Source organism: Phodopus roborovskii, unplaced genomic scaffold, assembly GCF_943737965.1.
Source record: "Phodopus roborovskii unplaced genomic scaffold, PHOROB, whole genome shotgun sequence".
NCBI classification, from domain to species: Eukaryota; Metazoa; Chordata; class Mammalia; order Rodentia; family Cricetidae; genus Phodopus; species Phodopus roborovskii.
Window position 1 is genome coordinate 27,850,654 of NW_026126447.1, and position 72,089 is coordinate 27,922,742.

General features: G+C 43.1%; 2 pseudogenes; both read right to left on the reverse strand.

Annotated features, from left to right (window-relative positions):
- Positions 1-21,628: 21,628 nt before the first annotated feature.
- Positions 21,629-22,018, reverse strand: LOC127224853 (60S ribosomal protein L36a-like; annotated as a pseudogene).
- A 36,860-nt stretch (positions 22,019-58,878) lies between these two features.
- On the reverse strand, positions 58,879-60,111 carry LOC127224809 (splicing factor 3B subunit 4-like; annotated as a pseudogene).
- Positions 60,112-72,089: the final 11,978 nt, after the last annotated feature.

Below are 72,089 nucleotides of genomic sequence, written 5' to 3' on the forward strand. Positions count from 1 at the left end.
GGGACCATTTGGAATGGACTGTGAAAGAGAAGGCATTGCCGATATAAAAAATAAAAAACCGAAAACCAAACCAAAATAAAAAACATAACTCTCACACCTCAAAAAAGGATAAGGGAAAGTTTATTCTAGAGCCAAATTTGAGCGGCCATGGCCCAGAAACACTGTACTGGCGTGCTGCTTAGTTTTAAGTGAACTTGACACAAACTAGAGTTATCTGAAAGGAGGAAAGCTCAATTGAGAAAATGCCTCTATGTGATCAGGTTACAGGCAGGCCTATAAGGCATTTTCCAAATTAGCAGTCTATGGGGAAGGCCCCAGCCAGTTGTGGGTGGTGCTATGCCTGGGCTGGTGGTGCAGGGCAAGCCAATAAGCAGCTGCCCTCTGTGTCCTCTATCTCCATCAGCTCCTAACTCCAGGTTCCTGCCCTGTCTTCCTTCAGTGATGAGTAGCAATGTAGAAGTGTAAGCCAAATAAACCCTCTCCTCCCCAACTTGATTTTTTGGTCATGGTGTTTTGTCCCAGCAATAGAAACCCTAACTAAAACACTTCCCTTCTCTGTGTGTCTGACAGGTACTTGTGAGAGGTTGTAGGTCCCCCTAACTACCACCCTGTGGGCTCTAGGACCATAGAGCACATGACTAAGAGGCAGCTTTTTTTCCTCACCACCAAGAGAGTAAGACAAAGTCCACAGAAACCCACTCACTGTGAGGCAGGTAGTGAACAGACCTGTCGAGTCACCCTGCTGGCATGGAGCTTAGGCTCTGGAAACAGCAGCCAGGAAGGCAGACGAGGAAAATGACGGGATATCATCACAAGGACAGTGAGAAAGAGCAGAGGAAGCTGTGGGGTAGAGTGTGCAATTAAAGGGGGAAATCAGGAAGGGTGCTACGGAGAAGCTGGCCTGGGGGGTGAGACTTCAGGGGAGCTGGGGAGCCTGTGGTTCGTCTCTGAGTTCTTAGAAGCAGGATGGAGGAAGTGTAGTGGGGAGGGGGCAGAAGGAAAACAGGTCTGTGGGGTGACAGGAAGAGGAGATGGGCCACACAGGGCCTTCTTGGCCACTGCGGTGGCTCTGACTTTTATTACCCTAACAGTGAAGGCAACCATGGCAGCAGGAATTTAAACAGAGGTCCTTGAGCAGATTCATGTTGTAACCAGAACTTTCTGGGGACTGTGTTGAGAAGAGAGCGAAGGTAGACAAAAATGAGAACAGGACGAGAGGTGGCAATACTCGGGCATGAGTGGCAGAGGCAGTAAGACATCAGATTCTGAAGGAAAAACCAGAAGTGTTTGCTGAGCAACCAGAGAGGTGAGGTGGAGAAGTTACAAATGCAGTTTGGGAGGTAGGGAGGAGACAAGAATGCAACCAGGGTGAACGGAAGAACATAGAATGAAAGGGTTTAGAGGTAGGGCCGGTATCCACCAGTTTAGAGAGCAAAGAGACAAGGTAGTAGCGGTAGGAGGGCGTGAGCTTGACAGAGGGTGCTGTTTACATGGAAGGAGTCATGGCATGTATACTATGGTAGAAACTGTTTTGCGTCCTGGAAATAAGCAGTGGTGGTGTGGGTGTGCTGGAGCAGCAGTCGCCCTAGGGAGATGAGAAGGTGTCTAGCATGGAGCTGCTTTCCAATAGAAAGACAGGTGTTTGCTAGGTACAGTGTGCTAATTTGTTTTTGGTGAACTTGACACAAGCTAGAGTCACATCTAGGAAGAGGGAACTTCAACTGAAAAAAAAAAAATACCTGTAGCAGATTGGCCTATAGACATGTCTGTGAGGATTAACTTCATTAATGATTGGCATGGAAGAGTCCAGCCTACTGGAGACAGTGCAGCCTCTGCACAAGCGGTCTTGAGTTCTACAAGAAGGCAACCTGAACAAGCCTTGCATAGTAAGTCAGTAAACAGTATTCCTCATGGTCTCTGTTTCAGTTTCTGCCTCCATGTTCCTGCTGTGAGTTCCAGGCTTGCTTCCCTTGATGGCAGAGACATAAGCCAAATGAACCCTCTTCTCTCCAAGTTGTTTTTGATCATGATGTTTTTCATAGCACCTCTGAATGCAAACCAGGACACACAGGGCTCATCCACAAAAATGGAAGAGACCAGAGCAGAGTGGCTGAGGGCCAGGAGGTACACTCCTGGCGTGGCAACACTTACTACCACAACAAGTACCATGTGCCAGGCTCTATTTATCCACTACCTTCAATCACAGAAAGCCTAGATGGAAAGCACCTACTGTGCTATTTTGCTTTGTACTGAGAAACAGCGATGTTAAGCTGTTTGCTCAGAATAGATACACAATCTGACTGATGACCACCATTTGCTAGCATGTGCCCAAGCAGCAGAGTGGGCAGGTGGAGAGGGATTTTTTTCCATTTCCTAGGATAGGCCCATTGGTTCCTCTTTCTGCAGTATCTGCTCATCTGCACAGGGATTTCTTGTCGCCATTTGCTGAGCAGGACTGAGAGTTGGTAGAGGCTGCCACAAAGTTTTCATCCTGGCTTTTGTGCAGACTAGAAAGCTGCCTATAGCTCACTGCCAAACACCTTCCCCTGATTCCTACTGGGGACCAACAGCTCCTTTATTTCCCTGTAGAGACACACTTGGCGTTCTGAGCACATGGAGGGCTATGAGAAAAGGTAAAAGAAACTGAGGCAGTCAGACATCTTACCCCAGTGCCAGTCAGCTAGGAGACTGTGGCCAAGTTACTTCCATCCTGTGAACTAGGACAGGCTAGGGACAATACCTCATTTTATGGGCTTAAGCATTTCCCTAGCATGAACTTCTTGAGTGCCCTTGTGTGCCAGGAAGGCTACAAAACCTTAGGGACATGAAAGGGGGCACACAGACTTTTGTGGCGACTGCAGTCAAAGGGAGGGTGATCAGCAATGATACAAGCTTTGAAGGAACATTCTAAGCTATTTGGGGTAGGACGGGGGCTTTCCTGGGAAACTTATAAATATTTTACAATGCCTAGTTGAGGTTTGACCTCCAAAACAGAAACTGTCTTTCTTCATTGTTCATTCACTCGTTTATTCAGTCTCCTAAAAAATAAATAAACACCTACCCCACAGCAGCTTAAGTTCCCCATTGAGAGAATAAACCAGGGCCAGAAGCAAGATGGTGCCAGGAATGAAATGATTCATTCACTAAATTCCAGAATCTTCCTTAAATACAGTTGTGGGCCAAGGAGAGACACAGTTGTGTAAGATAAAAGAGGGGGTGTACTCTTTCACAGGTGACTTCTCTGGGGTCTCCTGGGACTCAAGTGAGAAGAGGTACAACTATTGTGGCATGGGAACATGGGCTTGAAGGAGGGGGAGCCACACAGGAGTATGAGACCTGAGGGCTATCTGGAAATACCCTGTAGCCTTTGTTTCCTCACGAGTCACATACAAATAGAGCATTACTGAGCCTTGTGCCATATTGTACTAAGCAGCCCAGCGTGTCCTCCATCTTATTAGTCTACATAAAAACCTTGTGGGGTTGATTCTGTGTCTCCATTTGAACCACACAGAAGCTGAAGCACAGAAAAGTATGGGACATGCTGCCCCACAGAGAGCTCTTCTTTGTTCTCAGAATGCTGAGACCTAAGATGACCTAGAATTATTGAGTAGACCAGTATCCACATCCTTCTGACCTCTCCTCTCCTCTCCCTCTTCAGATAGCATTTACCTTGTCCTCATTAACCATATGTACTTAGAATCATTTCCATGTTCTACCATCAATTTACATAGCAAATATTATTTCTCCTGGTCAGATTTTTTTTGGTTATTTATTTATTTATTTATTTATTTATTTATTTATTTATTTTTGGTGTGTGTGTGTGCGCGCGTGCATGCGTGTATGTATGTATGTATGTTGTTGTTGTTGTAGTTATTGCTGCTGCTGTTTTTGTTTTTCTTTTGTCAACTTGACAAAGAACTAAGCAATACAAGCACAGTGAGTGGAGATCAGGTCTCTGTTGAACATGTGTCCATGCTCCATAACTCAGTATCATTCAGACGAAATAGCCAATGGTATTGCTGACATTAAGAAGCCATATTCTAGACCCTGAAGTCTGGCCAAAATTAAATATCTGCATGGTATCTGTGGTCAGAGGATCCATGCTTAGATCTGGGCTCTACTATTAGCTGGTGACTGAGCAAAGTTACTAACTCATGACCTCTAGTTTCTCAACAATACAAGGGTGTTAAATCATTGTGCATGTGTATGTGTGTGTCTGTGTGTAGCTTTAGGGCCTCTTACCCTGAAAATGCAAAAGATTGCTTTTCATCCTATTCTTCACACCCTCATCACCAGTGATAGCCACTTTTTGGTAAAATTGACTGGATTCCAGAGTGCTTGGAAAGGATAAAGGGAAATCAGTCCAGGGTAGAGAGGCACAGAAGAAGCATGATAAACCCTGCTGATCAACCAGTAAGGCACAACAGTGCAAATGCTCATTTTGGCCATTTGGAAAAGTCAGACAAAATCTAGGTTACAGAAATAGTGATAGAGTATTGGAAGTCTGCTGTGTTACCCCAGCCTGTGTCCTGTCTGAAGCTTTCCTTTTGAAGTTCTTGGAAATCTTTCTCCTCTAATTCTTTATCTCTGTCTTCCCTCCCTCCCTCCCTCCCTCCCTCCCTCCCTCCCTCCCTCCTTCCCTCCCCCTTCCTCCTTTCCTTCCTTCCTTTTTTCCTTTCTTTCTTTCTTCCCCTCTCCATAAGATGTATCCATTTGTGAAGGCAGGGCCCTCTAGATCAATCACGTCCAAAATGTCCCTCCTCTGAGCCCTGCTTGTATTGAGGACCATGTCTTCAATAAGCTAAGATTTGGGGACATTCAAACCATCACAGCTCCCACCCCATTCTCTTTTCCCTTTACAAACTATCTCTTGGAAATCTTGCAGGTGGTCTAAGTCCAGGCTGAGTCAAGGGGGAAGGGCCCACTGCTGAAGAAAAATCTATGTCTAATTGGTCTCAAGACTTTCTTGACCTGTCAGTTGAGCTGTATGCCCATTAAGGGTGGCTGTGCACTTCCATCAAGAGACTCCTTGAAGGTAGAAATTCTAGACTAGCTATGCTCATCTCCAAGACAGGGTGATACCAGAATCATTTAAGCTTTGCTAGAAGTTTTAAGTGTGTATTACACGCAGAGTATCCGCACTGTGCCTGGACTAGAGTGTTCCAGGATCCGCAGGTCCACTCCAACTCTATGACACCTTCCAGCTTACTAGATGTGATATTTGGTTGATATGAACCCGTGATTTATTGGTTTCCTTGTCTATTAATGGGTGTCACAATGAAACCTGTGGTGTAGGTAGTTGTAGAGACTTCGTGAGTGACACTAACATCTCACCACTTAGAGCATTGACCCTCATTTCCTTCCCACTTGAGGACTGGGTCATGTACAGGACGAATCTTCCAAGAACTCTTGCTCCAGGCTGTTTTCTGAAGTGGACATATATAATAGGAAGTTGACATAGTAGATTTGAATAAGTTAAATAACAGCAAGCAGAAGGCACCATTGCACATTTTCTCCATTGTTTTACTGAGTATTAATATTTTGTACCTTCTGAATTTTTAGGTGCTAAAAATCCATAATGCTTAAGAAGTGCAAATTGGCTCAGCCACTGTGGAAATCAGTATCCTGGTTCCTCAGAAAACTAAAACTAGAACTACCATGTGACCCAGTTAGAACTCCTCTGTGTTTGCATCTAAAGGAGTCTAAGGCAAGGTACAGGGATGATTCTCAATAGCCAAGTTAGAGTCAGCTATGTGTCCATTCATAGATGAATGGAAAAAAGAAATTGTAGCACGTATATACAGTGGAGTTTCTTAATCCATAAAGATTAATTTACTCACTGATTCATTTACCAGAAAAATGGATGCAACTAGAGATCAGATTAAGTGAAGTAAGTTGGATGTAGAAAGGCAGATATCACATATTTTCTTTTTACTTGTGGAGCCCAGAATTCTTTAGAGATAATAAACCATTACACACACACACACACACACACACACACACACACACACACACACACACACACAGAGAGAGAGAGAGAGAGAGAGAGAACTAAGCAGAGGGGAAACTTTAAGAAATGCTATAAAAACCGACCTGAAATGTAGATTGTTGCAATGGTCCCTTTGGCCGCTGTCTACTCTTGCCCTGTACCAATGCTTTCCTCCTTAGGCAAATGTCCAATCTCCTAGTTTGGTTTCTATTGCTATGATAAAACACTGGCCAAAAGCAAGCTGGGGGATGAAAGGGTTTATTTGGCTTATGATTCCATATCAGAGTTCATCATTATGGACAGAAGCTCAAGGCAGAAACCTGGTGGCAGGAATTAAGGAATAGCCATGAAGGAGTGCTACTACTGGCTTACTCCAGACTTTCATCTAGTTACCATTCCTAAATGATACTGACTGGCCTGCCTAGGGATGGTGCTGCTCACAATGGCTTGCCTCCACCCCCATGTCAGTTGGCAATTAAGAAAATGCCTCATGAACATGCTACAGGCCTAGCTGATTGAGGCAACTGTTCAGTTGAGGGTCCCTCTTCCTAAGTGACTCTAGGTTTGTGTCAAGCTAACAGCTGAAGCTAACCATGACAGCATACTTCTATTATTCTTTAACACATTCTGCTGGTATCATCTGAATTCATTTGATGGAGAATATATGGACCTGGGGGCGAAGGGGAAACCATAGCATGACTCAGTGACAGGAAGCACAGTGTGATAATGCTAGTTACTGGCAGTGGTAGACTTGACACTTGGTCCTGTCCCTGTTTACTACAAGTCCCAGCAGCCATACCGTGGTCAGTATTCACACAGGAGACAAAGGTTAGTTCTACTTCAGGCACTTCCTGAATAACTGTTCTTGTCCATCTCTGAGTATCCTGTCCCCACAGCAAAAGGCCTTTTGGCTACTGAGGTCCTCAAGGTGGTTTGCAGTCTCAGGTCAGAGGTGGGAAGGTGGCAGGCAGGTGGGCTCAGCAGTTTACTCCAGGAACATGTAGACTTAGATTTCTTTTGTTCTCCTTCATGTCTCACTGAACACCTCATAGAAAAACCAGCTGCCCTTCCCTTAATGACCATGGCCTGCACGTGCAGGAGAGTTGACAAGATTCTACTAGATGACTCCACAGACCACTGAGGTAAGGCTGGCAAGCCTGTTCTACCAGGGAGAAAGCTGAGTCCCATAGCAGTTTTTCCACTTGCTCAAGATACACCCTGCCCCAGCTGTTTTAAGGCCCCTTTGTCTAATTATTAGACTCTAATACCTCTGCTCTCAAATCATGCTCAGGTTCCCTCCCCAACATCCATGCTCCTTCTGCCTCACATTACCTCTTCAGGATTCTCCTCCTGCTAAAAATCCCCTTTGCATGCTGGGCATTGGTGGCACATGCCTTTAGTACCAGTACACTCAACTATGGTAGAGTTCATCCAGCTGGGAAATGATTTAGTGGGAAAGCAACATCGTTGGTTAAGAGATCAGCTTATGCAAAGGTCCAGAGGTAAGAAGAGGCAGGGTGTGCTCAGGACACCACAGAAGATTAGCATGGCTGGGAAAGTGAGTGTGCTGGGCCATGTGGCAGGCAAATCTGCTCCAGGGAAGCAATGGTGGTGTAAGTCGTGGGCAGGATCCCTGTCTATTTACACATTTGTGGCCACCTGGCCTTGAAGACAGTCTCTCCCAACGGCCAGCAGCCTGTCTTTGCAGCTAGCAAACACATAGACTGATTCCCCCTCCTAAGCACCTGAAATGCTTACAGCAAACCACTTAGAAGCTGTTTAGCATAATCCTCATTATTTTACCACCAGATTGGAGCTGTTACTTCCTGTTATGGTGACCTGCAGATAGCTGGTCTTGGGGAAGATGAGTGAGGTTCAGGAATGTTGAACAACCTCTTCTCCAAAGTTGTGTAAGCACCAGAGTAAGAAATGGCTATGGTCATATGGAATTTTCTGGTGGTTGTGCTAGACATAGGACCTTTGCACACTCTGGTCTGGCTGGGAGAGCAAAAGCTGACTTTTAGCCTGGATAACTCTTCCCTTTAAATGGCATTTTCTTTCTTGGGGACTGTCCCCACCTCAGGGCTGGCTGTTTTATTCTCACTTCAGGGATCCAGGAAGTCTGTTGTAGTACTTCTGTGTGGTCCTTTCCATTTAATACACTGCTCTATCCACTCTGCCTGCTCTGTTCCCTAGAAGGACAAGTCCTGCATCTCTCAGGTTCCTGGGTCCTCTAAGGCATTAGTTAGATCTTTTATCATGGCCAAAGGGACACTCCAGCAGAAGCCAGGCACTGGGGAGACAGCAGTCCTCCCCCTCCATCCCTGAACTTTTTTTTTTTTTTTACAAGTCTTTAATTGGCTGCTAGTTCTATGGAATAACTCAAGTGGATAGTTGTCTTGTTCAAGCATCCAGGGCTTCCCTTCAATCATAGCCTGATGTGTCTTGTCCCTGTTGCCAGCATTGGCTAGCCTACCTTTCTTGCTGGTTCCTATAATCCCTTTCTTACTCCCAACCCAAACCTGCCATCAGAGTCTTCTCAATGAAGTCTTGTTATATTCCCCGCTATGCCAATCCTTCCAGAAGAGTTCAGCAAAGCTTCTCAGAGAGGTCCAGCTGCAGTCAAGAGCAGACACAGCTGGCAATTATCCTCATTCTCTGGCAACTTTGGTGACTTCTGAGAAGACAGGCAGAGATGCTATGTGGACACTCTTCCAAGAGATAATGGTGCTCCTGGCTCCAGGAGGCCCAACCTCTCTGACTGTGGACTGTAGCCAAAGCAGATCCCCATCATGGAAGGAGGGATTCAGGCATGAAAAACAAAAAAGGCAAGTCCTTGCAGGCTTGAAGGCTGATTTCCATCCCTCCAGGGAAGAACAGGCTCTCAGAATGGAAGGGAAGAAGCCAGGTGCCATCAGGAGCCAGTGCCACTACTTCTGCCATTGGAAACACTTGCCGTCTCTGCTGCTGAGGTCTTTGCAGATCATTATGGTGTGAATTCAATTCTTTCTCTTTGCTTTTTTGAAACCTGTCATAGAGACCTCCTCCTGCCCTTCAGTGCAAGTTTGTGGTCCTTAGGGCTTACTCTCTGCTAGGGTCCTTAGCTACCCTTCCCAGGGCCTGGCACACCACTGCACTTTCTAGAACTCAGTTCTGATGCATGTCCTTGGCAAGCAGCGCAGAATATGACATTATCTGCCGAGGGAGGTCTGAGATCAGATCAGCCAGCATGACCTTGTCAAACAAGGGCAGAAAGTAAATGACTGCTGTGCACACGTCAGGGCTTGGGCACCTCTTATCCAATCCACACAACCCAGGGAGGAGACACTGCTGTTCCCACTCACACTATCCAAATGGATGTGCAGAGCAATGGAGCCACGAGCCTGGAGCTTAGCTCACACCCAGCCCCAACTGGCTTGTGTCTGTGTCCCTGTGGTGGTTACAACTCTGTATCCTCTGCCTTTTGTGAGGTTGGTGGGAAAATGTGCTCTCAGGTGAGGGCTAGTGCCGAAGAGGAAACAGCCCAGAAGTAGACTTTAGTAAACACTGACAACTTGACAGTGGTGACTCACTGCTGCAAATCCCTCACCTGTCTCTTACTGCTGTAACAGTGAAGGCCTATTCTTGTGCCTCAGTTTTGACACTACTTGGTTTGAGTCTCACTTCCTCTAAGAGGTCCCCCCCCCCACTGGACCTTTCAAAGGAAACTTCTGATGTGTACTAACATAGTTTCTCATAGTTGCCTGTATACGCAAACCCCGAGCTGTCTGATGCTAAAACTTCATTTAAAATAGGGAAGCATTTACCACTAATCCATGCACAACCTCTGCTATATTTCACACAATCCCTAGGTTACTCATAATCCTAAACAATGTGAATTCCTTTTAACATTTGCTATACTCTATCCTTTAGTAAATAATCAAGAGAAATAGTTGGTATGTATTCAGTATAGACACAGGTTTTTCTTCATATAGTAGTAATTTCAACATACAATTGGTTGAATCCATGGATGTGGACCTGAGGGATGCAGAGGGGCTGAAAAACAACATATCAATCTTCCTTTCTTTGTACTTGAATAGGTTTCTGTAGAAACCCAACTAAAGCCTCAAGAATTCTATGGGCCTCACCGGGATGGCTGAATGCCTTCTTCCCTGTAGAGGCTGCACTGGGATGTGGGCCTAGCCTTGTTGTCAGTGTCCCCAGTGGGAAGGGCTAAAAGGACAAAGGCTCTGGAGATCACTTTCTCAGTCCAAGGAAGAATTCTGTAGTAGTGACAACTCCATTATGGGTGCCTGCAAGTCTAGGCAAAGGAGAAACAATGAGGAGAGACTGTCCTTTTTTGGATGGAGTGGGGATGGTTCGGGGCTTGGACTCAGTCGAGCTTTTCCAATTCTAAGACTGGATCAGTTACTGAAACACCCCTCCATCCCACACAGAAATTCATTCAAAATCCACACAGGCCCTGCAAGGCCGGTAACACCAAGATCATAGGTGAGGAATAATGCTCAGAGGAGTAAAGGTATCTGCCTCTCCACCCCTGCCAGCATGTGGACACAACTTCGTCTGGGAACATTTATGAATCTGCATGGCCTGTGAGTAGGTGACAGGAAAATGGGAGCTTTGCTTGGAAAGAGGTTTCAGATATCTCTGTAGTTTCAGTTCTAAGTTGAAAAGAAGATAGGAAGAGGAAGAAGAAGAAAGAAAAAGGAAGAAAGGAAGAAAGAAAAAAAAAAAAAAAGAAAGAAAGCTAAATCAAAACCCAAGAAGGCTCCCTGCCCAGAGCCTGCAAGATCCAGTACAGTTCAAGCCAGAGCCAACAGTGGCCAAAGAGAAATTTTACTAGCCAGACATGGTGGCAAGTCTGCAAAGGCCTCCTGAAACTACCTCCAGCAAGTTTGAATATGTATGTATGTATGTATGTATGTATGTATGTATGTGTATATATAAGTAGCCTTGGTCATGGGGTCTTGCAACAGCTATAGAAAAATAACTAAGACAACGTGATTCTAACAAGATGAGAGCATGAAGAATGAAGAGACATTGGGGTCAGCAGTGTGGTAGCTTTAAAGAAAATGGCCTCCAAAGGGAGTGGCACTACTTGGAGGTGTGGCTTTGTTGAAGTGGGTGTGGCCTTATTGGAGGAAGTGTGCCACTGTGGGGGTGGGCTTTGAGGTCTCATATATGCTCAAGCTTCACTCAGTGTAACACATGGACCACTTTCTGTTGCCTGCAAGTCAAGATGTAGGACACTGATCTACTTCTCCAACACCATGTCTGCCTGCAAGCCACCATATCCAGCCATGATGATAATGGACTACATCTCTGGAACTCTAAGATGCCACCTCAATAAAATGTTTTCCTTTATAGGAGTTGCTGTAGTTATGGTGTCTCTTCACAATAATAGAAGCCCTAACTAAGACAAGCAGTCAATGACTTCAAATCTGTCATCCTTTACCTGCTTGGAAGCTTAGTGAGACCCTCTTCTCTTCACCGTCATTCATTGAGTGCTCCCATAATAATACCTGCTTGGCTTAGATTTTAACTAATACCTTCCATAAGGCAAGCAAGAGAAAGATGGGTTCCCCAGAGATGGAGGTAAGTGGCCTGGCTGACAGTGCATGGAAGAGTTCAGTTTCATGACAAGCCTGTGCGTGCTGCCTTCACTGAATTTAAATAAGCTGTGTGAATGCCTGGCATAAAGACCATGCTTGTGTTGGCTATATGTCTGTCTCTTTTTCACAAAGGGTCCTGGCAGCTCATAGGGTGCTGGGATTTGGCTTTCTGAGGAAGCTCACCCAAGGGACAATCAGCTGATGTGACTGACTGCCATAACATGTTTCAAAGTTCATTGTTGTTTCAAAAAAAAAAAAAAAAAAGAAAGAAAGAAAGCAGAGGACTATTATTAGCAGCAATCAAAGGGCAACCACACTTCCTAGTCACAAGTCTTTGGGAAGAAGGGCATTTGAAGCCATGCCTGGGTGGTACTGATGGTGCAATGTGCTTGGGGGTGGAGGTGAGTTTCATAATTGCCACGCCTGTCAGTTGATGCCGAACTCTGACTCCCAGATATTTCTCTAGTTCAGGGACAGCTGGTCTGGCATTTCTGAGGAAGAACAGCTGGGTGCTTCTCTTTTGCAAGACTTGATTCAGAGCAAAGCACTGGACCAGACAACTGATTTGAATCAAGATTGGTGGGAACCTTTTGTAGCTAGGCAGCTTTGGCCCTTAGTGATGCTGTTCTGTCTTCAGAATTCTTTATTACTAGACCTGTGTCCCAAGCATCACTTGTCTGATCCTCTTGTGCTAACCCTGGATGTCCTTGAGCTATGTATTTAGCTCATTTTTCTGCCTTAACTGGTTCTCTGCTACTAGGAAAATACAAGGCAGCGCAAGGCAGACCCAACTTTCCCTTACCTACAGCAAGGCCCAGTGCAGAGTTGAGTTTTTAGGAGTACTTCTTCCCAGTGCATTCAGGCAGAAAGCAATGATGACACACTGTGGCTTTCCCATTCCACAGTGGCCAACTTTTCCTGTGCCATGGATGCCATGGCTTTAATTCATTTGTCCTCAAAGTGAGGCTCTGGTTGAATCCCCTCACTAAGGAGAGTTTGAGAAATTTAGCATTTCAGGCCCAGTCACACCACTCACAATCTTCACTGCCAGGAATTTGTAGGCATGCCACAATTTAAGAAATGCTTCTCAAAGGCAACTAGGCCTGTAGTTCCACTGTGGAGTCTTTCCCAGATCCCATGGACTGCTATTGCCCCCAATACCAGCTCCCATGACCTGGATCCACTCAGCAGTTTTAAGTGTGTCAGTCTGGTGGGAGACCTGCGACTGATGAGGATGGGCAAACGATGAGCTATTTGTTAGCAACAGATTGTCTAAGTCCTTGTGGTGGTCATGTTCAAGAGCATGTCAGGGGCCTCAGAACCCCCTACAGATACTATAGATGCTGTTGATGAACTCTTTAGCAAGGAGACACACCAGTGTTTAGAACGTAGTCCTAAGTTCCAGCATGTAAGGCAAATCTTACGACCTCTGTTGTACACAGTGCAATCCTGAGGGCCAAAGGGTTTATGCCACCTTTTCAGCAGTGTCACACAATCAGAAAGAAGTAGAGTGCTGTATTTTCTTTGTGCCAGGCCTTTGAAAGCTCTCCTAGACAAGCTGTCCTTGTACCTCTGACAGTATTCCTTCGAGTTATCCCCCTTTCTGTCCGAAAGTCTCTTTCTTGCAGGGCCGACAGCATTTCTGTGGGGCATCAAACATACAGTGTGCTGCCTGCCCCAGTCCTCTGCACTCCCTTCTGCATAGAGTGTGTTCCCAGGATCTCGTGTTCGCTTGTCTCTTACTGTTCGAGGTTCACCCATATATTACCTCTTCAGAGAGCCCCTCCCACAGGAAAAGTAGTTCTTCTCCACTATTTACACCCTCAGCCAACGTTCACTTTCCTCATGTCAATTTAGTTTAGTTATTTTACCATGAGCACTTATTCCCAAACCCTCTATTAGAGTGCACCTTGGTGAGGGCAAAGCCTTAGTGATGCTGCCGCTCTACTCCTGGCTAGAAGGGGCAGGTGCATAGCAGAGACCAATATTGGTGAAAATAAGAAAGCTGGATCACGGATGACTAGCAGTGACACCGAGAAGCACAGCCTGAACCTTTCACCTGACAGACTCGTTTAAGTAGCATGACCTGGGCTTAGTCACCTGACGGATTTGTACTGAATGTCCAGTTCAGTGGCATGGCCTTAGGGCATTCATAACCTTTCCAAGACCTGGATTTCTCATTTAGAAAATGTGAATTAGTAACCCAACCCACGGAGGTTTGTAAGAGTCACATACAAATGACATTAGAGACACAATAGGTCAAAATTCGAGTTCTTGGAAGTGCTAGCACTTCCTCCTTTTCTACTTCTCTCAAGAATAAACACTGTGTTGAGCTTCTGCTACCTCAAGGCTTGTGTAGCTTTTGTCTGCAATGGCCCTCTGTCTTTAACTGCTTGGAAAAGCATCCTTTAAGAACTCAGAGAAGGCTCTCTAATCCTAGGAAGTTTCTTTCTAGCCTCACAATCCTGGTAGGAAAATGACCAAGCACCATCATTGCTGCCAGCATGGATCACCTGCTTAGTCAGTGGAACCAGTGTCTGAAGGTACATTTTCCCAAGTGTCTCTGTGTCTCCTGTAAAAGGGCACTGTGGTGATCCAAATGACGACAGCCCTATAGGCACATATATTCTAATGTTTGTTTGTTTGTGCCACTGGGGGTGGGCTTTGAGATTTCAAAAGCCCATGCCAGGCCCAGTTGCCCCCTCCTCCCTGCAACCTGAGGGTTTATGGGTCAGATGTAAGCTCTCAGCTACTCCCTCAATGCCATACCTGCCTGCCTGTCATCATGCTTCCTGTCATGATGATCATGGAATAACCCTCTAAAACTGTAGGCAAGACCTCCATTAAATGTTTTCTTGTAGGCAGATTTCTTCTGTCTCACCAGCCAGCTTACAAGTAATGACACAGAGACTTATTATTAGTTATGAAATCTTGGCCAATAACTTAGACTTGTTTATAACTAGCTCTTATAACTTAAATTAACCCATATCTTTTAATCTATGTTCTTTTACGTGGCTTGGTTACCTTTATTGTGTAATGTTCATGCTACTTCCTCTGTACCTGGCTGGTGACTCCTCCCTTCTTCCCAGCATTCTCTCTGCCCCCCCAAATCCTGCCTAGCTATTGGCTGTTTAGTTTTTTTTTTTTTTAAATTAAACCAATCACACTGCCATATCTTCACACAATATAAAGGTATATCCCACAACACTTTCTTTTATAAGTTGCCTTGGCCATGGTGTCATCTCACAGCAATATAAAAAGTAACTAAGACAGAAACTGGTACAAGGGACTGGGGTAATGCTGTGACAGGACTGACCATGCTCTTTGTTGGAGAAATATGGCAGTCTTTGGGACTTGGACTAGCAAAACAACTGAACATTTTAAGTGGAGCCTAGTGAACCATCCTAGCAGTAGCATGGAAGACAGCAATTGCTATCACAATATGGATTGTGAATATCTATCTCAAGAGGTTTTAGCAGGGAATAATACTAGAAACCATTCTTGTGATATTTTGGCAAAGAATGTGGCTGCCTTTTGCCCCTTTCCAAATGTAGCCCGTGGCTAAATTGAAGAGTTTTGGAGTAATGTCATTAGCAGAGAGGATCTCAAGACAATCTAGTATTGACTGTGTCACATGGTTATTAGTGACCACCCTTACGCAGATCTACAATGACAAAGAGCAAGCAGGGGGAAAATGTAGAATTTGAGGAGAAAAAGAGCACCAGGAAACTTGATGTTGGAGCCAAGTCTTATGCTCAAAGAGATGAGAAGGCTTAGGAGAAATGGAATAAAGGGAGTGGTGCCCTCAAGGAAAGACCCCACCCAGCTAATCCTGCACCTTGTGAGAGGAAAAGGCTGAGAAATTTCCTCCACCCAAAAATCATCAACAAGTTAAAGCTTAAGTAAATTCAACTCATGGATGGGACCAGGTTCCAGCCCCAGAAGGCAACAAGCTTGGCAGTTTTGCCCTTGTGGTTCTGGCTCAACCCAGAGGGTTATAGGAGTAAATGGACTGTGGAATCTTCCTCCATGGTTAAGGAAAGCTGCCAAGGCTAGATGTGTGGTAGGGGAGTCTGTGAATGGGGGCCTGGAAAGGACATTGAGTGGAGCTGTGAAGGCAAAGCCTGGATTTCATCAGAGACCCCAAGGTGCTGGAGACTTCAGAGCTGTGGGTTACCTGCCAAAGAGAGCTGCAGACAGGATGTGAAACCAGCCAAAGTCAGCAAAGCTGGAAAGGGTGGGGGATCTGAAGAGTCATCTAGGCCCATAGATATCAGACACAGAACTGTAGAACTCTGCTGTGTTTCAGTATTGCTTTGATATAGTATTTTCTCACTATATTCTCTTTCCTCTCTTTTTGAATGGTAATGTATGTCAGAAAAGACTTTGGACTTTTAAACAGTGTAGGGGACTGTGAAGCACCATGGGGACATTTGGAGTTGGACCAAATATATTTGTAATATGGTATGGCTATAAGCCTATGGGGGGATAGGTAGAGAAATGTGGTTACTTAGTGAAAATAGCCCTCATAGACCATATAACTGAATGTTTGGTTGCCAGTTATTGGACTGTTTAGGAAGGATTAGGAGATGTGGCATTGTTGGAGGATGTGTGTCACTGGTGGTGGGCTTTGAGGTTTCAAAAGCCCATGCCAGACCCAGTCTCAACCTCTTTCTGCCTACAACTTATGGATCAGATCTGAACTCTCAGCTACTGCTCCAGCACCATGCCAGCCTGTCTGCTTCCAGTCTCCACCATGATGAATATGGACTAATCCTCTGAAACTGTAAGCAAGCCCCTAATTGAATGCTTTCATTTATAAGTTGGTCATGATGTCTCTTCACAGCAATAGAACAGTAACTAAGACAGGCACTAATAGTAAGCCATATTTTCTGACTTGTTTATTGTTCTTCTCTTTTTGAATCAGGTATATAAGTTTAAAAAGTTGGCCAGAAATAGAAGGCCTACTATTTCTTTTGTTTGGTGTAAAAGTTCTGGACTTGGGGTCTTATTTCTGACTTTTACAATCATGAAACCTGCTTTTAGTTTGTTTAATTCTCACTATAGCTATATATAGCCCTCCCAGGAGTGTCCATTCAAATGTAGAGCTTTCTGGGCCACAAAGTGGGCCTGAGCCAGACTACCTCCCCATGGATTCTCCATCATTCTAGACTTGTTCTTCCAATGCTGTGGGGGTGGGAGCATTTCTGAAGATGTTGGATCCATGATGGAGAGGGCCAGTGAGCTAATACCATTGTTGGAGAAGACCTACAGTATGTGAGACACCTTTATACATACTCTTTAATTCCCACAATACTCATTGCAACATGCATTTACAGATGAGGAAAAAAGGCACAGAGAAGCTGAATGGTATTTCCTTAGCCTCATAGCCAGTTGGTGGCATAGCTTGATTCCTATTTAGAGCTGAAGAATTGGAAATTTGATGTGCTGGTTAGTCACATGGAGAAGGAGCCTCTAGCAGACTAGATCTGGTCATATCTTTGGGGGCAAAACTTTCTTGGTTAACGACTGTGGTGCTTTGAATGAAATGCATCCATAGTCTTGAACATTTGCATATTCCATCCCGGTTGTTAGTGCCATTTGGCCAGATTAGAAGGGGTGGCCTTGCTGGAGGAAGTACATTACTGGGGGTGGGCTTTGAGATTTCAAAGCCACATGCCATTTCCAGGTCATTCTCTCTGATTCCTGTTTATGGTTCAAGATGTGAGTTTTCAACCTCAGCTCCAGCCACTCTGCTGGCTAGCTGCTCTGCTTTCCTGTTGCGATGATGGTAGATTCTCATCCCTTTGGAGCCATGAACCCTTCTATGTGCTTCCTTGGTCATGGTGTTTTATCAGAGAAATAGAAAAGTCACTAACACAATGGCCGATAGGAAGGGCAGGGCCCACTGTGGACAGTAGCACTCTTGGGAAGGTAGTTCAAGGTTGTGTAAAAAAAAAGCAACCACAGAAGTCAAGCCAGTAAGCAGAATTCCTCTGTGGTCACTGCTTCACTTCCTGTCTCCAGGTTCTGGCCTTGAGTTCCTACTTCAGCTTCCCTTAGTGATGAATGGTGATCTGTAAGCAAAACAAACCTGTCCCTTCCCATGTGGGTTTTAGTTTTTTCTTTTATCACAGCAACAAGAAGCAATCTAGGACAGATGTGAAGTGTCAGGGCCAAAAGGTTACATCTCATTTACTGTGACGATGTTCAAATTCCGGCATTATCATTCCCCAGCTCTATGCTGCCTATCTATCCTATCCCAGATCCAGTATCTTCTTTGTATAATGTGGGGACACTTTCCAAGAACATTTCCAGGATGACGTCATTTTGATTTCAGCATTGCCTACGGAAGCCACTCCATACACATGGCTATTCCTTTCTTCCAGTGTGATTGCTAGATCATCAGTGGCTCTTTTCTCTTCTGCCTACCCCTCAAATTTTAATCTAGCCCTGAAGACCTTCTGGCAAAACCACAAGGACAAGCTGGCCAGGCAGTGACAGACACTTCCCAAGGCCCCTGCCTCCGGAGACTACCCAGACAAAACACTGAAGCAATTGCCTTGGGGAAGCATGAGGAACCTCCCAGGTGACTGGACAGCTTCACTGGGAGTAGAAGTCTATGCGTCTCTGGGGATCAGAAGGCAATCTAGATACCTTTCTCTGAAGGTCTCCCCCACACCATTGCAGAGGGAGGATGGACATGTGGCTTGGGAGACACTAAAGCAGCAGTCAGGTGTGGTCTGAAAGAAAATCACAAGTTGCTGAGGGCACACAGTGTACAAGCCCAGGAGCCAGCAAGCACAAACCTTATCAAGGTGATAAGGACTGTAAGTACACCCTGGGAATCAAGGATTGACTTCAGAAGGCTTATTCTTATCATAAAGGAATGTTTCAGAAATGACTCTACTCTTCTAGGTACACAACCTTTTATAGGTACCCGAGATAACTTTGATGCCCTGTCTCTTACAGGGCATTAATGAATCACATCACATAGCAGTGTGTGGGTGCATCTTCTTAAACGAACCCCTATACTAGACATTGAAACGCAATTGACATTGCAACACAGATAGAGGCACATTCTACTCCTCCCAAGTCATTAGCACAAGGCTCAAATGTGACTGTTCAAAGTCAGAGAGTCACTGGGCTTCTAATGATAATTGTTCAGTGTGACTTTTCTGGCTACCCCACTAAGATTCTGTACCCTCATCAACAGGCCCTACCATGAGGCTCATTGCTCATCTTCATGTTGTGTCATGGAATGAATATGCTAAATATTGAATTCATTCCCTGTGTTCCTACAGTGCTTCTATAATGACACTTCGTGAATATTAGATGAACTACTGTAAAGAAAGATATTGTACGTGTCTCTCCATACTGAAGAGGAAACTGAAGTACAGAGAGGCTAAGCACCATAACCAAAGTCACACAGCTCACAGGTGGCAGAGTCAAGAGTCTTCTTCTTAGGCCTTAATCCCAAGCCTTTCTCTGCCAGTACAATATGAATTAAATGAGGGCCCAGGTTTGCTAGTCTGATTTGAGCCCAGAATAAGTCTAGAACATCATAATGTCCAACAACTATCTGTCAGATAGTTGAATAGTTAATGGGTTATTGTATTAAATCCCTTTAAATCCTTCATTCATAGTCTCATGTGAATACAACCATTTCCTACTAACCAAATCTCTGGATTACACTAAGGAACTGGGACATAGGAGAAGACACTGGATCTAAAATATTTGGGGGTCAGTTTCTGGTGTGCCAGGCACACAAAGTGTTACTGGAGCTATGTGACCTTACCAAATTCAGTTTTTTACTGAATTCTGGCTCCCTTATTTTTAATATGAAAATGAGTCTTCTTGCTGGATTATGCCTTGTAGTAGAGTTCAAATGTAGGCAAAGGGAAAAGACCTATCAATACTCAGGAATCCAAGCATCCCCTGGCACCTACCCCTCCACATTAAGCAGGATGGAGAAGGAGGCATGGAACCCCTCCTTCTTGCTAAGCAAGCTCTATTTGTTCAGAATAACTATTAGGGTCAGGGTAGGGGAAAGCAAAGAGAATCAAGAGAGGGAAAGCAATCTTCACTTTCCCCTTCTACTCCAATTAAGACTGGAACTACTGTGAAGCTCGGGTACATTACTTTTGATTCATGGTTAAAGCCATATTGACGTCACTTTTTTTCTCTTCTGCTACCTTATTCAATTTGGTTGTCTATAACATAAAACATTGGCTTTTTAGAAGTGGTTTCTACCATGTTATTGAGAAACAGGGGGATGTCAATCTATCTTCCACCAGAAAACAAAGTCTGCTTTAAATTAGGGAGAGCAAAGTTGCACATCTGATATTTAATTTCCCCGTGGTTCCAAATTTGTAGGCTTAGTTCTTAGAACTCTAAATATTTGTCTTAGCTTGAAGACCAATTTATTCAAGTCTTAGTCAGAAATTCTGCTGTGAAACTAACAAAGAGTCTGAGGTTCAAAACAAACTGTCCTAAAGTCTTCTGTGTTTGGTGAGGTCCTTGACATCAAATGGCATTGGAAGTTTCAACAGATTCTTTCTGCAGGGGGAATTCATGGTCTAGGGATCTCTGCAATGTTCTTACCTGTGTTCTACACTTTCTGTTGCTCACCCACAAATACCACATGGCAACACTGATGGATTGTTCTAGGTCTTTGATCCAGATCTTGGCCTTTGCACATACTGTTCTCTTCTCTTTGAAGACATTCCCTTCTCCTCCTCAAATCAATTCACTGGTCAAGACTCAGTGTGAATCTGCATGCATCTGGGGCAAAACTCCTGAGTGCCTGTCTTCCTTCTTACCATTTATGCCCTTTCTCAGGATTTTGTAAACATCATGGTTTTAATTTGTGTGCTTCCTGGAAGTACTGAGTTGTCTATCTATCTATCTATCTATCTATCTATCTATCTATCTATCATCTATCTTCTATTTATTTATTTTTGTGATATGCATGTTTGTGTATATGAAGGTCTGAGGACAACTTCTGGGATTATTTCTCAGCACTATCAACCTGTTTTGAGACAGTGTCTCATTGACATGAGACTGACTATGTCAGAGAGTCCCATGGACCCATCTGTGTCTGCCTCTTTAGAAGTGGAATTACACACAAATGTTTTTTTTTTTTAAAGCCTGGGGATTAAACTTTAGTCAGCATGTTTTTAAGGCTAGCACATTATCACCTGAGTTATTTCCCGTCCCTTGTGTTACTTAATATACTTGGAAGCTCACATAGAGCTTGGTCAGTACAAAGTCCCCTTGAATGATGGACTTAAAGAGAAGTATTTATTTTTATACTTTAGGCTCTTATGAGTAGAAAGTAGTCCTCACTAGCAAGAATATGAGCATGTGGGTAGGTTGAGCCTTATGAGACCCTAAGCTGGTGTGGCCCAGCCTCCAATAATTGCATGTGATGGCATGGAAGTAAAAGGCCAACTTTGGGGATGCAGACTGAAGTCACCTGACTCTCCATCCAGTGCTCACTCAGATGATCATTGTCTTAGCAAGCAGAGAGTGAGAACAGCCATCCAGGGGCAGAGACTTGGACCTGGACACATCGTACTGGACCATGGTCACTGGCTTGGCATTTGGGAGGATGCTAAGATCAAGAAAGGCACAAACAATGAAAGAGAGGTGTTCTGGGCATTTCTTGACAATCTCAATGCGCTGAATCAGCACAGGATCCAGGAGAAAGTGCCGTGGGACTACCTTCAATCAAAGGATAATGACTCTTCACAACTGGGTAGACATTAAGAAAGGTGGTTATTTCAAAACTCTAGTAGTGGTAGAAGGAAGTGGTTTGAATTTCCTCCTAGCAGGAAGATGATCATTTAAGTAGAATTCAGGAGGAGTAAGTGGGAGGGGAAGCACCCTAGCCCTGCACTTGGACCTTGAGGTCAGCATCTTGCAAAGAGGAAGGGATCACAAGAGGCACAAGAGGCCTCTCAGGAAATTAGGAGAGTTTTTTGTTTTTTTGTTTGTTTGTTTGTTTTGTTTTTTTTTAAGTTTCAGTTTATTCCCTCCCAAAAGACCAACCACAATCAAATGAGGTGAGTTTCTTTTATTGTCTTCATAACAAGATCAGCTTAGAACTGGAACACTTGGCCCTTTCTCTTCTTATCACCTCCCAGTTCAAAATGCTTGCATCTCTTAATAGCCAGCATCCACTTAGATCTGCAGTTGGGCTCAACACACTCAAGCCTCAGTAAAATCTTCTTTGTAGTTTTAGCCTTTTTTCGGAAAATGGGCTTAGTCTGCCCACCATATCCACTCTGTTTCCTGTCATAACACCGCTTTCCCTGGGCATACAAAGAGTCCTTGCCCTTCTTGTACTGCGTCACTTTATGGGGCTGGTGCTTGCCACATTTCTTGCAGAACGGGTCTTAGGAACAGTCACCATGTTGGCGGGAGCGATGTCAGCACAGAAAGAAAGAGGGAAGGCCAGCGACGGAAGTTGATAGGAGGACTAGGAGAGATTTTTTTTTACCAATGGCCCAGAACCAGAGTAGAAACAGGACATTTGCACCTGTGGCCCTTATGTGTCAGCAGTGGCCCATTTCAGTTAGTTCTTCCCTTGTCCAAGGAGAGATCCGAAGCTCTCTGAGGCTCTCAGAGTAGCCTCAGATACACTCCATCAGAATTATCAGACATGGTACCCAAAGGCATCTGGAATTCCATGTACCTGGAGCCTCAGTTTAAGTAAGCCTCTTGCTTGTGAGCTAGCAGTTTCCTGATCCCCAGCCCTGCTTTGCACAGCTCAGCTGATACTCTGGAAGATGGAGACTGGTTTAATTGACCTTCCTCTTTAGAGTGGTTGAGCTCTGTGGTAATTTGACTGCAGTTGTCCTCCATAACCTTATATGGAGTAGCATTATTTGGAGGTGTGGCTTTGTTGGAGTGGGTATGCCTTGTTGGAGGAGGTGTGTCACTATGGTGGTGGGCTTTCCTATGCTTAGGATACCACCCAGTAGATCAGTACACTTCCGGTTGCCTGCAAGATTTAGGACTCTCAGCTGTTCCTCTAGCCTTCAAGCCACCACGCTCCCTGCTGGGATGATAGGGGACTGAACCTCTGAAACTTCAAGCAAGTCCCCTCAATTAAATGGTTTCCTTATAAGAGTTGCTGTGGTCATGGGTCTTTTCACAGCAACAGAAACCCTAATGAAGACACCAAGTGGGTACTTAGGAAATACAGGCTGTCCATGCCAGGCCCCTCCCACGCGTTAGCCCGTATAACCAGTTAGGTATGTTTTATCATCCCTTTGTGCGAGGCAGGGAAATTGAGACCCAGAAGGGATATATTGTTTGTTGGCTTTTTAAAAATAAATTTGTCTCCTGAATGTGGAGTGTGGGGTGTTTTTATGACACTATGGTGCAAAAGTAACACATTTATTTGTGTTTCCAAATCAGACAAACTTCTCCAGTTTGATGGGAAGTCTCCTTTTAGTTATATAGGGTAGGGTTGCCCCAGGCCCTTGGGGTTCATAAGGAATGGAGTTTAGATAAGGGTTTATCTCTGGCTTCAGAACAAACATAGTCATTATAGAACCTCACTACACAAGTCGCTTCTGAGGAGGACACTAGCAAAATGTCCAGCACAGACACACTAAATCAAGAAAAGTATAGCATTATAACCCCAATGACTACAAGTCCACTTTCACATGTGATCTTATTTAGTAAGCTGCATGGCATAGGGCATGGTGTGTGTGTGTGTGTGTGTGTGTTTTAGATTTATTTTCTTGCTATGTGTTTGGATATTTTCCTGAATGTAAGTTTGTGCATGAAGCCAGAAGAGGACATTGAATCTCCTGAATTTGGAATGATAGACAGTCTGTTAGCTGCCATATGGGTGCTGAGAATTGAACCTGGATTGTCTGGAAAAGACCCCATGCACTGAACTATTGAGTCATCTCTTTAGCCCTGTAGGGTTTGTATTTAAAGGAATCCCTGCTCGTTCAGAGGTCCTGCCTTCTAAGGCTATGGTGTTGCACAGGAGAGAAATGGATATCCCTACCACTGGAAACAGCTGCCAGGATGGATTGGTTTAGTGCTTTGCTGGATCTCTACTGCTGGGTCCCTTTTTGACTTGAGTTTCAGCCCTGAGTCCCTCTCCCCACCCAGGAATCATCAATCCTTATTTTAAGGAAGCAGAAAGAGGATGTGGAAGGACTGCTTAGCTCTTCAGAAGGACACGAGTGGCCTCCCTTCTCTTGGGGACATGGAAATGGCACTCACATCCTAGCCCACAGCCTAGACAAGGAAACCAACCCACAAGCTCCACTTCCTGGCCCAGTGGCCAGGGCCTCTTGAAAAGCACCATCCATTCTATGCTGAGTGGCTGGTGCTGGAATTACTGCTTTACCCCTGGGTTTAGTTGAGGGCAGAGGGGTTCATGAAGTGGGTGGAGCTGGGTGCAGCTCTGCCCTTGGCCAGAAGTGGTCTTAGGGATTCCCGCCTACATGGAAGTAACGGCTAAGTAGAGGTTGACTAGTCTTGAAAGAGGCAATTCGTGATCTAAGTGTGTCTTCTGGTAACTGAGGTGGATGAAAAAGCTACAATTGAAAGGGCTCCCAAAGTACAAGACCCTCTGTGTGCCTCAGGCAGGACGCGAGGGAAAGGCAGTAGGAGAACAACATGCACGGGGCCTGTGCTTGCTTTTCTTCTCATAGATGAAACTCAAGAGGCCTTGATTTTTCCCGGTGCAATGTACCCTGCTCCTGCCTAGAGCTGAGTAAACAGGACTGTTGGAACCTGTGGTGGCCACTTCTGACACATGGGCCAGAGTCTGGTTGGCATTAGGAGACAGGACAGCAGGGAAGGAGCCCAGATTAGGACCAGCCCTGGCCTCTGGACTTGAGTCCATGAGGAAACACCTCTGCAGGGACAACCTGTCTTGGACACTTGGAAATTACATCTCAGTTCAGAAAACATGCATAGCCTTTGTCCCAGTAATTCCATCTCTAAGAAAACAATGACAAGAAATAATTGCTAATGTTTCTGATGATATGTGCTCAAGGATGGCCAGTGTAATTTTGATAGTAAGTAAACAGGGAAGCAACATAAATATCTACCAGTAGGACACATTAGGATGCTTTCAGTACATCTATCTGATAGAAAAGTATTAGCCATTAACAATCATGTGGTGAAGAATATCTGTAGAAATAAAAGGCTACACAACAGTAGGAACTATCTGCTCCCAATTATGGAACTATATATAATGATGACATTTATTGGACACTTGCTATGTGTCAAGCATAGCTCTAAGCATTTAAAATATAATAATACATTTACTCATGTGTCAAGCATATGAAGAAGGCATTTTTATTGTCCCTGTTGAGGAGTTGAGGTCTGTGCAATTCTGTAAGATCACACAGAACCTGTGTGTGAACAAGGCTGTGCTGCCTTATGGCCATTTACAAAGCACTGGGCTGGCAATTGTCCTCTCTGTATGAGTGCCCATGTTTGTGTAGTCTCTCTCTCTCTCTCTCTCTCTCTCTCTCTCTCTCTCTCTCTGAGCTACTCCCAAATGTTAAATGTTAGCTGGGTTTTAAGTTATTCCCCTTCCAGGGTAAATTATAAACTGTGGAGGACATCAGCTTCTCCATTGTAGAGACCACGTTTTGTGCTCCTGAGCTCCCACCCATCCATAGGCAGCAGGGCCCTAATTTTCTTTAGCTGTGACTTGGTGCCAATGCTGTGCTGTCCTGCTCAGTATCCTGGGGATTCTGCAGTGAACAGAGTAAGGGACACAGAGCCAATTCTTGGCCAACATTCCACCCTAGTGGGGGAGGCAGGGAGGGGACCAGCAACAAACAGCCAAGAAAAATATCATTTGGAGTTCAGGGTTAGGCAGAAGTGTGCAACTGGAATGGTACCATGGGGTGGGGCCAGGGAGACCTTTGAGAGGAGGGATTACGGCTGGAAATCAAAGTGTTGAAAGAGATCATGAGAGGCCAGTAAAAAATAAAAATTTTTAACAGTTTGGAAATCTAATGAATGATATATTTAATTTTCATGTGTGTAAGCTTTGTGACATTTCTATAAGCTAAGATTATTTTAAAGCACACTGAGAGGTTGGAGACGTGGTTCAGTGGTTTAGACAGGATATGGGTACAGCTCTCAGCACCCATGGGGCAGCTCACAATGTCTGTAACTATACTTCCAAGAAATTCCACACTCTGCTCAGGCCTCCACAGGGCACCAAACACACCTGTAGTGTACATACACACATGCAGACAAACATGCATACATATTTTTAAAAAATCTTAGAAAGTGCTGAAATGAGCATATTTTCAGTAACCAGAGTCCTCCAATACTCCTTTCCTTGGTAGGCCTTCAGCTCCCAGAGGTAGTTAACACTGAACTGATACTTCTTTCTCACTGATTAAAAAAAAAAAAAAAAGCCAAAACCCAGTGTGGTGAATGACTGTACATGACCCCCCATGGGCACAGCCAGTAGGATTCCAGTTCAAGTAGCTATTCTGAATCCACTGAGCTCAGGTCTTCTGGGGTGATATACTAGCATGCTTTCTTTGTCTCTGGGAAGTGGCCAATGAAAGCAGGTGTGTGTGTGGGGGGGGGGGCGAAGGGGAGAGTGGGGGGCATGGTGTGAGGTAGCGGAGAATGGTGGGGAGTGGTTGGGGTGATGGAGGCTGGTAAGGGTGGTGGAGGGTGGTGGGGAGTGGTGGGGGTGGTGGAGGGTGGGGGTGAGGATAAGTGGTAGGGAGTGGTGGAGGTGATAGAAGGTAGTGGGATATGGTGGGGGGGTGGCGGGTGGTAGTGGGATTGGTGGGGGGGGGTGGGGAGTGGTGGAATTGTGAGGCTTGTGAAAAGCCAGTTTCAATAGCTTGTAAGAACCCAGTTAGGACAAAGCTTTTTCTTCAAAACTGCCAAAGATCCCCTAAGGTCTGTGAACCAATTTAATCCCCTAGAGGTACTGTGCTATGGACTGCAACCTAACTTCTCTTGGTAATTGTTTAATTATTTTTTTTCATAATTATTAGGACTATGTGGGTAAATCACTCACCTGGCTTGAAAGTAGCCATGAGGGCAGCAGCATCCTAGGGAGATGAGCAAGAGAAGAAAGGATTTTTTTTTTTTTTTTTTGAAACAAACACTTTCCTCGATGACTTAGTGTCTCTACTGCTGTAGAGAAACACCGTGACCACAGCAACTTGGGGAAGAAGTGTTTATTTCAGGCTGGGTCCACATCACAGTCTGTTGTCCAGGAAGTCAGGACAGGAATGCAAGGCAAGAAACTGAAACAGAAACAATGCTTATTTGGTTGCTTTTCATGGCTTACTCAACCTCTTTCCTAGAGAGGGCCCAGGCCCAGTGTGGTACTACCCACAGTGAGCTGGCCCTCCCACATCAATCACTAATAACAAAATGCCCTGAGATCTTGCCAATAAGGTAGGGGTATTTTCTCAACTGAAGTTTCCTTTTCCCAAATGACTCTAGCTTGTGTCAAATTAACATAAAACTAACCAGGGCACTGAGGTTGGGCCAGTACTCAGTGATTTCAAGCAAGTGGCAAAATGCTTCAATGTGACTTTGGTGACTTGCTCAATTTCTGTCATTTTGGAGACCATTTTTAAAATTACAAGTAAAACAACAACAACAACAAACCTTTTAGAAGCACGAAGGCATTAAGAGAAAGGAGCTCAAGGTGTCATTTAATAAGCACCTGTACTTGCTCAGGTCTTCTTGCCTCATGTAATCCCAGGCCCAGCAGCCTCTGAAGGTGGCTACTAACCTAGTTTTAAGGAGGAGGCAATTTGGGCCTACTTCATTTGACAGCAAGGTTCCAAGCCTCAGGGTCTAAGGGTAAAACTCAGACTTCTTATGGTGTACCCCCCGAAGTCAGGTTGACTCTCACTGCTCTCTAAGATAAAGGCTAACCATACACAGGGGTCTAAGAATGTGGAATCTTGGAATCCACCCTGCTTGCCAGTCCTTGCCACCCTGAATCAAAGATCTGCATGATTTCACTGGGATGGTATTCAGGCTGGATTTGCGTTGGCACAGAGCACATTTAAATTGTACCCGTGGACCCTCTGAAGCTTTCCCTCACATTGAAGATGTTTATAGAATCAGAAAGCATGAATGTACTGGTCTTTTCTATGTCAACATCATCATAAATAAACATATCCAGGATCCCTGCCTGTGCTTTTTCCCAGAGATACTCAGCAAGCCTGCGAAGTTATCATTCTTACCACAGAGCAGAAAAGAGGCTCTTCCTGTGCCCAGAGCTTAGCCTGACCAGAAGCTCTCTTGAATGAGGTCACCAAAACATACCCTCCTCCCCTTCTCCCCTGCCCCACACTAGCATATAGGCATCTTTTAGAAAGTGTCTCTCCTTTGTGCCGCTTAAGCTGAAATCTCTTGACCTAGAATGCAGCATTACAGATTTGTGGTCTGCCAGGAGAAGCAGGCCCACCATGGAAACTCCACATACCTTTACTTTCACTATTCTTTGTACTTTGAAAGGTTTTCACTCTTTTACAGCAGGCCATGCCCAAGGGTCATACGTGAAAGAGTTTCTTTTAAGTTTCCCATTTTCCAGGTGGAGACAATAGTACAGAAAGGGAAGGACCCAGCAATTGATTCTCACAGAACTCAGCATGGACTCTGCCTTGCTGTTTCAGGAACTAAATAGTGGCTGAAGATCTCCACAGTAGCCATCACCTATTTCCATGAGAAATCTGCCAGAGGGCATCCAGCACACTTGTACAGGATTCACAATAAGTAGAATTCATGAAGGCACCATTGCAGAGGCATAGAGAGGTGTAGTGACTGGCATGTGGAGACTTGAAAAGTGGGAAGCATTTATCACCCTCTGTAGGCTGAATTTGTGTACCTTTCCAGAGCTCAAGGTTGAAGACTCAGCTTCCAGTGTCTTAGAATGTTATTATATTGAGACACCACATTACAGGGTGATGCTAGAGTTAAAAAGATGTTGTGATCATGAACCTAATCTACTATGCAGAGGTCTGAATACAGACAAGCCCACAACACACACACACACTCACACACACACACACACACACACACACACACACACACACACACACCTTATATAAAGGCATGGTGAAGAGGGTCAAGAAGGAAGATCTTTAAAAAACCTCTATCATAAACATCTAGCTTCTGGAGCTATGAGAAATGTTTTTCCTAATGTCACCCCAACTGCCTGAGAAATCAATCTATTGTCCCACTTCTATGCTTGACAATAAAAGGGAAGAACAAATACTTCATGTTTCTCCTTTCTCTCACACCCTTAGCTTCTAGGGCCTTCCATTGCAAACCAGGGAAGGTAAAGGTCCCATTATCGGATTAGGCCTTTCACCAAGGGGTCCGGACAAACATTAATTCATCACTCGTTCAACAAATTTCAATTAAATACCCTCAGTCTATGGAAGGTCTTCTGAGTACTGTGGATATAAAGATAAATAAGACTGAGTGCCTTGTCCTCAAGAGGCTCTCACTGTAGAGAAGGTGGATCTTCGCACTGTAGAGAAGGTGGAGCTGTATACTGGCAGAAAGGAGAAGCTGCCCCTATGGTCATAGTCTGCCCACCCTTGAGGATTATGTGAGGTTTTGTGCAGGAATAGAGGAAGTAAAATGAGGCTGAGGAATATGAAAAGACCAAAAGTAAAAAAGCCAGGTTCCTTTAGAAGGAAAGTCTGGGAGATGGATCTACACACACATTGTTAGACTTACTTCTCAGCTTCAGGATCTCACAATAGAGTTTTCTATGTTACAAACATCCTTTTTTTTTTTTTTTTTTTTCTTTCTTGGAGCCACCTGATATGATGGCAAATATAGGTTTCTCATGACTCAGTTCCCATGCCAGAACCTGTCCCTCTTGGGACTTTGGGGAGTCATTTCATCTTTTGAGCCCATTTTCTCAGAGGTCAATGGATCCTCCAACATTATTGAGTGCCTTTCCTATGCAAACCCCAGAGCGAAAATGTTGAGAGAGGCAGTTTCTGTCCTGAGTTCCTCAGTTCACTGGAAAGTGTTCCAGGGCTGTGCTCAGGGTGACCTGGGAACAGTGCTTTGCTCACTATCTTCACACATTTCAGGGCTGTAGAAGGTTCTTGGAGAAAGAGCTTGTGAGCTATCATTTTTATTGGGTAGTGGTTGCAGCTGCTGACGAGTGCTGATTTGTTAGGTAAAGGTTCCTTTTTTTTTTAAATAAAGAAAATTTCCATCATTCTGTTTTATTTTTACTTTGAAAAAGAAACATAAGAGGTGAATGTAACTATACATTACACTAATTTACTTTGGGGAATTTGGGGAATTACAAAGAAGTTGAAAATATAGATTTTTGCTTGGATTTTACTCTTTTCTCTGTTATTTTTTTTTCTGAGATTATAATATAATTACAATATTTCTCACTTCCCTTTCCTCTCTCCAAAACTTTCCATTGCTCTCTTTCAAATTCATGGCCTTTTTTTTTCTTTCATTAATTGTTGTTATGTGTGTGTGCGCGCACATGCATGTGCACGCGCACGATATATCCTGCTCGGTCTGTCTAATGTTACTTATATGTATGTTCAGGGCAGACCATTTGGTATTGAATAACCAATTGTTGTGCTCTTCCTGGGGAAGGCTATATCTTCTACTCAGCATTCCTTAGTTGCCTGAGGTTCTTTGTGTGGGGTAGAGGCCTCACCGGCTTTTCTCTGCCCCTGACATGCCATTGGTGGTGTTCTTACGAAGCTCATGTTTCAGCAGCCATGTTGGTGCGACTTTATGGGGTAGCCTCTGACATTATAAGGAGACAGAATCTCACAGCACAATTCCTGATCCTATATCTCTTTCTGCCCCTCTTCCCTGAGCCTTGGGTGTGCTATGGTTTTGTAGATGTATCTATTGGGACTGGGCGTCATACTCTGCATTTTGATTGGTTTTGATTTTCTATAGTCCTCATTTCAAAGAGAAGTTTCTTGATAAGTGGTGAAGACAACACTTACTGTGGGTATAAAAACAAATGTTTAGATTTTTCTTAGGAGTTATGCTGATTTAGCAAAGTAGTGGTTGTTCTCTAACTTTCATGACTTTACTAGCACTGAGTGACTAGCTAGGTTTCCAATACCAGGCATGGTGTCCCTTTATTTGAGCAGTTCTTAAGCTAAAGTAGAAAGCTTTTGGTTACCTCCAAGTTATACGTGATACTACCACAGCATTAGGTTATTGTGCCATGCTGATTGATTATTGATGTGGTTAATAAGCATCATATCATGGGCCCGTTGGTTGCCTCCTTCCTTTGGAAGCTTGCATGATGCTTTCTGGTCAGTTCCAGATCAGGAGCCTCTGGGCTTTGTCTCTGAAGTGCCTGGTGTCTTCAGCAATGAAGACTTGCCCTTTCATCTCTGGGAAGACAACCAAGGGCAACAAGGGAAATAACAATAGACTGTATGTTTTAGGACTCTGTTGGGCAACTCTAATCAACAACTCACAAGAGGGCTTCCTATGCCTGGTATTGGAGTTTTTGTTAGGTGGTCTTCAGTTCTTGGAGAGAGCATTATAGGTCCAGATGTGAAAGTATAAGTGTATTGGTATACAGAATTACATGTGTCAAAATTTCTTATGACTTCTTCAGACATTCTTACTCTTCTTTTACCCTTATCCCTCCTTCTTTATTGTTAAAGAACCCCTCTTTCTGTTTTCCTGATCAGTTCACTTGTGTCTTACAACTTTCTTCTTTATGGCTTTCCAACACCCCTATGCTGTCAATGGTCCCATTTTACTTTCCTGGCTTATGTAGTTATTACAGGCTGTGCACTTACACCTAGAGATTTGGAGCTAAAAGCTTCCAGTGAGAGGGAACAAGAGACAGTCATCTGTCTGGGTCCTGGATTATATCACTCCGATATGATCTTTTCTAGTTCAACCCATTTACCTCCAAAGTTCATAATAACCACATTTTCATTACACATTCATTGGTTGAAGGACATTTAGATTGTTTCTATTTACTTGCTAATGTGAAGATAGCAGCAATAAACATGGCTGAGCAAATATCTGTGGAGTAGGCCGTTGAATCCTTTGGGCATATGTCATGGCACAGTGGGACCATATGGTCAATTTATTTTAACCTTTTGAGAATTCTCCACATGTCTTCCCATAGTGGCTCCACCATTTTGTAATTCCATCAACACTGAATGGGGGGTTCCCTTTGGCCACATCCCTTGCAGCATTTTGTCAGTTGTTGTGTTGACCTTTACCATTCTGACTGGTGTTAAGATGAAATCTTGAAGTTGTTTTACATTTCCCTAATTGCTGGGGATGATGAACAGTTTTTGAACTATTTTCTTTAAGAACTCACTTTTCAAATGAGTCTTTTGTCTTTCTGACTTTTTTTTTTTTTGAGTTCTTTATATATTCTGGATATTCACCTTTTGTCAGATGTATAGCAGGTAAAGATTCTTTCTCATTCTGTGGGTGTTCTCTTTATCTGTTTGATTGTTTCTTAAGCTATGCAGAGCTTTGCGGTTTTATAAAGTCCAATTTGTCATTGTTGGAAGTCCCTATTCACAAAGTCATTTCCTAGACCTATATCTTGTAAGGTGCTGCATTGTTTTGTTGTTGTTGTTTTGTTTTCCTAGCAATTTCAGTGTTTCAGATTTCATGTTTAGGTTTTTGGTCCATTTGGTGTTAGTTTTTCGTTCAAGGTGATAGATATGGTCTAATTTCCTTCTTCTGCATGTGAACATTCCATTTTCCCATCATTTGTCAAAGATGCTTTCTCTTCTTCATCTTACGTTTTTGGTATCTTTGATATTATGTAACTAAAGGTATGTGTACTCATACTTCAGTATTTGACTTATTTTCATTGGTTTATAGACCTGTTATGTGGGTAACAAATTGCTTCTGTAATAGATCTTAAGGTCTATAATGGAAACCTCCCAAGTATTGATTGTTTTTGCTATCTAGGGACTTTTGCAGTTCCATGCGAATTTTCCTACTTATGTGATAATGAGATGGGAGTTTTGATTGGGTTTACAGTGAATTTGTAAATAGAACTTGGTAAAGTCCTTTTCACTATGTTAATTCTGCCAACCCATGAGCATGGGATGTCTTTCAGTTTTTCAATGTCTTTTTCTTTTTCTTCAGAAACCCGAAGTTTTCATTTTCAGAGGTCCTTTACTTCTTTTGCTAGGCTTATTTCAGATTTCTTTTTCTTTGAGACCATTCTGAGTAGGAGTAAGTGGATTCTTTCTCTTCATGTTTGTTGCTGTTTTGTGCAAATTGATTCTGTATCTTTCCACATTGCTGAATTTGTTTCTCATTTCTAGAAATTTTCTGGTAGAATTGTTTGGGATCTCTAATGCATCATGTCCTGTCTCCTGCAAAGAGGGCTATTTTGAGTGCTTCGTCTCCTGTTTGTATCCCCTTAATTTCCTTCTCTTGCCTTTTGTTTCAACTAATATTTCAAGAACAATATTGACAAGGAGTAGGAATAGCAGGGCTCCCTGTCTTTTTCCTGACTTCAGTGGATTTGCTTCAAGATTTTTCCATTTCAGATGAAGTTGACTAAGGGTTTCTTGTAAACAGCTTTTATTATGTTGAGGTATATTTCCCCTTGCCTTGCATTCTCCAAGACTTTTATCATAAAGTCATGTTGAATTTTGTTAAAGGCTTTTCTTCATCTATTGAGATGATCTGACATTAACTCCATTTATGTGGCTTATTGCTTTTATTGATTTGTGCATATTGAACTACCCCTGTATTTCAGAGATAAAGCCAACTTGTTCATCATGTATAATCTTTCTGTTGTATGTCTGTCTTCTGTTTGAAGTATTTTATTTAGCATCTTTGAGCCTAAGTTCACTGGGGATGCTAGCCTATAGTTTTCCTTCCTTCTTTCCTCCCTCTTTTCCTCCCTCCCTCTCTTCCTCCTTTACTTTCTTTCTTTTTCTTTTTCTTATTTCCTACCTTCCTTTCTTCCTTTCTTTCTCCCTCCATCTCTCCCTTCCTCCCTCCCCCTCCCCATGTCTCTGTCTCTCTCGGTCTCTCTCTCTGTCTCTCTCTCTCTCTCTCTCTTTCGTTGTGCCTTTACCTGGTTTTGGTGTTAGAGTGATACTGGCTTCATAGAAAGAACATGGGAATGTTCCTTCTGTTTCTCTTTGCTGGAAAAGTTTAGGAAATATTGACTGTAGATCTTCTTTGAAAATCTGGTACACTTCTGTGATGAATTCATCTGGCTCTGAACATTTTTTTTTTAATCTGGAAGGCTTTTGATTACTATTTTAATCTCCTCATTTGTTATGAGTCTATTTATATTGTTTATATTGTTGACTTCTTCTGGGTTTAATTTTGGTGGTTTAGCTGAATTTAGAAATACATCCATTTCTTTTAGGTTTTCCAGCTTAATGGAGTGCAGATTTTTAAAATATTCCTTATAATATTGTGAATTTCTTTGGTGTCTATTGTAATATTTCTCTGTTCATTTCTAATTCTGTTAATTGGGTCATTTATTTATTAATGATTAGTTGAACCAACAATTTGTCAGTATTGTTTATCTTCTCAAGGAACCAGATCTTATAGTCATTGATAATTTTTATTATTATTTTTCTTTGTTTCTATTTCATTGATATATGCTGATTTTTATTATTTCTTTTCCATTGATTGGGTTTGGATTTTGTTTGTTCTTTCTTTCTTTCTTTTTTTTTTTTTTTTTTTTTTTTTTTTTTTGGCTCCTTGAGTTGTATCCTTTGTCCATTTGTTTGTGCTCTTTCTGACTTTTCAACATAGACACTTTCTCTTATAGGACTGCTTTCAATGTGTCTTAGAGCTTTAATTGTATTGTGAGTTTATTTTCATTTAGTTTCAGGATTTTTTTATTACTTTTTTATTTCTTCTTTGATCTATTCAACATTAAGCAATGAGTATTGACTGGAGATTTTTTCCCCTGTCAATATTAATCATATAGCATTGTAGTCAGATAGGACACAGGGAGTTATTTCATTCTTTTTGAATTATAAAGCTTTGTTTTGTGTCCCTGGATGTGTTCTATTTTAGAAAAGCTTCTCTATGCTGCTGAGTAGAACGTTTATTCTTCAGAGTTCATTTGATGCATGATGTCAATGATTTTTTTTTTTGTTTGTGTTCAAATGACCTTTCTGTTAGAGAAAGTGAGGTATTACAACTACCTACAATTAATGGATTGATAATCTGTGCCTTTAGATTCAAAAGTAGTTTTTAAATGAAACTGGGTATCCCAGAGTTTGGTGCATAAATGTTTAGGAAAGTAATGGCTTCTTTGTTAATGTTTCCTTTTGTAGAATGAGTGTGCCTCTTTAGATCTTCTGATTAGTTTTAGTTTCAAGTCTATTTTGTCAGATATTAGGATAACAATACCTGCCTACTTTCTGGTCCCATTTAACTGCAGTGTTTTTCTTCAACCTTTTTCTCTATGTCAGTGCTAATGTAAAACTAAGGTGTGTTTCTTGAGAACAACAGCTAGATAGATTTTGTTTCTTGATCAGTCTGTGTCTTTTGATTAGATATCTGAGTCCATTTATGTTTGAAGTTATTTTTGAAATGTGTGTGTTACTATAACCACCTTGTTGAATTTTGGTGTCACTGTCTGTGTTCTGAATGGTTCTTTGTGTTTTAATAATCATGGCTTTGTTTTTCTTTCCACAGTCTCTCTGCTATGCTTATTCCTCTCTTCAGCCAGAAATAATGCCTCGGGTATTTTCTTTAGGTTAGGTTTGTTGGATATAATTTTATTTTTAGTTGGTATATAGTCAAAAGTTTTTCTTTCTCCTTTAATTATAACAGATAGTTTTGCTGTGTGTCATAGTCTTACAGGACCTGGAAGGCAATGATCTGGGTTCTCCTGCTTTCAGTTTCCGATTATTCTGATGTTTATGTTTTTTTTTTTCTTTTGTATGTGGCTTGCATATTTTTCCATGCAGTTTTAGTACAATTTCTTTGTGATGTATACTTAGTGTTTTAACTACAATATGTTGTGCTGATTTTCTTTTTTGGTCTTGTCTATTTGGTGTTCTGTTTGCTTCATGTATTTGTATGCTTGTGTTTTTATTTAGTTTAGGGAAATTTTCTTCTGTGATCTTGTTGAAGATCTGCTCTATGCCTTTGACTTGGAGTTTTGTTTTTTTTTTTTCCCCTCCCTTATCAAACCTTATAATTCAAAGTTGTTTTTCCCCATGGTTTGTCACATTTTCTTTGTCTTCCGTTCCTTTTTTAAAAATTATCTTTATTTCTTAATTATTTGATCTAGATCCTGTGCTTAATCTTTGGGTCCTAATAGTCTGTCTTCTCCTTGATTTGTTCTACTTATGGGGTTTTCCTTTGAGTTTTCTAGTTGACTTTTTCAGATTTCAATTCATCTGAAACCATCTTCATTTTAGTTTGTGTCCTCTTCAATATTTCATCCCCTTATTGAATTCCAGGATTGTCTTCATAATTCCCATCAGCTAATCTTTGTGTTTTCTTAGGCAACACCCAGGCATTTATTCTCCTTAAGCACTTATTCCTTAAATTTATAGAGTTGTTTCTTTGTGTTTTCCTTACATTCTTGGGTGAATTTTATGATCATTGTTTTCAATTCTATGTACAGAGTGCCTCGTCAGCAAATATTTCTATAGGTCAGGTGCACTTTGGAGAGAAGTTATGGAATTGATGTTTCATATTGTTATTATTGCAATGAGATCTGGGCATGTAGGATTCTTCTGTTAGTTCTAAGTCTGTAGTAGACAGAGCAGGTTGGCACAGACAGGAAGATGTTCTGGTCGCTTAGGCCTGGAGGTTGGAAATGGTTTGGGTAGAATGAAATCAGGTGGACAGAGGAAACTTGGCTGGTACACACGATGTGTTTTCTGGTTCAAGCCTGGAGTGTGGAAGTAGATCTGGTCTACTGGCTGCATATGGTGTGGGAGAGTCCTGTGTGTTGGAAGATAGGTAGAGAGAATCCTGGTCAAAGTCTTCTGTGGTGCAGACAATAGAACTGGCTGATTGAAGAGAAGGAATAGATGCAGGGAGATTCATTGGGCTAGGCCCTAGAGGAATATGTGGGAAGTCTGGCTAACAAGTACAGTGGATGACAGCAGTACAGAAGGGATCTGTGGGTAGTTGCAGGCAGGGCAGGTCCCAGCTGGAGCCAAGGTTCCTCAATTTTCAGAGTTCCCCTTGTACTTCCTGTTTGTTCCCACCTTCACATCCTGGTTTGCACTAGGTCCACCTCATGCCTCCCCAACTATTTAAATCCAGTCTCTCCTTGAAGATCAAGTCCAGGTTCACCTTCTCCAGAAATCTTGTCCAGAGTGTTTCAGGTCTCAACTTTGTCATACTTATGGATTTGTGAGGCTTTTATTCATCACCTAAAGACAGTTTTGCTCTATTCTAGGATTGTTCTGAGACATCTGAATCAGAGATCAGTGGGCAGAGCTGGGTGAGACCATACATGGCTATTCTAATACTTCTAGTTTCACCCCTCAGCTCATACACCTGGCAGCAGGAATGAATTTCATGAGGCTTTTCTTCTCAGTACTGGGTGGGCCTATAGAATACTGACAACACCTGTGTGTTTAAAAGTTACTACAATGCTGGGATGCCAGGTCTAAACTAGGATGACATGAAGAAATCTGGTAGATAGAGTTCCTGGGCCACCTCACTATCTCACCTACACACTTACCAACGAGTTTTCTAGTATCTCATGAATAGACTATACTTGACCCAGTGTCCCTTGCTTGCTCTGCCTCCCCTGCCTCAAATGTGCTGGTCCCTCTTCTGAAATCCCCACCCAGTCCATTTCATTCTCCAATATAGGATAAAACTTGCTCTTATCTAATACCTTACCCTGGCGTGGTGTGTGTTTGCCAGGGGAGGGGGGCAGGTCTTGCTTCTGATGAGTTTGGCTCACTCTTTGAGCACAAGCTACAGTCATTTACAAGTCTGTCATTTCCCACTGCCTCTGATCTCTCAGAAGCTGTCTCCGTCACCCTTGTCTCCCTACCTATCACACTGCCCAGTGTCTGTGTCTGACACACAGAGAATGTAATGCACTGTGTGATGATTTCTGGAGGAGATCACCATTGTGTTACTCAACATCATCATTGCCATCTCTTCCTATTTAATGTGGGGTGTGTTGTTCAGACATCCCTAAAAGGATGCAAGCCCATCTATCATGCCCTGAAGATAAAAACCTATTGCAGAGAAGCTACAGTGGCTCCAGCATTCTTAGCAATTTCAGAACCAAAGCTATGATTGTCTACATACCCTAGAGGGGCAAATCCTCACCCCACATGGCTGGCACACAGTGTTTGAAAACAGTCAAGTCTTTCAGAGCTCATTGAGGAAGATGAGTGGCTTTGAACAGATGCACCAGCTGTGCTCACTAAATAATCCAGAGAATTTACTGGGTTATTTACTGAATGGAGGAAGTAAGGGAAAGACATCTTTTCTTATTTTTCTTTGTACCAAGGAGTTGTCAGAATGCTAACAGAAACATGAGAAAAAATATTTTGGAGCATTTTTTAATACATTTACTGAACTAGGCATTTTGTTTGTGTCTCACCTTAATATAAATGGAGAACACCCAACCTGAGCAGATATCACCCTCTGAGTTTTACGGGTGAGCTAATTAGCACCCAAAGACCTTAGAACATTTTCCCAAGTTCTTACAGGCTTTAAAGGAAATTACATCATACTCAGGCCTAAATCCAGGTCTGTGTGACTCCCATGCCTTGATTTTCTCTCCCTTTATTTGAGGGTATCTGGAGTCCTATAATGTGACTTTTTAGAAGGGTCATGTCCATTAAGGTACATCCATCCAGGTACTGTATTCTTAGAAATAAGGATCACTACTTCTAATCACAGTATTCACTACATAATCACATGGAACAGGGCTAACCATCCTTAGAGTTCAGGACTGTTCCCTATGCTTCAAATATGTCCAGTGCATCTTTACTGAAAGTCTTAGATCAGATTCTTTGGCTTTATGAGGTACATCTACCCAAACATGCCCATTTCAACCATTCCCCCTTTCTCTTTCCCACCCTGTCTAATTCACTTATTGTTGGCACATGGTGTGATCTGTGTGATCACCACAGCCATCCTACTAGCATACTGGACCTATGTCTGGGAGTCTTTGCTAGGTGTTAAATACCATGTCAAAGGAAGATGCTCTCCACTGTCTGTCTGTTCCCTTTCTCCTCCTGCACCTTCAGAGCCTGTTTCAAACACGTTCTCCTGGCTTGTGTCAATTCAGGTTGGTGAGGTCCTTTGTTTCTTCAGGGTCCAGTCCTTCCCTTGGAAGCCCAGCAAATCCCTGACTGGTTATGTTGTATTTGGTCTCATGGCTTAGAGGAGATGAAGCAATGCTTTTGCCAGGCTGAACTTCTCATGTCATCTTTAAACAAGAGAGAAACAGGCAGAACCAGATCAAGGCTGGCAGGTTCTCAAGTTCTCAGGACTTCAAACCCGATGTCCTCTCCCCACACTTCTCAAGCAGGGTCTTAGACTTAGTCATTCCACTGTGGAAACTGTTTAATCTCTAATTCTCTCAATTCCAATACCCTGATAAGCAAGCTCTAGGCTTAATCCTCAGCTTTTTCTGTCTGCTTGCAGGAATCAACTCTTGGCATGCTGCCATGGAGGCCTTCTGACTTTCACACTTTGTCTGAAATTAGTGATGACTGATTTCAGCATCATTTTAGTCAATAGTCTTGGTGGCTATTTTTCTCCATTGTCTCTTCAGTATCTGATACACTGCAGGTATGGATGCCTTTTCTTTTACTATACCAATCCCCATCTTCTCAAGAATGCAAATCCCGGTGCCTCACTCCCGTGTGCCATATGCTATTAGCTCTCTTCCAAGTTCAGTGATGAGCCTCATAGCCAGCTAGCATTCAGGTGATCCAGACCCCAGTGTAGAGCCACAAATGGCACCAGATGTCCTAAGTCTGAGAAACAGACCCAGTGCAGATACTTGCCTGTGGATAGTTCATAGGTAAATGCTTTACCCAAAAGGCAGGGTACAAAGAAGGATTGGGAAGACACAGAAGCTGGGCAAGATACAGAGGCCCTGGGCTCTGTGGTTTGATTGTCTCTTCTGAGTTGTCACAAATGGAGTCCAGTAACCCAGGCCCTTCACCACGGACTCATTTGTAGATGTCCTAGAAAACAAGCACAGTGTTAACCAGGTGACTGCTGAAGTCATAGCCGACACTGTTTATGATTATGGGAAGAGTCTTAAGTAGACACTTGCAAAGCAGCCCACTGCACTGAATGAATGAATAAATGAATGTCTGCTTATCTTTCTTAGCACCTTGGAATTCTTGAAAAGGAATCTCCACCTACCACAGTCCTGGTTGCCCAGTATTTGTACTTGTGTAACAAAGACCCTTTGAAAATACCACTGTTATTCAATTACATTTCTTTCATTTTTTTTTTAAATCAAGATCTTAAATGTTTTGCTTGAATGTATGTCTGTATGGAGGTGTTAGATTCCCTTGCAATTAGAGTTACAGACAGTTGTAAGCTGCCATGTGGGTGCTGGGAATTGAACCCAGATCCTCTGGAAAAGCAGCCAATGCTCTTAACCACAGAAACATCTTGCCAGTCCCTAAATAACTTTTCTAAAGTTCTGCAGCAAATTTGCATCTGAGCCTAAATGTCCGTAGAATTGAGATAGCTTCAGGAAGAGGCTTAAACCCATGGATTTCCTGTGGTATAGCAGCTGTCTTAAGGTCTAGAGGTGGTACAAGATGCATGATCAGAAGCCAATACCCCCAGGAGCACATCCCCTCTATCTCCAGGTCTCATGTCTTCTGTGAGGTTCAGCACCAGGAGAAATCATGGGCCTCAAGACCATCCCTATTTTCCTTTAGGGAATGATCCCCGAGGCCCTGTTTGTTCCATCCAATTAGTTACCACTGGAGAGAACTTTGTCCTACACTATCTCTGACTATGAAGAACACTAGAAAATGTCTTCATTCTAGAGGGCGATTTACCCAGCAGAGAGAGAACAAGAGTTTTGTATCTTGGTACATAGGGCAAGGTGGATGTTCAGTAGGCAACTAACAATCTCTATTACATTGGTAACAGAACTGTGAAAACAACAACAAAACATCATTTTGGGTTACATTTGGACAAGCCTTCTCCTAGCTGCAGGAATCACTATTTAACCTCTGGACCATTAGTTTTCCATGTGTGAAGTAGCCACCAAATCTTAATCCCACAGGCTGACTATGAATAACTGTAGAAAGCACACACCACATGATCAAGAAGCTATGGAGTACACGACTTATAGTCACATTATTCCTCCTGCTCCCAAGATATTGAGCAACTTGGTTAGGGTGCAATGGAATTAGAACTCACGGTTCTGCTTAAAAATTTCCCAAACTGGGCAGAATAGAGAGAGAGAGAGAGAAAAAAAAAAGCAATCAAAGAACAACAAAGTGGGGCAGGTAGGGAGGTGAGGGTAGAGAAGGTGCGAATGTATCCCAATGTAGTTTATGAAATTATCAAAGAATAATTAAAAGATGATTTCAAAAATTAAAAGCATATATTACAAACCCATGTAAACTCATGAATCTATGACAATTCATTTCATTTAAAAAACAAAACAACAATGACAACAACAAAACCAATACAACATGTTGTCACAAGAACAATGAGATCTTTGGCATTTTTCTATTTCTTCCTAGAATGCACAGAAGTATAGTTACAAGTGTTGGGATGCTCTTATTGGCTTTTATTTGGCCTCTACTTGTGACAGACAGACATCAAACCAAAACTGGGCCTGGAGTACTTTGTTTTTTAAACATATCCTTTTTTCTTCACTCCATTCCATTCATGAGACGAGACAGAGACATGGTTGTCAACCTTCTAATGCTGCAACTCTTGAGTACAATTCCTCATGTGGTGACCCCCAACCATAAAATTATTTTCATTGCTACTTCATAACTCTAATTTTGCTACTGTCGCAAATAGTAAATATCTGTGTTTTCTGATGGTCTTAGGTGACCCCGTAAAAAGGTCCATTTGGCCCTCTAAAAAAGACCTTGGTCCACCCGTTGAGAATCCCTGGAGGCTCTATTATGGCTACACTTCCAGATGGTTCCTCGGCTGTACAGTCTAGGGCTCTGACCTCTCTAGCCATGTAGTCGGTTCAGTTCTTCACACAGACTTTTTCTATGGTGACGGACCTGGCAGAGGAGCTAGAGACACTTCTGAGAAACTGAAGTCAAGTCATGGTGACCAATTAGTAATATGCAATGTCCTTTAGTGTTCCTATGTGAATAGAGCTGGGGGAACAGAAGTGATCTGGCCTCAGCTTAGAGCAGGGAAGTCACAGAGAACTTTCTGGAGGGGGTGGTGTTTGAGCAACAGAGTCAGAGATGTGTACTGCCTTTCACAGTTGACTAAAAGAGCCAGGAAACATTAAGGAGAAGGCTGGGTGGGATGACCAAGCTTGGAGGATTTGAAATCTCAAGTACTTAGTGGGTGTTAGACTATAAGGAGAAGATAGGGGCAGCTCCATTTTCGGCAGGACTAACACCGGGAATTTTAATGTTTTTCCCAGCCTGCGTTTTTTTTTTTTTTTTTTTTTTCATGCATGCATTCTAGAAAGCAGTGAGTTCCCTATCATGGCCAGCATTCAAGTACTGAGAATAGCAATAAAGCCTGGAATGGCTCTGCCCCTCATTGTTAGAGCCCCTTCCAGTTTCAGGATTCTGTGATTCAGGATGTGCTTGCAGCACCATTTTTATAGTTGTGTTTTCTGGGAATATCTGGCCTTGCATTTCCTTGTGTCTTCTTAACAGCCCCTGATTCTCTTCAAAAAGAAAGCACATAGCACTAAGGAGTGATTTTTGATGCTTACATGTACGAAACAGCCATCTTTCTCATGTGATCTCTGTTAAGTCTCATAGGTAGTTGTGAATAAAACAGATAGACCTGTTTTCTTAAAAGATGGGGGGAAAGGCCAGGAGAGGTTAGGGTCTATGCTTATGAACACATGTAATAGCGGAGAGGGGAATACTCTAAGGAGCACCAAGCTTCTCTATCCAGTGGAAGGTCCTCACTCTGCTGGTAGCTATATGCTCCCCTCTTTCCTCTCCTTCTTAGTGGTAAGCTTCTACTTTTCTGAGAACTTTTCCTGTAGTCTGCCTTTGAACCTGGGATAGTAGCCAATGATTCCAAAGCAGTCATTCTGAGTTTAATAATGGTAGAGTCTCTCTGGAGAATTGGTCTTTGTTTGATGGCTCACTTTTACCAGCAAGTTCTTCCTCGGCTAACGTCCCACTTTAGAAAAGGTTAGGCATGGGAGGGGCCTGTGTCTCCTTATACCACTCTTACTATTGGATATATAGGAACATTGTGGCTAAGAGCTGGATGTGGAATGACTCATGGTCCATCAGGAAAGAACAGAATTCAGTGCAATTCCATGGGAAAATCGTGTTTGGATTTGCCATCTCACTTCTCCTAATGGGTTTTTGGCTCCAGGACAAGATACATAAGGCAGGAACAAGCCCGGACAGAACAGCTGACAGAGGTGTGTGCTAGTCTGGACCCTGGTGTAAAAACAATAGTGATAGCAGAAAGGATCATCAGTGTTCTGATTTGGGGATGCTTGTCAGAGAGCCAGAAGCCTTGGCTATAAGAGAAGTGTATGGCCATGTGGACATGTCACAGGATAACTGTGTATTCTAACAAGGAGAATACACAAGCCATCATCTCCTGCCATCTTCTTTTGCAAAGAAGAAACGAAGACTCAAGAAACGAAGTATAGAGAGGAGTGTTGCTCAAGGTCACAAAGTCAGAAAGTGACAACACTGTCCTTAAAACCAGGAAGGACTGTAGCTCAGCAGCAAGGCTGTCAAGGACCTGAGCTTAAGCCCTGCTCCTGCTGTTTGCTACCCACATATTAAGCAAGTCACTTAGCATTGCTGAACATCAGCCTGTACAATGAGGTCAACGGGAGAACTGAGTCGGTAATAAAGGTGCTGGGGCTGGGTTCACAGTGGCTATTATTTTCAGACAGAGCCTCCTATCTCACCTTGGAATCTTAGAAATATTATTGTAGAGTAGGACAGAGAAGGAGTTACCACTGGTTATTTTAAATACGAAGGTGAGAGGAAGTCAGGGTGTGAAGATGCCTGGTGCCCAGTGCTGTCTCTGAGCACAGGTGTGAACAGAACCTGCAGCAGGCCTGGCAGTCTATATTTAATCTTTGTCCTGTGGAGTAGCTGCCATTTAACCCTATGGGTAAAGAGGACCCACTGAATGTTGTTAACCCAAGGAAACAGCTAGATTTTGTTCTCATGAGTCCTCTATAGGGGACTGTGCAGGCAAGGCTGGATATGGTGGTGGCGGTGCTCATGTGTTTGGCAGGTGTGAAGAATCAAGTGCAGTTGTCTTGACAGTTAGTATGGGATGGATAGTGGAGGCAGAAAGCTAAACAGGGCTTGGAAATTAACTTCATATGAAGAGCAAAGTAGAGCAGAAGGCCACAATGTTTCCATCTCCTGACACAAAATCACTGTGTTAGTTGCTTTTCTCACTGCCTTGACAAGAAAGATGTATTTCTGCACAAGGGAAAGAAACAAAGGACTTTTCAGTTAAGAAATAGAAGCTATTTTTAAAAAATGGAAACGTGGTTGGTGATGGCTCAGGTGTGTAAAAACACTTGCTTATATAAGTCTAAGAACCTGAGTTTGAATCCCCAGAACCCACAAAAAAGCTGAATGCATGGCATGAGGGTCTGTAACCCTATGTCTCCTGAGGGTAGTAGGAAGAAGAGAATCTTTGAGGGCTAGGGGCAAGCTAGCACAGAATAAGCAAGCGAGAGACCTCACTTCAAAAACACAGAAGGCAATGACCAGTGCCTGAAGTTGTCCTCTGACCACAAGGCACAGTTATCTAAGTTCAAATGTTTATATGGCAATGCACACACACACACACACACACACACACACACACACACACACACACACACTCTCTCTCTCTCTCTCTCTCACACACACACACACAGGAAATCTTATATTTAAAAAAACCCAATAGCAGAAATAAACAATTCCTAGAGGAGGCCAGGTAACTAAGATGAGGGACGTGAAGCAAGATCGGATTCTGATGGGCTTTTTCTATGGAGATGCAGACAGTACTTTAGACTCAGTAATTGTAGTATGAAAACAGCTACAGGCAAAATGCAAATGAATGGGAATGGCTGAGTTCCAAGAAATCTTTGTCTACTAAAGTAGACAGCTAGAGAATAGGGTGTTTTCAATTCATTTTATGTGGTCGGCATCATCCCAATACCCAGAGCACCCAAACATGGTGTAAGAAAATGAAGCAAGTATATTTGCAAATCAAATACAGGCATATAGAAAGGTTGATAGCTCACAATCAACTGAAGGTAACATGAAGAACACAACTGGAACTTACTATTGAAAACCAATTAATGTAATTCGCCATACCAACCAACTATGGAAAAGCAACATGATCATAAACATAGAAAAACCCATACCCACCTGCAACAGATTTAGCAAACTGAACATAGGGACTTCTCCTAGGCTGACAAAGGCTCTACAGAAAGAAACATATAGTTATATATTTCTACATGATATATATAAGCTCAAAGATATAACATTGAATGAGAAGAGATATTCACACTTAGTGTGAATATGCTGAACACAGTACAGTATCATGCCCACAAAGTGTATGGCATTGCAAACTGTCTCATATTACTTACAATTACCACATAAGTATTTTCAAGAGAGTAGGGAACATTAAAATGACTCTAAATTGTAAAGCTTAAATTCTTTTTAAAACTGTGACTCAAACATGACACAGTAAGATTTGAAGGGCAGAAGGGAAGATATATGATCATGCATTATATTGTCCTTGATTCTTTCCTATGTGGTCAGTATTTTATATTAAGGATAATCTCTACTTAAAAGGTATGAATACTGTGATTAAAGCTTGCTAGGATTTTATGGTGTGAAGTCTGAGCAAGGAGGGGAGGGGGCCAGGTATTTGTGAGTGTGTGTGTGTGTGTGTGTGTGTGTGTGTGTGTGCATGGTGAGGGTGGAGGCTTTCTGCAGATGCCTTGAGCAATTCTAACACACATTTTTTGTGGTTTGGCAGTGTTTGGGTACAACTTCTAGAAGAAGAACTTACTTTACTATACAGCCAGAGGTCTGCCCACCCCTTATGTATAGATAAACTGAAGCTCAGGAAGTTCAACAACATATCCTCAGTCAGAAAGCCAGTGAGGGAGGGTCTAGGACACAAACTTCACAGGCTGGTCCCAGGATATGAAGTGGTCACTATGGCAATCCTGTGCCCGGCTTTGCTCATCTTTAAGACAGTGCTCTGCTTGTATTGTGGACAGCAGTGTACACTCCAGCAGTCATGAGACAGTGAACCAGTGATTATCAGCTAGCCTCTCTCTCTCTCTCTCTCTCTCTCTCTCGCTCATTTACCTATTTACTAAATCTGTATATATTCTTAAAGCAAGCTTTCTCAAATGTTGGCCAGGTAGATTAACCTCAGGACTTCATGTGTGTATGCCAGACAAGGGCAGTACCTCTGAGATATATCCACAGCCCAAGTTTATTTTTATAATTCTGGCAATGACTTCCCCAGTCACTTTGTATCTTTTATTTGTTCATTGCGACATTTGTGGTATAGAAGTTTTCAGTTTCATCCGGTTGGTGGTGGCACACACCTTTAATCCCAGCACTTGGGAGGCAGAGGCAGGTGGATCTCTGAGTTCGAGGCCAGACTGGTCTACAGAGCAAGTTCTAGGACAGCCAAGACTACACAGAGAAACCACGTCTTGAAGAAGAAGAAGAAGAAGGAGGAGGAGGAGGAGGAGAAGGAGAAGGAGAAGGAGAAGGAGAAGGAGAAGGAGAAGGAGAAGGAGGAGAAGAAGAAGAAGAAGAAGAAGAAGAAGAAGAAGAAGAAGAAGAAGAAGAAGAAGAAGAAGAAGGAGAAGAAGAAGAAGAAGAAGAAGAAGAAGAAGAAGAAGAAGAAGAAGAAGAAGAAGAAGAAGAAGAAGAAGAAGAAGCAGCAGCTTTCAGTTTCCTTTGGAAAATGGGACCTGAGCCAATGGTGAGAGAGGAGGGAAATCAGAGGGTTGGTGAAATCTGCAGAAGAGGTGGTTTAGTGGTGCTTCCTGTGGCCTTGCTGCATGCAGAGCTCCTAACCCTTAGAGGACACTCAGCTCTGCTTCTAGGCATGGCAAGATCACTACAGTGGTTTATGAAGGCAAATGCATGATCAGTATGGGATTTCTCACAAACCCCTGCCTGGGAACTTGTGGGATCGGATGGCTTGACATCTGCAGGCTGAACATAGCCACGGTTTGAGATGATTAAGAGAAAATAAGAAGGAATGAAGCCAGCTTTTCCTATTGCCCAGCTTTTTCAGTTGAATCAATTTTCTTCCCTATTGTGTGTTTCTAAGGGGCATGGCTAAGTTTTCATTTTATGCAACAAGGACAATGATATTAGATGGCATGCCATTCTTCCCAGCTTTTTTGTTTTGCTGTCAGTTGGTACTCAAAGTTATTTCAAAATTTCTTCTGCTCACTTAAGTTAAAAACAAAACCAAATCATAGAACAATGGTGACAGAGAAGAGTCTACATATGTCTCAAAACATGCTTCCAGCCACACATTATATGTTAGCCCTACAACCATGAGATCAGTCAGTGAACTCCATAAATCTTGGTCTCCTCACCAGAATGGGTTAATTATATTCACCTTGGAAAGGAGGCGAGGAATTAAAGAAGTGATAGTAACAGGGGTTTAGCTCATTTCAAGTTGATTTTCTTTTGTATTCTACCTCCCTGGCTTAAAGGGACTAGAGTTTATTTGCATACCCGAACAGTCTTCCTCTTTAGACCTGGTAAAAGTAGGCACACCAAAATTGCCTATTAGAAACCACAACAGTATACTGTGACATGTCCTTTAGGATGGCCACTGTATTAGCTCTTGTCTCACTGCTTTAACAAAATGTCTGGCAAAAAGCAACTTAAGGGAGGAAGGGTTTTAGGCTCACAGCAGAGAATATATTGGGGTGGAAACAGAAGGTGGCTGGTCATATTGCATCCCCATTCAGGCAGCAGACAACAGTGTGTGGGGTGTTGATGCTCAGCTGCTTTTCTCCTTTTTCCCTTTTTTTCAGTTGGGAACTCCACCCAATGAGTGTTACCATCCACATTCAGGGTGTGTCTCCTAGGTGATTCCAATCCAACCACATTGATAGTGAAGATTAACCATCACAACTATTGTCAGAAAAGATGAAGGAAAGAAAGATGGATGGAAGGAAGGGAAAGAGGGAGGGAAGGAAGAAGAAAAGGAAGGATGAGGAAAGGAGGGGAAAGGAAGACGAAATAACAAGTGTTGGTGAAAACTGGAATTCTTAGGCATTAAAATTGGGAGAATGAAATGGTGCTTGTTTCTGTGCAAAACAACATGGAAATTATTGGGAAAAAATGGAATTACCATACAAGATCCAGAAATTCCACTTCTGCTTGTGTCTCTAAAAGAAATGGAGACAGGACCAACAGATTTGTGATTTGTCTGCCCATGTTTGCAGCAGTGTTAGTCATAAAGTGTAGAAGCAACTCAAGTGCTCACTGAACAGTAAGTAAATAAGATGCACTTCTAACATGCAGTGGAGTGCCTTAAAAAGGCAGGAAAATCTGCCACGTGCTACATTTATGAACCATGAGACCATGGTTAAGTGAAATAATCTGGTCAGGTTAACAGGAGATTTGTATGAAGTGCCTAGAGCAATGAACAATAGAAACAAAACTTAACATTTATGTGTTAAGTTGAATAGCTTAGAAATGAAAAAGAGATACACAGGGAAGCCTGAGAACATCTTCTACACAAGAGTGAAGGCCCTGATCCCCAGAGGCTCACTTGCCTCAATAGGGCAGAGTGTGGGAAAGGGGTGTGAACACACACCCTGGAGGGCTTGTAGGCTTTTACACTTGATTTTAACCGAAGGAGGTGATGCATGACTGGAGGAAGGAACAAGTAAGAGTGAATATAAAGAGGGTGCGCCCTGGAAGTCTAGAACTGAGTCATGCATGCCATGTACCCCTCCAGCCACGAACCTGCTCCTGCTTCAAATCAACCAGAGAACCCTCCAGGACCTAGGGGATTCTCAGATCCATGCCCTCCATTCTTGCATGGTCTCATAGTGATCTTGCTGAGCCGTGTGTGTGTGTGTGTGTGTGTGTGTGTGTGTGTGTGTGTTGGAGGTGGGGGGGGCAGTGTGCATCCTCCTCAGAGACAGTTGTGCTCTGCCAAAAATACAGGTTCTCATTATTGGTTTCTAAAAAGGGTGGGGAAGTGTGAAGGGTGGAGGAGTTGTTTCTTTAATCACATAATTAAATTAGAAACTGGCTGGCTGCTCCCAGTAGTGAAGACACACCTAAATAGTCCTGCAGGAAGCCACCCTACCTGGTGGCACCTCCTCTAGCTCTGGCGGGTTTTGAAACTTTTGGAACTGACTTCTCAGCTCAGCATATTCATCCATCAATTACTGAACACCTAATGTGTGTTAAACATGTAGACCCTACTCTTGAGTTGGTCACGGAATCATTGACAGACCTCAAGTTACTGTATACCTTGCTATGTTCCATGTTATGTTGGTAATAAAAATTTTAGCCTGACAGGCAATATTTTTAGTGACTACACAGACTTGGTTAATGCTGAAGAAAAAACCCTATGAGGTAAATTCCATCACCAGCCCATTTTCTAGATGAAGATATTGAAGCACAGTGTCTATTATTCATATACTTCATCAAAGTTTCAAATGGCATGTGTGCCTTTTGTTGTGCTAGTACCAAGCTGCTTTGTCGTTACAGTTCTGTAGTATATTTTCAGGTCAGGTATTGCTATTTCCTCTAACTGTGTTCTTTCTCCTTCAATGCTTTTGACTACGTGTGGTCATTTGCATCCTCTTAAGAATTCTTGGACTGTTTTATTTTTCTAGTCCTATGAAGAATGTCATTGCAGTTTTAATGGGACTTGTATTGTACAAATGGATTACTTTTGGTGAATATAACCTTTTTTACAATATGAATTTTGATTTTGCCAGTCTAGGAGCATAAAGAGTCTTTCTATCATCTAATATCTTCTTTAGTTTCCTTTTACAATGCCTAAGAGTAGACATTTCTCATTTCTTTGGTTAAGTTTATCCCTAGGTAATTCTCCCCCAAATCTTTAAATTATTAAAAGTAGATTCTTCTCTCATACAATACAGTACATACCAACCACAGCTTCCCCTCCCTCTACTCTTCCTAGCTTCCCCTCCCCTCTCCTCTTTAGAAAAGAGCAGCTGTCGAAGAGACAGCAGCCAAAACAAGATATAATAAAACAAGGTAAAATCCCTCATATCAAGGCTGGGCAGGGCAACCCAATAGGAGGGAAAGAGTCTCAGGAACAGGCAAACAAGTCAGACATATATTCACTCCTACTGTTTCACAAGAACACTAAGTTAACAGCTATAACATACACACAGAGGACTTGGTGCAGATCCACACAGGCTCTGTGACTTGCTAATTCAGTCTCCCAGAGCTCATATGATCTCTGCTTAGTTGATTTGGTGGGCTATGTTATCCTGCTGTCCTCCAGCCTCTGTGACCTCTACATTCTTTCTTCCCATCTTTCATAGGGTTCCCCAATCTCCAAGAGGAGTAACCAGATGGAGCATGCAAATCAAATGTAAACTCTTTCTCTATATAATATTGGGCTTTGGGTCTCTGCACCTGTTCCTATCTGTTGCCAGAAGAAGCCTTTATTTTTTTTTTTTTTGAGCTATTGTAAATGAGATAGTTTTTCCTAATTTCTTTCTTTGTGAATTCATTACTTGTATAGATGAAAACTACTGATTTTGTGTATTGCAATTTTACTGAATTTTTTTTTTAGTAGACATAGAGATATAGAGATTTCTGGTGGGTCCTATGGGGTCTCTTAAGTGTAGAATATTGTGTGAAAATAGGATAATTGAATTTTTTCTTTTCTAATTTTATGTCTTTTATGTCTTTCTCATATCTTATTATTCTAAGGCCTCAAATACTATACCGAGTAAGAGAGGCAATCTTGTCTTGTTCTAGGCTTGAGCAGACATGCTCTCAGATTTTCCTCTGTTTAATATAATGTTGGCTAAAGGTCTGTCATATGTGGTCCTTATTATTTTGATGTATTGTCCATCTGGTTCTAATCACTCCAGGGCTTTTATTATGAAAGTATATTGAAGTGCCTTTTATGTATCTATGAAGACGATCATATAATTTTTGTAATGATGTATTATATTTATTGCTTTGTGTACATTGAAACAACCTCGCACTTCTGGGATAAAAGCCACTTGGTCTTGACATACAGTCTTAATATATTCTCAAATTTGACTTGTAAATATTCTATTGAGAATTTTTGCATCCGTATTCAATAAGAAAAGTGACCTGTGACCTGTAGTTTTCTTTTCTTTTTTTTTTTTTTTTTTTTTTTTTGTGTGTTCTGTGGTTTTGGTATCAGGAAATACTGGCTTCATAGAATGGACTTAGTAGTGTTTCTTCTCTCTAAGGGAAGTCTTGATAATAGATCTCCCTTGAATTCTTGATAGACTTTGTCAATAAATTTATTATTAGCCATCATGGAAATACAGACTAAAACTACTTTGAGATACCATTTCCTCCTAGGCAGAATCATGGCTAGCATTAAGAATGACTGCTGGGTGTTGGTGGCACAAGCCTTTAATCCCAGCACTCGGGAGGCAGAGGCAGGCAGATCTCTACAAGTTCGAAGCCAGCCTGGAACAGAGTGAGTTCCAGGACAGGCTCCAAAACAATACAGAGAAACCTTGTCTCAAAAAACAAAAAAGAAGAAGGAAGAGGAGGAGGAGGAGAAGAAGAAGGACAATGTTGACAAGCCATTGAGGAAAAAGGAAGTCTTCATCACTGATAGTGGTAGTGTAAACTAATACAGCTATTATGGAAATTTGTGTAGATGCTTCTAAAAAATATTAAATATAGAAACACCATTTGACCCAGCTCTTCCATTCCTGAGAGAGCATATGGCCTCTGTGTTCTGTAGCAGGGGCACTTCACACAGCCATATTTATTGGTGCTCAACTCACAATAGCAAGTAAACCAAACAATATATGGCCACCCACAATTGAATAGATATAAAAAAAAAAATGAGGTACATACACACAAAATAAGTTTACTTAGCTCTAAAGAAATATGAAATTCTGAAGTCTCAGGAAAATGGATGGGTCTAGGAAATATTATGTTAAGCGAGACGACCCTAAATTAGAAAGACAAAAAAAAAAAAAAAAAAAAAAGCTTATTTCCTCCCAGATTGTAACTATTGTAAGTGGTAGTAAATGTGAGTAACCACTCACCAAAACTAGAATTGAGACCAAGGGAGGCTAAAAAGAGGGGTTGAGGCAAGAGGACAGATCGTAGGTGATATGAAAGTGGAATGGAGACTGAAGAGGCAGATGAGGTAGGGGGTCAACTAAAAGAAACTGTGCTTAAAAATTCCTACCCTATCTCTGTAAGTTTTCCCTTCAGTAAATTTGTTTCTGAATTACATTGGATCAACCCATTTTCTAGATGATAAATCAATCCACTGAGACCTTATCTGATATTCATGGCTATCAATGAATGACTACTGTGTGCCTGGAGCGTCTGGCTTATTTTTTTATTTACTTCTTACCACAGCCCCACATCTTAAGGACTGCTTCAACAGAGGAAACTGAGGTAGGCACGGAGATGCTAATTCAACACTGTATAAATCCTCATAGAAGTCACATGGCTAGTGAGGACCAAACTCATGCCTTCAAACTCCCAGGCTGATCCGTTGTCTTCTGCTCTGGGTCATGAGTAAATCCTTTGTGAGGCTTTGAAAAATCTGCAAGAACAGCCATAATAAAATCTCTAGGGCAAACGGAGACATGGTGTTCCATGAAGGGGTCACGAGTTGCTGAAGAATAATGAATCTTTGAGACCTGGAATTTCAGCACTCCACACTATTGGAAAACACAATGGCAAGTGAGTCTTCGGGATGCCCAGCTCACTGTGTTCAGTCCCTCTGTGAGATAACTTCCCCTCAGACAGTTCAGAGGAGGAACAGAGTCTTCCTGGAAGACCTATGGCAGAAAGCATCATGGTGATTCATTTATGGAGAAGTACTTTATCAGTTTTAAAAATCCAGTTGTGGGCTTGTATACCAAAGCTCAGGTAAATGCACACTTAGGGGATCAGTAATCAAGAGAAACTACCATATTGTCTTGATAGGGTTGTGGATGAGCCTGGCCCTCACAAAGGCAATACAAGGGGGTGAAAGGGCAAAAATCAAAGGGAGATTTTCACATGCTGTCCTTGCTTCCTGCCATTTATTTAGTTAAGGGAGCAGAATGGACTCATGGTTGGTTAAAAATGTAGTGGTGATTGGAGTAGAGTTCCTGGGCTGCCTTTATATGCTTACTGTCTTCCTCTACTCCCCTCAAACTTCCCATCTAGGCCCCATCACAATGATAGCAACTTGGACTTCAGCAGCTTTTTCTGTTTCATGGAATTCTTTCACAGGCTGGAGGGATGGCTTGGTGACTAAAGTCCTTGCTTCCTTTATGCTGGCTAGTTGTGGTATTTTGTTTTTGTGAACTTGACTTAGAGTACTTTGGAATGAGGAACATTATTTGAGAAATTGTGGCAGCTACCTGTAATCCCAGCGTGTGAGAAGCAGCTCCAGAGGGCTGGGGCAAGCTGGCTAGCTAGACAAGCTGGAATTGCCAGCCTCCAGGTTGAGCTAGAGATCCTGTTTCAATAAATAAAGTGGAAAACAATCAAGAAAGGCACCTTGGCTCTGCTTCCCTCATGCTGGGATTCTAGGCAGCTGCCATTCCTCTTTGATTTTTAGGTGGACACTGGGGATTTTAATTCTAACCTTTATGCTTGTGCAGGTTTCTCCATTGTGATAAAACACTGATTAAACCAACTTGAGGGAAAAAAGGGAGTTATCTGTCTTACATATTCTGATCATGGTCCAACACTGAGGGCACTCAAGGCAGAAACTCAAAAGCAGGGACCTGGAGGCAGGAACTGGGAATTGAAATAGAGGTAATGAAAGAATGTTGCTTTATGCCTTGTTCTCCATGGCTGGCTCAACCTGCTTTCATGTAGACTCCAGGACCATCTGTCCAGGAGATTCCCTACAGGCCAATCTGATGGAGGCAATCCCTCAACCTTTAATCCCTGCACTCAGGAGGCAGACAAACAGATCTCTGTGAGTTCAAAGCTAGTGTAGTCTATATAATGAGTTCCAGGAGTTAGAGATATATAGTGAGACCCGGTCTCAAAAAAACAAAACAAAACAAACAAACAAACAAACAAACAAAAAAACAAAAAAAGCTTTTTTTTTTCTTTTTCTGAGAACAATGAAAAAGAACGTAAAAATGGTTGTGCATTATAGCAGGACATGTCATACCAGCAATGGTTATCCTTTATCTAACCAGAGTCACATGGTGATGCTGGGGAACTGCCCTATGATGGGGCTGATAGGAGCGGCCGTTTGAAAACATGATAGAATATGTGATATCCACTTCTCATGTCTGCCAACCTTAGAGATGAGTGCCTGCAATTCAGTCACTCACACTGGCTTTGGATCACTGGTTTCTAGAACAGAATAAGACAAATATGTGGTATTATACATGTCTGGGTTTGCAGTAACTTCTCACAACATAAATGGGAAACTGAAATATAAAGTGAGGGGAAGAAGTAGACAAAATAAATAAGGACCAGATCAACAACTATTATAGACATTTGAAAGAGACAAATAATTGTTCCAGCAATCCTACTATTTTGTCTGCTCACTTCTCCTCTTTGAGTTAGAATTTCTTCATCGGGAAACATGGACATGAAAAAGAATGACAAATTATGGCAGCTATGCGGTAGGGGCAGGTTCTACCTAGTTTTTCCCCTGCCACCAGTGCTGACTGCTGGTGTGGCCGGCAGATGCAGTTCAATAGGGGTCTCTCTACTCACATAATAGGATATGATAAGAGTCAAAAGATAGAGATGGGGGGGGGCGCTGGAGAGATGGCTCAAACATGTGAAAACAGGAGGACGCGAATTCAGATCCCCAGTACCCTACAAAAAGCTAGGAGCAGCATCTATCTGTAACTCCAATGCTGGGTAAGGGAGGACATGAGAGACAAGCCTACTGCTGGATTCAAATCAATGAACTCTAGAGTTCAGTGAGAGACAATGTCTCCAAAAATTAGATGGAGAATGGTATTGACGTCTGCAATCTACCCTCACACAAATACATATATGTACAAGTGCACACACTCACACGAACATATATCTATCACACACACACACAAAGATACAGAGGTGTTAATTTTGTTTTATTCTCAAGAAACCTGGAAATCTGTTAGGATGGCATCTGGTTTAGTAAAACATCTAGTTCTTTTATGTTTTTAAACAGAAACACACTTTCTACTGTCTGCAGACACCACAGATGCCATAGATGCAATCCTTTAATAGGAAGACTGCTCAGCTTCCTCGGGTGAGGTGACATTTTCACCTCCCTAACTCAGTTCTCTGATGTATAAAATGGAGTTGCCACCTTCCTCAAGGGTGTTTTTCTGGCAACATTGAATTAGCATATGTAAAGGGTTTCTTGGCTAGGGGAGTCGGTCCTCCAGTAACTGGTAACTTCTTGGCACTGAGTAATTTGTTATTGTGGCTCTTAATGAAGCTAATTTATTTGAGTGAACTGTCGCCTCTCATGCTCTCTATCCATTTAGCTCCCTGCACGGGAGCCTTGACTACTGGAACAGCGGAGTTTAGTGGTTGAAAAGTGGAGGTACACCTGTCTGCTGCCGCCACCACTCACTGGGACCTGTGACCGCGGCTGCAAACTACTTGCCATAGTGTCTTGAATATAAGGACACAATGGTCCTCATACAGAGCTGGTATATAGACTGTGTAAAGTGCAGATGAGTTTATGTGGCTTCTAGTGAAGCAGAGGTCAGTACTCAGTGAAGTAACACCACTTGTTCTCATTCACTGAAAAACAGAAAACAAAAGCATGCAGGTCTGAGGCAGGGGCATTATTAAATCGCACCCCAGCATGAAGCTGAAGTCTGACATGCTCTTGGTATAAACCCTGCTGCCCAGGCTCAGCAACAATGGAGCAAATTCTCAGTAAACAAGATCTCTCTCTCTCTCTCTCTCTCTCTCTCTCTCTCTCTCTCTCTCTCTCTCTCTCTCTCTCTCTCTCTCTCTCTCTCTCTCTCTCTCTCTCTCTCTCTCTCTCTCTCTCTCTCTCTCTCTCTCTCTCTCTCTCTCTCTCTCTCTCTCTCTCTCTCTCTCTCTCTCTCTCTCTCTCTCTCTCTCTCTCTCTCTCTCTCTCTCTCTCTCTCTCTCTCTCTCTCTCTCTCTCTCTCTCTCTCTCTCTCTCTCTCTCTCTCTCTCTCTCTCTCTCTCTCTCTCTCTCTCTCTCTCTCTCTCTCTCTCTCTCTCTCTCTCTCTCTCTCTCTCTCTCTCTCTCTCTCTCTCTCTCTCTCTCTCTCTCTCTCTCTCTCTCTCTCTCTCTCTCTCTCTCTCTCTCTCTCTCTCTCTCTCTCTCTCTCTCTCTCTCTCTCTCTCTCTCTCTCTCTCTCTCTCTCTCTCTCTCTCTCTCTCTCTCTCTCTCTCTCTCTCTCTCTCTCTCTCTCTCTCTCTCTCCAGAAACCCGAGGTGTTAGACGAGAAAAATCCCTCAGCCTGGAGGTCAGTGGTGACCTTTCCACTGAGGCTGTTTACCGAAGCCAGCAGCTTCGGGTGGGAGGGTGTGAGCTCCCATTCTGAGCCAACAGAGTGGGAATTCCCTCCAGAGCCCTGACCATGCCTCACTGCCTACTCGGGGTTTCTGTTGAGCTGAAACTACCCCGCACAAAGCAACTGGAGAAGGGGGAACTCGGGTGTTCTGTTTTCCCCCCACTTCTTTTTGAAAACTGAAACTCTCAGATTAGCTTTCCCTAAATCGTAACCGAGCTAAAGGCTTTCTGATGGGGCAAGTGCAGGCGAACACACGCAGGGCATTCTGACTTAGGGATGCTGTGATCTTGGGCTGCAGAACCCAAGCAGAGCAGGTTCCCAGGCCGCCAGGGACAGCTGGAATGCAGCTGAATTTATAGGCTGACTCCTCCTTCCTCACCGCTGCAGCCCTGGCCCTGATTTATGGCTGTGCAGACTCGGTGGCTTTGCTCCAACGTTATTTCTTTCTTCAGAAATAAACGGATTTTTACAGCTTCATAACCGCCCTAAATTTGTTTGTTCTTTCCTCTGCGCAGCGTGGGCCATGTTTGTTCCTTGGGAAAGCCGCCTCTCTAATTATTTTCACATTTCAACAGCTCTTGTTTCTTCTTTCTTGGAGGTTTATAAAAACGCTGATGGTACATTTGCTTCAGGTTAAAATGATACCTTAAACATTTTCCCTGGCACTCACTGGGAGTCTGGGTGACTAGGGACCCTATTGTCTTTGCTTATAGTGCGATGTGCCGAAGGAAATCTGAAAATCCTAAAACACACTCACGCCTTCTGTGTGGCTGCCCCAGCCTTGTTCTCCCACACAGTGCCTGGTCCACTTGCACAGCCTTATGGCTGGTCACTCTCTCAAATACACACCATGCTCTTCATGCTTCAGGCAGCTCCCTTGACTCTGGTTGCTCTGTGCCCCTTCTCCAGCAGGCAAACAAACATCTGCTTAACCTTCAAAGTCTAGTTCCTATGCACACATACTTATGAGGCTTTCCCAAATTCCCCTAGCCTTTTGGAAGATGCTCGCACACACCCTCACAGTGTACGTTTCTACTCACAATCCAGCCTTCAACATCATACCTGCCCTACAATATCCTTCAAGGTCAGAGCTGAAGTTGCTTCCTTCTACCTGACACAGCCTGGCCTCTCAGAAGGGCAGAAGATGGACATGGGAGACATTATTTGCTTGATTTTAAGGGAAACCAGTACTTCTGGGAACTACTGGATGTGATGAGAGTAAAAGTGACCTCCTAGTGTTGCTTTGAAGATCATGGACAGAGATGTGACATGAGTGTAGAGGTGACCAAGACTGAACTGGGCGGGGCTGGGGCTTCAGTTGTGTTCAATTAAGAGTAGTCCTTACGGAACAAAAGGGGAATCTTGGAAACCTCCTAACTTCAGATGCCAGGCATTGCCTGGGACCTCCTGTCATGCACCTATTAGGCCCACCTGGACCGATGTCTGAATTGGCATGTCCCTGCCCTGGGCAGAATTGAACTGGTGCTCATTTTAGGTCTTGTCTGCTCCACTTCTTGTATTGGCCTCACCTAGATTCTGGTATACCTGAGGAAGTTTCAGTATGCCTCCAAGACAATCCCACTTCTTCCTGATACACATTTTGTCCAGAAATAGGGTGGCAAAGAGTGTATAGAGTTGGGAGCAGCAGTCCCTCTTCTAAGACTGCAACAAGATAGTAAAGACTCTAGGACTTGAGACCTTTAGACCCCAAACCTTATTTATTCATTCAAATCACTTCTCCGTGAACCTAATGTATGCTATGAATTGTGGAGGTACTGAAGATACAATAATGACTTCATGACATTGTTGTCCTGCAAGAATTCTAGATTCAGAGAAGGATGTGGGCATAAGAGAAAACTAAAGGGCAGTCCCAAGGAAGTTCTGAATCTTAATGAGATCCATGGTCTTTCTCTGTTTCAGCTCTTTGCTTATACATTAGGGTTCATCTTGTTCTGTTTGCAGTACAGGATTGTGAGCACCTGCTCTACCAGTCAAAGTTAGAATTACTAGCATAAACTTAGTATGATGTCAGGTACTTAGTAGGCACTCAGTAAGCATTGATTTAACAAATGACAATATGTGAATCATTTCTGCTTTTGGCCTGTGTGGGGTAGGGCGGGAAGTCCTACTATGTTTTACCATGTCACAGAATGTACATATGACCATTGTTGTCTTAGTTAAAGTTTCTGTCTTTCTTTTGTTTTAAGCAAGAAGTACAATTTTATTTTCTCTATAATTGTTTGGTAAAACAATTAGTACCAAACCACTATTTTAAAACATAAATGAAGAAAAACTCCCGTGGAAAAAAAATGACACTGAAATGGGAACAGAGTTGGTGAGAGGAGTCAGTACATTAGCCATGACAAGCTATAGCAACCCTGGTCCAAGAAACAAAGATACTGAGAGGATATAAGAGGGAGACAAAGGATGGCAATTTACTGAGGAAGTAGGCCCCAAAGAGGACCACAAGGTGGAATTGGGGGTCATGAAGTGGATCTGGATGGAGGCAAGGGCCTGGTAGCCATAGGGAGGGGGTCTTGGAAGACCAGTGTATCCATGAGGGGGCATCACTGGAGGAGGCCTATGCATACTGTGTGGAGGCATGGGACCTGGGAGATCCAAAAGGAGGCCCTGGGGTGGGGGGGGGGAGAAGGCATGACCATTGGAGGAGGTCTGGGATGGAGGAGGTCCAAGAGGTGGCTGGGGGTGTAGCTGCCCTCCAGAGCCTGGAGGCCCAGCGTGGGGATGTCCTAGGTCATGGGGGCCATGATGGCAATAGCTGCATCTGAGACATCGCTGGATGGGGCATCCCACCTGGTGGGAATGGGTGAGGATGTGAATGTCCATGACCAGGATGCTCAACTCCTGGGGTTCCTGCTGCTGGGGGGGACATACCCTGAAGCCCCCGGTGGCATAGGTGGTGGGGGCATGGTTGGGGGTATCCCAGGAGGGAGGGTTTCAGGAGGGGAGAGGAGCCAGGAGGAGGCATGCCTGGTGGAGGAAGCCCAGAACCCAGGGATGGAACCACAGGACTGGGGGCAGAGGGTGGAGGGGGTGCATCTGCAAACAGCTGGTGAGGGTGGTCAGCCTGGGACAATGAGTTCTGGGCTGCCAGAAGTCATTCAGCTGCTGAGCCATGGCTCTCACCTTTAGAGTCCTTCTTGAAGGTATAAGACATAATGATAGGGCGGTTCACAGGCTCTGCCCATTTATGGCTTCAATTGCTTCATCCGAAGCATCAAATGAGGCAAAATTAATGAAGGCATGACCCTTGGAGTTGCCTGTGTCAGGGTTCTGCATAATCTTGGGGGTTTGTAAGATGACCCCAAAGGCACTGAAAGCAGCTTCTCATCGATTTATGGGTCCAGGTTTCCAATGAAAATGCTGGCCCCTACATCCAGCTTTTTGTTGTGAGCTGAAGCCTTGTTCACCCATATCAGCTTCTCATAGAGATTGAACATGTTCATAATTTTAATGCCAAAGTGATCATCTTCCTCACTCAAGAACTCAACAAAGCCATAGCCTTCGTGCTGGCCAGTGACTCTATCCTTTGGCATGTAGGTGTTGATCACTGGCTATGGGAGGAAGAGCTCCCATAGCAATGGCTCACTTAGGTTCTCGTCTAGACCGCCCATGTACACTCACCAGGCATCCTGATTCCATTCCATCAGTCAGGCAGCCATGGCAAAAAGGCTCCTGCCATCTCTAAGCATCAGCACCACCCTCTGACCTCCTCCTTAGTTAAAGTTTCTATTGCTGTAATGAAACACCATGACCAAAAGCAACTGGGAAGGAAAGGGTTTATTTCACTTGCACTTCCATCACACAGCCATTCATCATCAAAGGCAGTCAGGGCAGGAGGTCTAATAGAGCCTGAATCTGGAGGCATGATGAGCTGATGCAGAGGCCATGGAGGGGTGCCGCTTACTGGTGTGTTCCTCATGGCTTGCTCAATCTGCTTTCTCATAGCACCCAGGACCACCAGCCCAGGAGTGGCACCACTCTCAGTGAGCTATGCCCTCCCACATCTATCACTGATTAAGACAATGCTCTACAGGCTTGCCTACAGCCTGAACTTATAAAAACATTTCTCATGAGATTCCCTCCTTTCAAATGACTCTGTCTTGTGTCAGTTGACACACAGCTAACACTACCAAGACAACACACATACCCGCGGTTAAGACTGGGATGCATGGACTGAAGACAGGGGTTGGGGGTGGGGGAGAATTGTGGAGTGCTTTTCCTCTCCATGGAAGGGAGACAAGTTGCAATTTAAGGATGCAGGTAGGTAGGGCTTTCTGGAAGAGTGAAGCTTAAGCAGTCTTCATGTGGAGTTGGACCAGTTTTTCCTCCAGGCTTCATGAGGGACTATAGAGAAACCATGGAGGGCTTCCTGGAGCCCTGGGGTCTGTGTTCTCAGCTTCCATTCCAGCCTCTTCCTCCTGTGTGTGGCAGAGGGAGCCTCAGTGTAATCCTTCTGCAGGTGCGATCCTTTTCTTTTAGGGAGAAAAGGTCCTGTGGCTGGAGGTCTTTTTTGTCAGGCTCTGCCTGTATTTCTAGATCATTCAACATCTTGTTCTCCCTTTGCATCTTGGTATGCCTCCAACTGTCTATCTTTCTCTTGCTTTCATGATCTTTTCTTCTTGTATACTCATACACTTACTCTAGTCCTAACACACTCCCTCCCTCTCTCCCTCCCAGCCTTCCTCTCGCACTCTCTTCCTTTCTCCATCTATTCTTGTCTCCTTCCTTCCTTCCTTCCTTCCTTCCTTCCTTCCTTCATTAATAAATGAAACAGCATGGACTGTCTGGACCTGGGAAAAAAACTGGAAGCTTCCTGACTATTAGACCCTCTGAGGGCAAGGACCCCTGCCTGTGTGTTTCTCTTTAGCATATCTGGCATCTAACATGGTGACTACATTTGGAAGGACCCTGAGTTTTGTCACATAAACACAAATCAATAAGCATTGCTTGCTTATTGGGTCTGGTCTTTAGGCTATCTTTCAAGAGAAGGGGACAGAAGACACAAATGCCTCCAGAGTTTGACTGTCCTGTCTGGCTCTTTGTGTGGGAAGTTGGGTAGAAATCCTTGAGAGAGGCTTCTCTTAGGAATTTAGACGTTTAGAAGTATCATCCTGGACTTTATCGTTCAGAAGCATGGACCTGGGACAAGAGTAAAATGTCAGCTTATATGAGTCTGAACTGCAGTAGGGACCCTGATGCTGCCCTGCTCTGATAATCATAGAAGCCTGCCCAGATCCACCACTCACTGGAGAGTATCTGCACTTCTGCACCCACTGGGGAGTATCTGGACTCACTGGGGAGTATCTGGACTCACTGGGCAGTGTCTGCACTTACTGGGCAGTGTCTGCACTCACTGGGCAGTGTCTGCACTCACTGGGCAGTGTCTGCACTCACTGGGCAGTGTCTGCACCCACTGGGGAGTATCTGGACTCACTGGGCAGTGTCTGCACTCACTGGGCAGTGTCTGCACCCACTGGGCAGTGTCTGCACTTACTGGGGAGTACCTTGTCTGTGAAAAGGGGGCAGGCTACATATGACTTAAAGGTTCCACTGTTCTTAGATCTGTGAAGTTAGATAAGAAATGGGATGGGGATTGAAAAGATTCTGTGTCAGGAGCTGTTGCCCTCAGAGTAACAACAGGAAACTGTGCTGTGATTGATTTCTCAATGCTGGCAGCACAAGCATGCCCGAGCTGTGTGCTGACTCATTCAAGCCATCCTCAGAACTGCCTGACCCTGGCAAGACACTTTTCACTCTCAGTATGGGCCACAGCACATGTGACTAGAGAGTGCAGAAATCTAGGTCCTGAAGCATGAGTATCTAAATGGTAAATAAACTATTTTCAGGAAAATAGAATGTTTCTATTTTCCTTTTCTGATGGTCCCTAAGCTTCCAACATATATTACTCACATCTGCACTCCATCAATGAGGTCAGAAACTGTGTAACTCCAACACACACACACACACACACACACACACAGAGAGAGAGAGAGAGAGAGAGAGTCATGTCACAACCCTAATACCCAGCTACCCATCATTCTTAAGTATCACACATTAACATATACCGGAGGTCCCACACACTCAGACATTTGGCCTATATTCCTCACTTTTGGGGATCTACAGTATGGTAAGTAGAATGACAGATCTCCAAAGATATACCAGTTCTAATAGATGGAAACTGTAAGCAAAAAGGGATTAAAATGGCAGCCAGAGTTAAAATTATTGTTACTGGCCTGGTTGATCTAGGTGATCCTAATGGCATTTAAAAAGTGTAAGATAGAGACACAGGTCAGCATCAGAGTCATGTCATACAGCAATTGCTAGTAGCCATGGATGACTCTGCAGATGACGGAAGGGACTGCTGGCCACAGACTATGTATATAGTTGGAAACGAAAGACTTTTTTTTTTTTTTTTTTTTTTTTTCTTCCAAGAGCCTCTAGGTGTCTTCATTTTAGCTCAGTGAACTTCTGTTAAACATATACCTACATAACCACAAAATAGTAAATTTTAAACCGTGGAGTCACGATAATTTGTTATTGTGACATGGGAATCTAATACCCACACAGAGAGACATACTTCTGTCTTCTGGAGCTTATGATATAACAGAGACAGATGCATATCGAGGGTGCCAGGGCACAGAGTAAGAAAGCTGCCATCAGAGAAGCCCAGGATGTCATGCCAACACACTGGAAAAAAACCCAGCCTACACGTGGACGTGGGGGAACGGTTTCCTCAGAGAACTCTACAGGCCCGGGGCCAGCTCTCACAGTATCTGTGTACAGCAGGCACCCAGATACATCCTACTAGAGGAAGGAGAGAAGGAGGAATGATGAAAGAAAGGCCCTCCCCAGGACCTGCCAGTTAGAAAAGCAGGAGTTGAGATGGGTGAATAGAAAACAGGGTAAAGTGTTCCAGGCAGAAGCAGCAGCTGGGGCAAAGACCTGAGGGCTATTTAGAGAACTAAACAAAGTTGACTTTGGCTGGGACACAGTGCCCCATGGGGGGCATAGGGAAAGAGGCCCAGATCATGAGGGCCTTGTCAGCTATAATTAGACATCTGGCCTGTATTCTATGTGCCGTTGGCTTCACAGCCCCTCCTCCCACCCTTGTCCCTCTCTCTCTTCTCTCGGGTTATACTTTAACATCTTTTAACTGGAGGGTGTTTGCTTGACCTTGATGATAATAAATGGCTCCTGTCCAATCCCACACCTCAGTCACTCCCCTATTTTATCACTAATTTAAGATCTAAATCAGCAGTCACCATTTGGGGTAAGGTGGACAATAAACACTGAATCTGTAATTACAAACATCAGGTGGGGTTTATACTCTCACTTACAGGTAGTGTTTGAGGTCTTTTGATGAGTTTCCAAGTCAGTTAAATAGGATCATTATTGTGTTACCTCCTGTGCCTGCTCAAGAACAAATGAATTAGTCCACCTAGGCGTTTTTTGAAGGGCCACATGTATACCAAGTACCACAGCACCTATCTCTTACAGTCACCTAATTGTACAATTGTTATCAATTAAGTCATAACTATTGTGTTAATAAACTTCCACACCAGTCCAGATTACCCCCCCCAGGCCTCTGTTCTCACCTGCACCCGGACTAAAGGCCTGCAGGGGTCATGGCAATGAGCAGGGCTTCCCTCTTGACTCCCAGAGGAGCCCAGCCTAAGGGAAGCAGCAGCAGGAGAAGTAGAAGTATAAGACATTGACCCTTCAGCTCCCTCTTCTCAGGCTTGCACAGACATCCTGCCTGATTCACAGGGTGGACTCTGATCAGTTGATCCTTTCTTACAAATATTGTCTTTGATTTCTGAAGCTGTTCCCTCCTCTCGCCTGTGAAGACACAGATATGTGATGGATTCCCCCAAAGCTCCAGGGTTCCCTTTGTCCCTAAGCATGTCGTCTTTTCATTCAGTTTTCTTCCAATAACCTTAGTGTGGATGTTCTTCCTTCTGTTTTCTGTTGGAACCAGATCGCTAACTTCTTAAAGTCTGAAGGCTGCTAGACAGGGTGTTAGCACTGGGAAGAGGAAGTGGACATGTGCTTCCACCACTAACCAAGAGCCTATCTACAAGTGATGGCCACTGATGAAGGAAATGTCAGCTTTCTCCAAGGGATCTTCACTGGGAATATTAAGCACACATTGTGAGGGCCCATGACAAGCACTAGAAGGCCAACACAAAATGAAGTGAGAGGTGTTTTTCAAGATGTTTTGTCTCATGTTGCTTTGTTTGGACATTTTTTTTTTTTCTTGTCTTATTGATCTTTTGCTTGTATCTTTTGATTTCCGTTGGGAGGGGTTGTTTCTTTTTTCTTTGTTTGCTTTTTAAAGAGAGAGAGAGTGTGTGTGTCTGTGTATGTGTGTGTAGGATATGGGAGGAGTTGGGAGAGGGAGGATAAAGCATAAAAAAATGTTCTTCAAGAAAATAATCTTTTTTAAAGTATAGCCCTTGAGCTTAAAAGACTCTCTTAACCAAGAGATGAGCAGTCATCAACCTCTGGACCTTGTGTGGCAGAAGCGTTCTCTTCTCCTGACTCTGCATGTCCTCCTTCACTCTGCTCCAGTGTGTATATAATGCAGCATGGGTCCAAGTCCACTTACCACTAGTGCTTCAGCGCAAGGGAGGTTCACGTTTGTCATTAGCTTTACGTCAATTGCAGGAGATACTTGCTGACTGTGGAGGCCAAACAACCAGGACTGTAAGCACAGCCTTATTTCCCAAGGGCTTGACTATCTCATATAGTCTTTGGCTGCTAGGATGCCTAGACTAGATATTGGATATGGACAGGGATATGGTTTGATGGATATGGATATTAAGGAAAGAATGAATAAATGGCAGACCAAATGAATAAAAATATATGTGCTAAGGAAATGGTACTATAGTTTAGATGATGAGGATCGGGCTGAAGAAGTGAGAGAGAGAGAGAGGATACATGTACAAAAGCAATGCAGCAAAAGTAGTAGATGATAGAACATGGAAGATTTTCACTTGATTGTGTGGCCCTGCCGTGCTATTTAGGCTCATTTTACTACTACTTTCAGACTTTTTTTTTAATGTTTGTAGGTGTTTTGTCTGCATGTATGTCTGTGCACTATGTTCATACCTGGTGCTTGCAGAAATCACAAGAGGACATTGGATCCCTTGGAACTCAAGTTATAGACAGTTGTGAGCCACCCTTTGGGTACTGGAAATTGAACCCAGGTCCACTAGAAAAACAATTAGTGATCTTAACTACTGAACCATCTCTCTAGGTCCCAAAATAAAATAATTTTAAGTGCTCCAATTGGAGTTGTGGGAGGACACAAATTGTGGCTGATAAGGCCTCCCGAATTCTAGCATCAGATTGTTTGCTGGATTCTGTGCAGTGTCATGGTCAAAGTCAGGGCCAGCAGTAGTCTGACTGTAATATTCCTTTAGAGATGATCTTGTGGATCTCTGACAAAAGAAACTTTAGGAAAGAGTGATATATGCAAACTAATAGAGCCATATGATGGGCACCTGAGCACATACCAATTTTTCATGAGAACCGGAGAAAAGATGGAAGCAATGAACCATGGAATATACAGTTTGAGAGGTAGGAATGGCCAACAGAACCATCAGAGTTGTATGTGTTGCCTTGTATGCCAGCAAACTTACTAAAAAGAAATCTAGACAGATCTCCAACTATCCAGCCAGATAAAGGTTATGGGCTAGGAGGATTATTTGGGAGTGGGGGAGTAATCAGTCACCTTAAATAGAGTTTTAGAAGTGTGAAGATTGAGTCACCCTGGCTGCCAGTAATTAAATAAAAGATAGTTTGACCACTGAAATAGTAACTTCAGCCAAAGAGGAGCCTATTTTACTGCAATCGCTATGGAAATTTGGGGGTGAAGTAACTGTGTGATTCATTATTCACCCTTGTAGTCACACAAAAGAGAGGCCTGAAAACTATTAGGTGACTACGATGCCAAAGCAAGGATACAGTTCTTTATTAGATAGATTCCAATAGAGAATCTTGATTTTTCAGAGCTTAATAATTAAGACAAGTTCTAAAAATTTGGGAGTTGAGGCCATTGGGTTCTCTTGTGATAAAGCTACTGATTTGCATCAAGTTTAATTAAATTTGTTTTTAAAGAAAGATTGAACTTGTGATCCTCCTACTTTAGCTTCTCAGGCAGCTGTGGTTAAAAGCCCTTTCCATCTGAGGCATTTGGAAGCTAAGTGTCTGGCCTTGATGTGGGTAGCAAGTCAGTCCTTCATCCTGCAGTTTGATAAAAGGCAGTCCCCGTCTCTCTGGGTCAGCGCCGAGGCAACGATCTTCTGGTGCACAACTCTTGGATCAAGATCTCAATCTGTTGCAGCCATCATTCTCAGCCAAAGCTCTTCTCACCCACATGTTCTATTTTTCTCCTCAGGGCATCTAGACCCTAAGCATATCCAGAGTGGGAACTCAAAGACTGTGGAATAGGAAAATCTGACTCTTTTCATTCCCCCATATTGTCTTAAGTTAAAAAAAAAAAAAACTGCTGTAAATCACAACTGAATCTGAAGGCCCAAAAGAGGCCAAAGCAAATCAACTTCACCACCACCACAAAAAAATATGGGAACTACTTCAGCTGTGGCAACCCCAAGGCTGCTGCTGGCTGATTTCCAAGTCCCCCAGAGGCCCTCATGTTGATTGCATCCCCATGATCCAGCCCATGTGAGGACTGAGTGGGCTGTTTTTGATCCAAATGTCTGTGGTTGTGAGTAAATGTATTCATATCCTAGCAATTCTACAGCACCTTAGTTAGAGGTGGGGGCTTTTGCATTCTGTTAACAGGAGAACAGGTTTGAGATGGGGCCTAAGGCCAAAATATCTTGGTAAAAACACTTAATTCATTTCCTTTTGGTCATCTTTGGCTACTCCTTACAAGTTGGAGTCATCTTCCAATTCAGCCTTCCAGTGTCTTCTAGAAATCCAGTTTTCTCTCTTTCTTGGAAACACAGGAGCCAGTGTTACTGAATGTTCACACTTTCACCAAGGGCCCAGTTCCAGATGCTGTTTGAGGCTATGAAAATGGAGATGCTTCAGATAGGCTTCTTCCTTCAGAAACACAAGGGAGACAGGAAGCCTGACTATAGATAGCAGCTGGTCTAGACTTGTCCAGCCTACATCAGTGTCCTTGCTCTTTCCCTTTCTTGCCTGGAAGCCCTTGGTTCTCTTGTTTCTCCACCCTTACCCATGGTTGTCCATGCCTCCAATATGATCTGTACTTTGGATACCCATCTGTTTCAGAATTTCACTAAATATACAGACATCTGATATTCAGTGCATCACTTCTTACAAGTGAACTCCTCTAGTCAGGAATTTTTTCTGGCATGAGTGGGAAGACTATCACCATTGGTAGGTTAATTCAAGAGAAAAGTATAGCCTCCTATAGCCTAGCTGCCTCAGTTTAAGTGCTTCTGGCTAAGTGATCCTAGCCAAGCCATTCAGTCCCCTAAGACTCACTTTTCTACTTGCTTTTTCTACTTATAAGGCATGAATAAGCTCTGTTTCATAGTGTTGTGAGCATGAGCAAATTCTTTTTAAGTCTGCGTTAAAATTGCTGTCAGCTATAAGAGTTCCATCAACACAGCCAATAGGATAGCTGTCACTAACAGACATCTACTGAGTGGACATTATCCTCCAGACAATGAGAACTGGGTAGGAAGCTGGCTTTCAGTGAGCTCCTTGTGTGGCTGGAAAGAGTCCACTGTCAAGACTATGATAGAACATTCATTAGTTTTCACAGTTAGCTTATATTTCCTTTACATGTATCTCCATTCCTACAAGCTTTGATCCTCTAGAACATCAGTTCTCAACATGTAGGGGTCTGAATCTCTTCAGGAGTCACATATCAAATATCCTGCATATCAGGTATTTGCATTATGATTCATAATAATAGCAAAATTACATCTATGAAGTATCAATGAAACTATGGTTGGGGTCACCACATCATGAGGAACTGTATTAAAGGGTTGCAGTATTAGGAAGGTTGAGAATCACTTCCCTAGAGAGAGAAACTTTCTTGTTAATATCTCATTTTGCCACATGGTAAATGCTTAGTGAATGCCTATTGATCAATGAAAGGCAATGACATTATTAACCAACTCTCCCTTTAGGCTTGGGAATAGCGTATCTGTGAGAAAAACAGACTAGCTTTCAACTAGTAAGTTCTTCAGAGATGGAAGATACATTCCTTTGTTAATTAGTACCCAGTCCAGCCAAGAGACACACTGATAGATGATGGAAAGTTTCAAATCATTTACAACATACAGCTTGATGTAGGAAGGAGGAGGCAAGGAGCAACAGAGAAAGGTGAGCTGTGCAGATGAAGGTCTGATGAATGAATAGGAATTAACAAGAACAAAAGGAGGCATGGTGGAGTATAAATTCAAGGGCTCCAAATACTAGGAAAATCACAACATCAGTAAAATAGCGACTGCTCGTCATGACTGAGCATGAAATGAATATAAAAGATCATGGGGCATTATTTAAGCACTGTCTGAAGTACACACAGATTCTGCCTCTTAAATGGGTATAAGAATGGGTAGGTGAGTGAACAGATGATGAAGGCTAGACAGATGGATGAGCATATGAATGGTGAAAGTGTGAATGGATATTTGTGTGACTGGGTAAGTGGGAAGGTGGATGGATGGATGGGTGGGTGGTTGGGAGGTCAGATGGAAGGATGGATGGATGGATGAATGGGTGGTTGGGAGGGTAGATGGATGGGTGTGTGAGTGGGTGGTTGGGAGGGTAGATGTATGTATCTATGAATGGATGAGTGGAAAGGTGGATGGATGGGTGTGTGAGTGGGTGGTTGGAAGGGTAGATGGATGGATAGATGGGTGTGAGAGTGGGTGGTTGGGAGGGTAGATGCATGTATCTATGAATGGATGAGTGGGAAGGTAGATGGATGGGTGTGTGAGTGGATAGTGGGGAGGGTGGATGGATGTATTTATGAATGGGTGGGTGTGAAGGTGGATAGATGACTGTTTCTTAAGAACATCCATTTTGGATGAATAAAGAGGATGTGAAGGAAAGTCATGGGTAAAAGATGAATATTAGGTTGGATGGTATTAAGAACTAAGTGTTAACAAAACCAACACAATTCTTATAAGTAAGAAGAAAATAAAGGCAAAGGACTTTTACAATGAAACATTCCATCCAAAGATGGCTGCTGTTAGTATATTAATGTGTCTTTAGTTCTCTTGTGTGTTTCTATCTCTTATACATATATTTCTGAATGTCTTTTTGTGATTCTTCCACACACCCATTCATTCATCTATCCAGTCACAGATTCTTTTCTAAAAGAAAGCAGGCTCATGGGGTCCTTATATCTTGTAACTTAATTTTCAAACTAATTTATTAATCAAACTCTATTTTGTCTTAATGTAAAACCTCTTCTTATGAAAGACACCCTTAAGAAAGATGCCAGCTGGTGGTTTAGCCAATTTTTTGCTTCATTTATTTATTATCTATTTTGTTTTCCATTATTAAAATGTTTCAGTGAACACTGCATTTTCCTTTTGGCTCACAGTTACAGCCAAGAAATTACTTTTCTCTCAAGTTTATAATGCTCTGGATTGATTGAAAAAACTTGATGTGGAGTCATATTTAATCACAGGCATAAATCAATGGATGCAACATCCCTTTGTCACCACAGTATCCACTCTGATTGGCCAGGAGGGGGTGTATAGGCCTCCCCATGGTCAGGTGCATTCATGCAGCCAGCCATCAGCCATCAGCCATCATTGACAGTACAAGTCGAATGCTGTGACAGCAACCCGTTCTCCTGGCATCTCCGCTGTGATGGTGATTCAGAGCTATCAACTGGCACAGCTGTGAGGAAATGCCAAGGAAGGATTTATGGGGTGCAGTTGTGACTTTGTGACCCTCATCTGGAAAAGCAGATGCCTTTGAAATCAGACAAGTCAAAGTGGCAAGAGAAGAGGCACTTACCTACAGTGAAACAGAAAACATCCTGCTCCTTCCCCAAAACATCAGATATTCAATGTCTCCAATTACTTACAGGAAAAAAAAATACTGAGCATTTTAGTTCAATGAAGAGGCAACATCGATAAAAGTGGTCTGTGAAAGTCTGAGGCCATAGATCCCAGCTGATGTCCAGCTACCCACTAGCTGTGTAACCCAGGCATGTCTCTCCCTTTTTGGGTTGGGTTTTCTACATCTCTACAATGACCTTACAAGGCTGGTGTTTGAATGTTGAATAAATAAGTCAGTGAAAAGTCATTCACTGAGGCCTCTTGTGTAGTGAGGGTACAATAGATCATGAAAGACCACCCCCTCATGGTAGATCTTGATTTTTGGGGTGGGATCATGGAATAACAGACGGTCAAATATCAGTTAATATAGTGTTGACTGTAATGCAGTGGGATGCTGGAGACCAACTTAGAGTCCAGCATAGACTGAGTGTCTGGGAGACAATGTCTCAGCATCTATAATTGTGTAGCAGCTACTGGTGGACTCGGGGGAGGATAGAACAAGGCACAGGGCAAGCAGAGGAGCATCAACTCAGGTATCTCTTGAGATACCATAATGGGGTTTTCCTGGCAAAGGTGAGCTAAGTGTTCAATCAAGTACATATTACTGACTATCTTACTACTAGATTCTGGAAACTCAAGACAAACAAGAAAGCCAACACCTCTATCCATCTGCTTCAGAGTGTGGAGTATGTGACTAGAGGGTGACGAGTAGGAACATGTGACACAAGTCCAGGATGGTCAGGAGAGGATTCCCAAATGAGCCATCATCACAGCTGAGATCAGAACAAGAAATAAAGAAGATTTCAAAAGCTAACATGAAACGAATAGGCTGCCTGCTCATGCCCACTCTGACCAATAACATCTGGGACCTGTATGACTATGGAGCTTTTCTCACCTGGATGAAATCCAAAACTCAGCAGAGATTCATAGACAAATTCAATAGAAGGTCATTGGTGATCTACTGCCCTTTACAGCAGCGGTTTTGGTCTTTAGTGTCAGCATCCCATAGCAGGCTTGGGGAAGCTGATCACTAGACCCAGACCTGTGAGTTTTCAATCCAAGTGGTCTATGGAGAGGTCTGAGAAGCCAGCATTGCAGGTACCCAAGTAGTATGTTTTAAGAACCCTCCTGACTTTTTGTTTTAGAAATTAAAGACATATCAGCAAGGACTCATGTTTCCTGAACCTTGATATTTCCCTTTGTAAAATTAGCCAATGACATCATATGGCGAAGTCTAGCTTCCACTGATTGGTAAAATGCTGTCACTGACATCAGGAATAAAGCATGGCAGCCATGTTGGCCAGAGTGCTTGCTAGTCCTTTGATTGATACTATCTGTTGCTCTCTTCCTCATAATCATTAGTGAGTAGTAACAGTGATTTTCCTCCTTCTGCTTCCCTGCTAAGATATATACATATATATGTATATATATACATATTCATATATACATATATATATGAATTACTGGGAAATAAGAGTTAACCATCTTTGTGCCTAGCATAAATGGAGTTTTTGTTAATTGTTAAACAGAGGAATGGGGAGTCAGGTGACCCCTGAAGTGATGGGCAGAAATTTAAAGAGTGAATGGTATAAGAATTGCTC